The 72089-nt window shown below is 33.6% G+C and overlaps 3 protein-coding genes, 1 long non-coding RNA gene and 1 pseudogene across 4 annotated transcripts; 4 read left to right on the plus strand and 1 right to left on the minus strand.

Annotated features, from left to right (window-relative positions):
• Positions 1-29290: 29290 nt before the first annotated feature.
• LOC133188284 (uncharacterized) lies at positions 29291-31348 on the minus strand. Its single transcript, XM_061323657.1, has one exon. It carries the CDS (start codon positions 31334-31336, stop codon positions 29291-29293), a length of 2046 nt encoding a protein of 681 aa, XP_061179641.1. The 5' UTR covers positions 31337-31348.
• Positions 31349-32221: 873 nt separating this feature from the next.
• LOC133188285 (uncharacterized) lies at positions 32222-33405 on the plus strand. Its single transcript, XM_061323658.1, has 3 exons — positions 32222-32238; positions 32425-32582; positions 33230-33405. Exons 1-3 carry the CDS (start codon positions 32222-32224, stop codon positions 33373-33375), a joined length of 321 nt encoding a protein of 106 aa, XP_061179642.1. The 3' UTR covers positions 33376-33405.
• A 2293-nt stretch (positions 33406-35698) lies between these two features.
• On the plus strand, positions 35699-38804 carry LOC133189082 (uncharacterized). Its single transcript, XR_009721403.1, has 5 exons — positions 35699-35799; positions 36102-36156; positions 37089-37148; positions 38242-38348; positions 38741-38804. It is a non-coding gene; the product is annotated as an uncharacterized LOC133189082 (long non-coding RNA).
• Positions 38805-38871: 67 nt separating this feature from the next.
• Positions 38872-41009, plus strand: LOC133188286 (uncharacterized). Its single transcript, XM_061323659.1, has 5 exons — positions 38872-38909; positions 39023-39143; positions 39672-39736; positions 40279-40359; positions 40577-41009. Exons 1-5 carry the CDS (start codon positions 38872-38874, stop codon positions 40710-40712), a joined length of 441 nt encoding a protein of 146 aa, XP_061179643.1. The 3' UTR covers positions 40713-41009.
• Positions 41010-53966: 12957 nt separating this feature from the next.
• LOC133188287 (uncharacterized) lies at positions 53967-60515 on the plus strand (annotated as a pseudogene).
• Positions 60516-72089: the final 11574 nt, after the last annotated feature.

Here is a 72089-nt window from a genome sequence, read left to right on the forward strand (position 1 = left end):
GTGTAAATAATGGCCTAACAATAAGTATGAAAAACGTTAGTCAGCATATGACTTAATGATAGAGTTGCAGATCAAATTTCAAAGAAATTTTAAATGTGCTACATTTAAATAAAGAAATTATGTAAGATATTGAAAGACAAAAAACTATTATGTTTGTTGGTGTATTGGTGGAGGGGGCGGAAGTTCACCACTTTCAGAACTTTTTCATCAACAAATACAAGACACTACTAGGAAAATGTGCTACAATCTTTATCCTTAGTTATCTGAAGGATTCCTAGTTTTTTTCTCTTTGTTCGGGAAACAATTGCAACATGTGGAAAAAATCTCTAAAAATAAAATGCACATATAATTTTTTTTTTCAAATTTATGAAACATTTATTATGACTTAAAAAAAAAAACAAAAATTAATGCTTAGATTGATACACATTTTGGACTAATTTAAATACCAAGTACACAAATACATTATATGGTGCTTATATATATGCGTCTCTGTGTCGTTTTCTTTATCAATCTATACAACTTTTGCACACGTAAACACGTTTTGACATTTTCACAAAATCTTACAAAATTTCCACATTTCGTGCATTATTCAAGTTAAATCTATTAGATATATCGCTGCCTTTGGGTGGGAAATTGTGTTATTTACTCTGATCATTAATAGGATAAATGTTTGGAAATCACCATGATATTCGCAAACTTTTAAACTAAAGATGATCATCAATCTTGCAACTTGAAAAAAAAACAATTTAAATTATATTCTTTGTCATAATTTTTGCAAGAAAATTCATTCTGAAAAGTAAAGGATATTTACTTATGTTAATTAATAGTTTTTTCCCCTTGTGGTGACATAAGAATGCAAATAAAAGAATTTTATATCATTATATCATTTTATCAATTCAGGCATTAAGAACTTTGGAGATTGAATACTGTTCGTTATCTTCATATTTCATGTAGGTTTCACTAATTGTCAAATGCATGAAAATACATTTCTTGACAATCACTGTTACAACACGAAATGTAATAACAACTCAAATGTAATAAACCGGGATTATTACATTCTGTGTCATTAGTTTTTCTCGTCGAAATCAACGCAAAATGTAATAACGCAAAATGTTTCTTTAAGAATCTTTTAGGAATATAACATTTTGCGTTAATACGTTTTGCGTTGATGTCAACGCAAAATATAATAACGCAAAATGTAATGAGATATTTTTTGGATTGTTACGAGGGCCGTTCAAAAATTACGCGGACTCTGCTATTATTTACTCTTACGGACGTCAAATAGTAATGAAACTTCACAGAAATATTTTTTTTAAAGATTCCAATAAAGTTTTGGTAAAATATTTGGATTTTAATTAATTTCTTCTAAAATCATTGCTCTTTTGATATCGCTAATGGTGATGTACGGAGCACGACAAAAAATTTGAAAAACAAACGTGCGGATTCCAAACCTTTCCTCGTTTATTTTCTATAATTTGCGATTTTATTCAATAATTTTCTCAAAGATATCTTTTTTATTGTTCTATTATTATGTATTTAATTTTCTGAAGTATTATTGAAGTACGAATAGAAATATAGTGATTTTTCTCCGATGCGATTCCTATAAAAATAACTTTAAAAATGACGTCTCCTGAATTGACGGAGCAGCGCACTTTAATCAAATTATATGTAATGCTCGAGAAAACCCCAACATAGACCCAATATGCTTGAATGATATATGTAGTAAACCAGGGTATTCCCGACATCTATCTACAAATAGCAAAGAGGAATTTTGGACGTTTAGACCTCAGTAAAAAGCAATTCGGGAGGGAACGGGAAGATCATCGACGAAAACTTTATCTGGAATGTTAAAATCGTGATTGAGAGTGACCAGCGTCACATAATATTTCAGAAATATCGGCTGTTTGGGGGTTTAAAACAAAAAAAGAATATACTTTTATAGTTTGATAGATTTTAAGCTTGACCAGAAATGGTATATTGATGTTAATGCTGAGTGAATGAGGTAATCCAAACTGTACAGTATCAAATTTTGATAGAAAATGTTGAGAAATGAAAGCTCACATTTTTTAATGCCCGTGACGTCGAAGATTTTACTGCACCGTGACTTCATGATATATCCTGTTAAATCACCAAAAATTGATATCAATTTACAAAATTCTGATATGGAATTTTCATGACCATATAAGGAAAGATTCTTTTATATTATGTGTGACTTTTTGCCTGATTATGTCGTCAAATATTTTTTCTGTGCAACAAGTCCGCGTAATTTTTTAACGGCCCTCGTATATCTTTGTTATTATATCTTGTGTCGATATTAAGCGAAACGCAACAATCCAAAATGTGAAAAAAAAAAAAATACACACACTTTTTGGTCTGTTAGGTTGAAAATAATTTTCACACCAATGATTATGTGTTGCTTTATTATTAGCTGTTTCCTGATCTACGAAATAATGCAAGTTCAGTTTCAAGGGATCAAATATAATGTGCCGATTTCCTGGCTTTCAGACCTTCAGGAATAATAATTTTTATTTTTTATTTTTTTTTTATTTTATTTTTTTTTTCTTCTGAAATGCAAAAGGACATGCTAATATCTTGTGTTTACGTATATTTGAGTAACTAGAACTTGATTCGCCAATTTTGTCATTGATTAAATTCCACTGATTTTAAATCATCTTTGCGTTCAGTACCACTAGTATTCAATATACAATTTTCATGAAAGGGGCGTGCAATTCAAACATGTACTAAGAAACAAAAACACAGAATTCTATGAAATAAAGCTTTATTTATGCATAAACAAAGGACTTGAAAAGCATTTCATATTCATAACCGACTTCATATTTTGTGATGTTACATTTTTATTTTATTACAATTTGCGTTGTCCTCAACTCAAAAATTAAAATAACGCAAAATGTAATAATTAAAAAGTACATTATTACATTCTGCGTTAATCTCGATGCAAAATATAATAACGTAAAATATAATGATCCTAAAAAGTTTGTTATTACATTTTGTGTTATTACATTCTGCGTTGATTTTGACGCAAAATGTTATAGTGAAATGTAATAATCCCAGTTTATTACATTTTGCGTTGTTTTTACATTTCGCTTTGTAACAAACCACAAATATAAAGATTTCTCAGTTAATAAAAAGAAACTTTGGAAAATCCAAATGATACATGTTGTAACCATGATTAAAATTTTAATGATATTCTTAAACAATGAAAAATTACAATTCCTTAAACCCCTTCACTCCCACACCAGTCATTTGACCGATGGCGCGTTTAAACACGACTTCGCGAAAACAGGATCTCCGTATCTTTTTTATGATAGCATAAAGGTATAAAAAGTATAAATATCATCTTATAGGAAATTTTCTCTACTTTTAAACCTTGTAAAATTATATGTCTTGTATGTCGACAATGAATATATTTCCGTTTTGAACACGTACATGTTTTTTTTTAGAATGGCGCAATTTTCCAAACCAATTGACGATTTTCCCGACGATTGACATTTTTTTCCTGATTAATGAGGTAAAGAAACTTTGAAATTTTTTAAAAGCAAATTTTCTCTGCTTTTAATATGGCGTGTAAAACGTTGCTTTATTCGATAATCTTGTGATGTATATTCAATATCTTGTGATGTATATTCAAAATCTTGTGATGTATGTTCAAAATCTTGTGATGTATATTCAAAATCTTGTGATGTATGTTCAAAATCTTGTGATGTGTATTCAATATCTTGTGATGTATATTCAAAATCTTGTGATGTATGTGCAAAATCTTGTTATGTATATTCAAAATCTTGTGATGTATGTTCTACAATCTTGTGATGTATGTGCTATATCTTGTTATGTATATTCAAAATCTTGTGATGTATATTCAAAATCTTGTGATGTGTGTTCTATAATCTTGTGATGTATGTGCAAAATCTTGTTATGTATATTCAGAATCTTGTGATGTATGTTCCATATTAATCTTGTGATGTATGTGCAAAATCTTGTGATGTATATTCAAAATCTTGTGATGTATATTCAAAATCTTGTAATGTATGTTCAATATCTTGTGATGTACATGTATATGCAAAATCTTGTGATGTATGTTCTATAATCTTGTGATGTATATTCGATAATCTTGTGATGTATATGCAATAATCTTGTGATGTATGTGCAATAATTGCATTTTGGGTAATATGACGCAATAGTGTTGTAGTTAAGTAAGGACAATTTTCATTGGTTGGAAATAACGAAAGTAGCGGGGTGATGCAGGAAAAACACCTACATAACCTTATACATGGACGCAGACATTTTTGGACACCAAAGTTGTGCGGAGAAGAAAATGCTACACGGCACATGATTGGTCATTAAGAGAAAAGACTTGTTATGTATTTGACAAGTGAAATAAAGGTGATAAAAATCTCATATCAAGACTTAGGCTTCTTTGAGATATATAGGAGTTACAGGTAAAAATTTGAAGTGAGGGGTGCACTTTGGTTAGAGATTTTCATTTGGTGCTGAACGCACCTAGTTGTAAACAAATGGAATTTGAAAGTAAAAGTGCAACGGCATGGTATATTTTTTCTGGCATGTTTTGTTTTGCAAGATCTCGAACTTTCACAGCAAGAAAGTCATTTGCCCAAAATTGAATATATGAATCAGTGACAGTGGCTCAACTTTGTATGGAAGTCTATGGGAAAACATTTGGTGGTGTTTGTCCTGCATACGTAGATCAATTGGACTTTCATTTCTTTCGTTTTGATCGCCGAAATATTGCCGACTCGGCGTTAAAAAATAATTATCAATCAGTCTCTCGTTTTGATACAAAGAAAAGAAACATAAGATATGGATTATATATGCAGGTATATCAGTGAGGAAGATATAAATGTAATTAACATTATAAATAGAGTGAAGTCCTCAAATCATCGAAAATCTTAATATTTCTAAAGAAAAACATTAGCTGTTCATCAAGTTTTTTCTTCTCCTGTAAAAGAGCTGATCGGTAGTCTAGTAATAATGAAAACAAAAAAGATTATCTTCTTGTCATATTAATTAGGGTGATTACTTCCACTTCCAGCATAATTTTATGTTTGGAATATACTCATGATAAATTTGAAGAGTATATAGAAGTTTAAGGCTTATCTAATTACAGTCTCAACTACACTCTCTCTTTTGTATGTTTTGTTTCTTCAGTTCGCAGCTACTGTAAACATCGATCACTTTCATATTTTCTCAGTGTATTACACATGTAGTGGGACAGCTGATTAGGTTTGACATGAGATATGGTGATTGGTCACCTGCAATCATGATTGCTAAAACTGATGACCAACTTGATGCAACCCAATGTTTAAACCTATGTGACCTAAACTTATCTCACAGATTTTTTTGTAAGCCTTTCAGTCATTTTTAAATATACAATGTACATGCATGCTTCACATGGAGAGTTGTAACTTGTTAGAGGAAGTCAGATAAAACCCCTGTTTTTTCCAAAATGTCAATTGAAAAGCAAAATATCACTGTCTAAATCTTCTGCAGAGTTGTATCAGCTACAGCCTTGATAGATGCTACTAAAATGACACAAGACATTCCATCATGCACATATAGATATGCTTGCAATGGCTTACATCTCTTACATAAATCATCATACTTCATAACATTTTGCTCAAAGCTAATATATCCTGGCTCAACATAAGATGTTTGTCATAGTCCTACATAGTGAGGTTCAAATTCTAAAATCAGTGCAGGAGTCCTTAATTATCTTACATGTATCTGATGAAAGATTCATCATTCACTGAATCAGGACTGTATCTAAATATACCTGCTTTTCTTTTATTCAGAGGTCAGTTCACTTAACTAGAGGCTGCATTGTGCTTTAAAATTGCCAGTGCACAACATCACTGCCAAGTGCCAATGAAACGATCAAATACTGAAATACTTCATTTTTGGTTTACTTTCACAGATATTTCAACTATGTTCATCTTGTTAACTTGCAAGTCCCTCTTTTGAAAGAAGTTGCATAATTTAGCTTCAATATTATCCTTTTGTCACCTGTTCAACTATTATATACATGTACTTAAGTCTATGTTCTCCCAATGTTTCTGATGGAAGTTTTGTATTTTGTAGATTCGTTATTGGTTAAGAGTGAAATTTTATTTGTTTTAAAAAATTCTTACACTCATCAGGTTGCCCGCGTGGCGCAGTGCTTAGAGCATCTGCTCTAGATTTGCGTGGCGCAGTGGTTAGAGCATCTGCTCTAGAGTCCCGAAGTAAGGAGTTGATCCTTATGTCATGGGTTCGAATCCCACTGTGGGACGTGGAGACGGGTCCTTCGGATGAGACCGTACAAACCGAGGTCCCATGTCACAGTAGGTGCTGGTATGAAAAAGATCCCTCCCTGCTCAATGGCTCTAAGTGCCGAGCATAGGACAAAATTTGCAGCTCTCCATTGGCAAGTGGTGGCACCTCCATATGAGTAAAAATTACTCGAGAGGGACATTAAACAACACTTATCAGTTGGAGAGCAATCAATGGCAATGAGTACTTCACTTATTCCTTTGACAATATAAGTATTTTAAACACACGGGTTACTTGTTGCAATATTTAAATGATCATGTTTTACAAATGAATGATTAAAAATTAGACATTATGCAGAAAGTGTATTTTTTATATGTCACTGAACTACACATGTATGGAATTTACTACCAAATTTTGTATGTCCATGCACTAAAAAGGTACTGAATTGAAATTTTATTATTTTTTTTTTACAAAATCTCCTTCACTTTATTTATCTCAGATTTACACTGTCATATCAATTACTGAACAGAACAGTGACCAACATAGTTTGTCAAAGTTTCTAGTTTTCTCTTGGTTCTGGAATAAAGGTACTGTAGTAAAAATTTATAGCAGTGCAATATTTTTAGTACATTCCTTATCCTACACAATTCTTATAATAATGACACTGTTGACCAGGGTCCCAACCAAGAAGATGCAACATGTGTTGACCTTGAATCTGGTGGTAGTGGGCAAAGTCAGTTTTCAGATGTAAAGAATCTTCACCGTATTCTGAAATACGAAAATATAATTAGAATTTATGCAAACTAAGGTAAATTTTTTGCAGATAAATTTCGCCAAGTAGTCGGTGATAGCCCAAAGGAGCACTGGAGTAATAAACCTTTTTATAATATTATAAACAATAACATGTACCTAAGTAAAAGTCTTTCAGATAATGGACTGCATCTTCAGCTGTTAATAATGCAGCAGAGTAGGTACACTTGACTTTCACAAACTTGGAAATTGCTGTCCTAGCACAGAGTCTGGTAAGATACTTCACAGAGAAGAGGATGCAGAACTAAATTATGTGAAACACCTTATGCACCCAATCAATTCATCGAGCCAAATTCCTGAAAAATAAACCAAAATATTTCAATCATTGAAAACTAAAACCATGTCCATAGTACATGAATGCCCTGCCCAGTGTTCATTGTAATGCACCATGAAAAGAAATGTGCTTAGCTTCTTTGTTAAAGATGAGGTAAATGAGAGATATTGAGGTCAAGGTCACAGTGAAAGTTAAGTCAGAAAGGTGTGACACAGTTGAATAGCTGTGACCAATTTGTGTTAGTGAATTAGGTTTAAAGAAAATCTTGAGAATAGTTTCTTTCAAACTAATATTAAAACAAGATTATTAGTAAAAGTCAAAATGTCATGGGGAACGACAAGGTAAAAAATAATGGACAGAGCTAGTTGATAGGTTTTCACCAATAAGTTTTATTATATGTGATAAAGATAAAAATATCTTTAATGGTTTCTTTTAAATTGAGTTTAAAATAGTAAGGTCAAAAAGAAGGTAAAAAACAGCTAGTCTGCAATTAATTAGTTTTTGCATAAAACAAAACAGTTTTATCTGATTTAATTCATTGATTTTTTCATAAACATTTAAATATATAACATTACACTAAAATTTAAATTTCATTGCATTAAGGACCCTCTATACACTAAAGGAAAAGATTTTTTGGACATTGAGAAAATTATAGTGTGTAAAGGTGTAAATGTTGAGCTTATCTATTACATGTTCAACATAGTGTACCTTGCATTTACCCCCAGGAAAAATGTTCAAAGACAATGAAGTACTGATGAACAAAAATCATTGTTGTTTACTTAAATGGGCAAAATACCAGCAAATTAAAGTGTTCAATCTATTCATCTTAGCCTATTAAAATGTTGTAAATGCTTTATTTGATCACAAATTAAGAAATAAACTGTACACATCAATTTATCTTATTCTAGATCAAAGGGCAGATTACTCTATCTGCATAAAAATACCACAAATCAGAACTCTTTAGTGTGCAGTGTATAGAGGGCTCTTAAATTGTTTGTACATGGCTACACATACTTTTTCTACATAAGTTCAGACACCCATTTGCAGATGTGCACATGCATTACCTTTTTCACTTAAAATTAAGCACTGTGAGCTTCAAAGTTGGATCGAGACAGTTATTCTTTCTGTCCTCATGACTTCCCCCATAAGATTTGTTCAATACCCTTTTGGTGCCTCTGTAGTATTTAGATAGAATCATTGCATAGCATAACCAGACAAACGGAGCATCTGCTTCAGTAAATTTCAGACAAGTCAAAGATCCTCTGTCATAGGAGCAAGAAGGATCTGGTGCTCATGTGACTCTGACTGCTGAATCCAATCCATAGCTGAAAATATTAAAAAAATTTAGTTGATGATGCCAATTAATATTTTAACTCTATAACCTGTGGTTCATAATTTTAAAAAAGTATAAAGATTGGGAATGTTTGCAATATACACTACCTCAGGAAGCTTTCTATAAAGTTTCATTTTTTTTTCCTAGTAAGTTGTTCAGTAGAAGAAGATTTCTAAAGACTTTTATCCTCAATTGAAAGGCCCCATCTTACCATCCAGGGGTCATGATTTGTACAGTTTGGAAATTTCAAAACCTCATCACAATACATGAGATGCTTAGTTAAGCTTTCAGGTCAGGTGAGCTAAAAAATAAAATAAATCATTCATACAATGTTCCAAATTTTAACAATAAACCTGACAAGCCTTGCCAATATCTTTCTCAGGAAAATCCTGTACTTATTATCAAATGACATATCTAATGCTCTTTTATTTTAATTTAAAATATACAGAATAATATAATTAGAGTGTTTCAAAGAAGTGTAACCTTCCCTATATTGCATCATTAAAAGTGTAAATAATCTTAAGAGTGGTCAGCTATTTATTTCCTACAAGCATTATAGTTCTTATTGTCTGCTAAGAAAAAAAAATCCATGAATAGTAAAGTGTGTAAGACTTTGATAGAAATACATGAGTATTTAAATTTCAATGTGTATGGTAACTATACATAATCCAGCAAGTACAGTGTCATGAGCTCATAAACATGTACCCTACCTCTCAAAACTCAAAAGGCATACATGTATGTTGAATTAAATCTCTGGAGTATTTTTTTGCGAAGTAGGTCAAAGATCAAGGACATGTAGAGTTGTAGACTGTTCACATAATGTTGGTATTGACAACAATCAGTGCACATACTAAATAGCATAGACTTACCTCTTAAATCGGATACATTCATTACGTAATATTTAAAACAAGAGGCCCAGGGGCCACATCGCTCACCTGAGCACTATGGCTAGAAAAAAACAGAAATCAGTTCAGTCTTGAAAGGTTGAAAAGTTTAAATATAAAAGTGGGGGAGTGGGGGGGAGGGTCATGAATTGAACAAATTTGAATCTACATTATCTGAGGATGCTTCCATTTAAATATGACCAATCATGGCTTTGCTGTTCTTGAGTAGAAGATTTTTAAAGATTTAACCTATGTATTCCTATGTAAAACTGATCACCCATTGTGGCCCCACCCGACCCCCAGGGGTCATGTTTGAACAAACTTGAATGTACACAATCTAAGAATGCTTCCATATGAATATGGATATCATGGCTTTGCTGTTCTTAAGAAATAGTTTTTTTTTTAAATATTTTTCCTATATATTCCTATGTAAAACTTTGATTGCCCATTGTGGCCCCACCCTACCCCTGGGGGTCATGATTTGAACAAACTTGAATCTACACTACAGAGGATGCTACCATATAAATATGACCAATCATGGCTTTGCTGTTCTTGAGAAGAAGATTTTTAAAGATTTTTTCCTATATATTCCTATGTAAAACTTTGATCGCCCATTGTGGCCCCACCCGACCCCAGGGGGTCATGATTTGAACAGACTTGAATCTACACTATCTGAGGATGCTTCCATGTAAATATGACCAATCATGGCTTTGGTGTTCTTGAGAAGAAGATTTTTAAAGATTTTTCCGATATATTCCTATGTAAAACTTTGATCGCCCATTGTGGCCCCAACCAACCCCAGGGGGTCATGATTTGAACAGACTTGAATCTACACTATCTGAGGATGCTTCCATGTAAATTTGACCAATCATGGCTTTGGTGTTCTTGAGAAGAAGATTTTTAAAGATTTTTCCTATATATTCCTATGTAAAACTTTGATCGCCCATTGTGGCCCCACCCGACCCCCGGGGGTCATGATTTGAACAAATTTAAATCTACACTATCTGAGGATGCTTCCATGTAAATATGACCAATCATGGCTTTGCTGTTCTTGAGAAGAAGATTTTTAAAGATTTTTCCTATATATTCCTATGTAAAACTTTGATCGCCCATTGTGGCCCCAACCGACCCCTGGGGGTCACGATTTGAACAAACTTGAATCTACACTATCTGAGGAAGCTACCATATAAATATGACCAATCATGGCTTTGCTGTTCTTGAGAAGAAGATTTTTAAAGATTTTTCCTATATATTCAAATGTAAAACTTTGATCGCCCATTGTGGCCCCACCCGACCCCCAGGGGTCATGATTTGAACAAAACTGAAACTACACTACCTGAGGATTCTTCCACATAAGTTTAATATTTTCAAGCACAGTGGTTCTTGAGAAGAAGATATTTTAATGATGCCATTAATTTTTCACAAATTCTTAATTATCTCCCCTTGGAATAAGGCATGGCCCTTCATTTGAATAAAATTGAATCCCCTTTACCCAAGGATACTTTGTGCCAAGTTTGGTCGAAATTGGCCCAGTAGTTCTGGAGAAGAAGATGAAAATGTGAAAAGTTTATGACGACGATGCCAACGACGACGACAGACAACGGACAAATTTTGATCAGAAAAGCTCACTTGAGCCTTTGGCTCAGGTGAGCTAAAAAGTAGTCAAAGGTCACATTCAATGGTCTCAAAGTTTGTAACTATGGCATTTTACAAAAGTCATTGTGCGATGCAAATAATTTGTGCAAAATATCAAATCCAAGGTGTGACAGACAGACACTGGGTAAAGTGATCCCTAAGTGTCACTCTGCTTTGCAGGCGAGACAAAAATAGCAAGGATAATTTGTTTGTTTGTTGAAAAGTGATTGAAGGATCCTTAAAAGTAGAAATTTTTGTTCATTAATGTACTGTAATTTTTACCTGTATTTTAAAGAACTTGTTGGACATAACTTATGCACCATGGTTTTTGTGTTCCTTCTCATTGATGTCTTCAGATTTTTAAGCCACCAACACTTTACATATGTTTTACATACACAGCATGCATTTATATCTGAAAATGAAAATAAAAATAAACTAGAGGTACTGTGAGCACTGAGCTCACAAAATGATACCCCCTGCCTCCCATGTTATTATAATGGCAAAGTCCATATTTTGCTATGGGAAACCTGAAATATGTGTCCGATTAAAAGTAAAAAAGGGGTTGCAAAATGGCACTATGTAACAAAGATTTTGTAAAAGTCTCATCAAATTTCATTCAGTGGTATAAGAGGAGATGCTGATAAGAAATGGGTACCCCAAAGTATATATATTAATGGATGGTTGTACAGAAAGATGGACAGCTAGACGGACGGACACCCCCACCCCACTTTTCAACCAGGAAGTATAATAATTATAATTAATTTCATTAAAACAAATTAGTACAGAATACACAAGAATAATTAACTGATTCCATTAATTTAACCTCTTAACTGATTGAGGGAAAAAAATCAAATTAATTTCACTTTAAAACAGAAACTTGTATAGATGTTCATTTAAATTATAAGTACTGTACATGTAAATCTTAATGCATATTTTATAATTACCCATACAACAGAGGTGCAGAGGTTGTTTCAAAATGATTTCATATGAAGTTATCCAATGGGCATTCACAGTACAAGCAGATACTGCGTAACTAGAGTTGACTGGAATAAGAAAAAATATAAAAATCATAGTGAAAATTTGAAGTAAAGACCGGCCTTGATTCACCCACCTCCTGGGGGAAGGGGGGGGGTTAAAATAAATTAAGAAATGAATGTAATATTTTTTTCTTTGACCAAAGTATCAAACAAAAATTTGGACAGAAAACGTCATCAATGCGCGTAGGATGAAAAAGTTTTCCATCCAAATTTTTGTTTGATACTTCGGTCAAAGAAAAAATATTAGGCTACATTCATTTCTTTGATGGAAAAGTCATGGAAAAGTAAATTTACAATTTAAAAGGGTTAATCTAAAATGCGAAATCATGTACGCGTACAATCACTTTCTCATAAAAAAAAAATGTTTATGATCATGATGATTCCTTTTTTATCAAAAGTGCGCTCCTATACGTACCTACATGTACCTACAGTGACTTTGTACAACTTTCTTTTCATCTACGCCTGGATGGACATGCAGAATTTCCTCGTTGTACAAGAACTTTAGGACATGTTCACTGGTAACAGGATTCTCAGATTTGCGCAAAAGTTATCGACTTTATCAGTGTAAAATAAAGTTACAGACCCCAAGCCCAGACTGAGGACTCTCCTTTTCACAGCGTTTCTACTTTCACTTTGGAGACCAATGAAAAAAGTCCTTACAAAGGTTATCGAAATTAAGTCGAATATTACCCACAATGCAATTATTGCATCACAAGATTATAGAACATACATCACAAGATTTTACATATACATCACAAGATTATTGAACATACATCACAAGATTATCGAATATACATCACAAGATTTTGAATAAACATCACAAAATTTTGCACATACATCACAAGATTATAGAACATACATCACAAGATTTTAAATATACATAACAAGATTTTAATTGCACATACATCACAAGATTATAAACATACATCACAAGATTTTGAATAAACATCACAAGATATTGCACATACATCGCAAGATTATAGAACATGCATCACAAGATTTTGAATATACATCACAAGATTTTGCAAATACATCACAAGATTTTGAATATACATCACAAGATATTGAAAATACATCACAAGATTTTGAATATACATCACAAGATTATCGAATAAAGCAACGTTTTACACGCCATATTTTAAAATATGTAAAAATTATTGTTATTACTTTAAAATATTTTGTAAAAACAAGAATTTTCGTGCATGTATGTGTTCTTTTTTTCTTTTTCATTCATAATATTTAAACAAAGCTTAGCTTTTCTTGTATTTCTGTATTGAAATAAGGAAAACAAAATACATATGGTAAACATAGAGAAAATTTCCTTTTCAAGAAGCCTTAACTTGTCTTCTTACTCTCAGTATTTTCTGAATTACTATACTTTGAATTTATGACCTTCGCATGATTTTTGTAGAAAATCGGACCTGGTCAATATTTAATGTCAAGGTCGATTCCGTTGCTTCTTAATCGGAACGACATATTGTTTAATTAGTACTATTTTAATAATAAATAATTTTAATTAAATAATTGCTTAATACATAATAATTGGTTTAAAAAACAAATACTATCTTTATACCTTTTGTGCAATTTTTTAGTATAAAGAATTTATTAATCTATATTACATGACCAATAATATTGATAAAAATGTACTAGTATATATTCCCTAAACCTCTTTGCGCCAAAAAAAAAATCAGATTTTATATTGTTGTATGTTACATATATTCTTAATATAAAATTTAATTACACCTATACTGACACGGAATTTAAATTAAAACAACTTTGAAACATGCTCAAAATCTCGCATAATTTACACGACTCATCACTGTAAGAGTTAATACAGTAAACAACAACATGAGGTGGCAGAGGATAGTTTTTTTTAATGCCAAACATGTGCCGAGGGGGTACACATATACATGTGATCCATAAAAACATGTACATGGGGACAGTTTTCCAGGGGCTAATTAATTACACTTCATATGCCCATGGCTCACAAATTACGTCAACAAATTACATGTAATCTGCCTATTAGAGTGCACATGTACCAAAAATGCACCTGGGGACTCCCCAAATTTTGGCTTGTTTTTCCAAGATTTGGGCCTCAGTCGCACCCATACAACCCACCCCCAGGCCCGAGCGAGCAGGATAAAACACCCAGTAGTCTGTAAATCAATGCATGCCCTAATGAAAATTCACCAATTGATATGGGGTCATTCACCTTCCCTCTGAGATACACACCTTCTTCTAAGGCCTACTGCTTTTCAGCTGAATTTCCTCTGCAACTGACCACGTGTCTTAGTTTCGCATTTACAACTCTGTATATGATAAGCGTCATACTGACACCTACATGTTGCACATCATTTTTTTCAGCAAGCACTCTGCTACACTGCAAATGTGTCCCATAATTATTCTAATCATTTTTCTACATAAAATATCATATCAAACGGGGGATATCTCAGTTTTTTAAGAAATTTGACCGGGTCTTTAGTACGAAACTATCCCCTGCCACCTGATGATCCGAGTAGGCCTAGTGAATTTTCATGATTATTTTACAACGGAGAACATCACATCAATTCATCAGACCATCCCTTTGGTATTAGAGGGGAGTAAGTATTGATTTAAGGAATCACTGTCTAGTTAGTAGAGTATGCTAGGGCATCAACGATAGTTGGAAACGTGGGATAATTTGCATAACGGGCGAAGCCCGTTATTCATAAATTATCTAACGTTTCCAACTATCCTTGATGTCCCTGGCATACTCTACTTACTAGACACTGATTCCTTATATTTCCATTTCATTGTGAAATAAAATTGTAAATTTAGATTTTAACAAGAATAGATATGGGTTACCCCATATCCAAGATATTCGACTTTTAATTTATTCGAATTTTCATTGTGTTCAGATGATTTCTATTAAAAAAAAACAAGTATTTACTGACAAAACGTCAGAGATACTCAAGCTGTAGAAAGTCAATTATAAAAGTGCCATATACATAAATATCCTAAAATGACATAATATTTAGGCTACTGAGTTTCAACATCTTTTGTTGAATAAAATATGCATATAGTAGGAAACAAACTGCATGTACATATATAACGTTACATGCATGTAGTGACTTTATCACAAAGTTGCACATGCATAAAAATAGTTTTAATTTCACATTGAACATAAACTAAATATAATTAATCGTATAATTTTAAAAATGTATTTAACGCCTCACTCATTTTCAGGAATATTTAATCCAAATAGCATGTTACATGCCTATAGCAACGTTTTCAAAGTGAAAGGGGGGGGGGGGGACTCCCAAAAAATCCCGCGTACTATGGGCCTGTGCTACATGTGTACCATCTAACTTTCCAATGATAGAATCTTCTGTAAAAAAAATTCAAAACAAGTCCAAGCCGTTATGGATTATCAAAGATAGCCCATTTTCACAAATAGCAAAACTTTAGATCTATCAAGGATAGATTTTAATTTATTTTTTAATTTTGTGCTATTAAAAAGTACTATCACTCAAAGTATAGGTAGATGTTAAAGATGTTCCAACCTATCACCTTTTAGAGTAATCAATGAACTCGTCCAGTGATGCATTGACGGCCGTTGTTAAACGCAAAGGAAAGCGCGAGATCGGTTGCGGCTATGGAGCATCACTGAATATTCCTCCACCAAATACTGATTTTGAATATACAGACGTTTTGAAGATAAACTTCATTTTTGTTTCTAGAAATGTTTTTATTTACAAAAATAGTACATTTTCGTGTTAGATCGATGACCATAATTCAGCCCCTCTAGCCCAGTCTAGGGCTTCACCTTGAGTAAAAAACCTGCACTTGTTATGAAACTGGTGTATAGTTCTAAACTTCTTTATGTCCGTAGCAAGTACTGATACCCAGTCTACTGATCTAAGCGTCACTAGGGAACGGTGCACACACCTGTTCTTGCAAGACCAAATAGCCTAGGTCTACACACGTGCGAAGATCTTTCCGAGCTCGGAAAATCACGTTGCTTTGCCGAGAAGTGTTTAGCCATAATAACCATTCCGTTATTTAAAAAAAAAGAGAGAAAAAACACACACACAGTTAATGATTAACATTCTAACTGAAAAGAAAATATACGGCAATTAACGAACAATAATCATGACAGTAATATAACTGGTGAAAAGATTTATCATTATCAATCGAAGTGTGACCTATATATTTTCGTGAAAAAGACTGAGGAGGCAGCGAGCGTAGGAATATGAAAACTTTTTATTTGCTTTTCTGGGGAAAAAGTGATTTTCTTAAAATCTTTTAACGTTAATTTTGTTTTCTTTAACGTATTAAATATACATGATTATTCTTAATATTTGTTGTAATGTTTTATCTACTGATCATGAATGGAACTATTTTCTTCGGAGCAATTGTGTGAAGAGTACCTGACTTTAGTAATATATCTTGAATAGATAATATGCACTGATCGAATATATTAAAAATGTAGCCTAAAAGATTTAAATTACACGAGGCCTCACATGTCAATTTCACTAGTCCCCGCCCACTAACGTGAAACAGAGAGACAGCCGCATGCATATTAGGCCTACTTAGCATCAGACACAAAGACAGCCGCACGAGAATTACATGCATTTTATGCCTTCTTAGCTCCTGACCTTTCGCTTTGCGAAATTTACTTTCCGGTAGAATGATCAAGAAATCAACTCAACTAACTTTCAAAGAGTTATCACAAAGAAAACAAATAGAACGAAAATATTGAGGAGTTAAAAACTGATTTTAAAGCGTATTAATTCACGTTCAAATGAAAACAAAATGTACTCTAGAAGATCTACATGAATAGGCGTTAAACCGAGTTTGTATCTCGTATGAAACTAGTTCAGCTAATTTTGCGTTGTCCTTAAAGTATATAAATTTTGATTACCACCCAAGGACCTCAAGTTGGAATAAATTATGGAGAAATGTTGTTGTGTACATATTGAATGTTTAGGGTGCTGTATAGCACCATGCATAGTAGGCTTCAGTACTTTCAGCTGTGAAGACCAACTTGCTAACCCCACCAATGTCCATGCACTAGAAAGACCATTATGTGGAGACACAGGCGTTTATTATGACCAAAGAACAGTGCTTTTTTTTGTTTTTGGTAGTGAAAATTTCTGTATCTCTAACAAGTTTAAATAAAGTAAAATTTTAATTGCATTCACACAAGTTACTTCAATGATGTCAACATTTGTATCGCAAACATGCATTATATCACACAAAAAGTGAAAAATGTATCAGAAGCAGAAGAGATAACAAAAGATAAAATTCAGTAATATGTTATGTGGAGAACCCTTAAAGAAATTTTATTAGCAGATTCAGTAGATATCAGATCACTAAATACCCAGTTACTTGGAAGATGTAAATTTTTACCCCAAAAATGACTCATATGTCACAAACGCACTAGTAGCTAAAGATATCACTACAGATATCTTCGTAATTTCAGTGCCAAATAACGCGGAGAATCAAATAGGAATTTTATATCTGCAATAAAAGTAGATATCAGCTAAGGAAGAACCCGGTTACTTCGGGGCTGTCAATACTTGAATCGCAAACTCGTACAAAAATACTGGTAGCTGAGTATATCACTATAGATATTTTGGTAACTTTAGTGCCAGATCATGTTGAGAACCTACGATGAAACTTACATCAGTAATATTAGTAGATACATGTATCAGCTAAGTAAGAACCTAGCTACTTCAATGATGCCAATATTTGTTTGTAATATATTATAGCTTCTTTTTTTTATTTTCGAAAACAAATGTCACAAATGAACACTTTCATGGAAAACAGTGCATTGTAATAAAAAATATTTATAAGACTCCAAAATCCGATCCTTGTTTTGTTCAAACATATTACATATCTTGCAAATATTTCTGTCATTAAAGGCATTGATGTTATTTATGTTATACATGTTTAATGTGTTGAGCAAGTGCAATGGTAGAAACTGTCACGTAAAAAAGCACAATTGGTAATACTCTGAAGTTTGATAGTCGCACCAAGGACCGAATTCTGCTGGGTTTGTTGCAAGTACTAACATCAAAGTCTGATGGCCTGTCGCATAATATTTGGTCCGCCTCGTTTAAAGGTCCAGGGGGACCTAATACGATAACATATAAGGTCCGCCTTTTATAAGAAAAGGTCCGGTCCGTATAAGAAAAGGTCCGCCTAAGTTTAATGGTCCGGTTGGTGCAAATGTTTTAATCTTAATTTAAACCCGTAAAATAAAAGAGAGTTTGTTTGGATTATATGAAGAAAAAAGGATTTACCCTAGCTGTTGTGTTTATTTTTGTACGATATATGATCTCTTTGGGCAGGAATTGCTTCTCCTTGTTTAGTGTGCTTTTAGCAATGCCGTTAAGGGCAATGGTTTTTTTTTTTTTTAAAAAAGTCCCATTTATTGGGCTTGTGTTTGTTTTTCCCCAGCATTTGCTCTGTGTAAATTAGGACGATTAAAGGTGTGAAATCTGCCGGTGGGTATAGACAATAAAACAATGGGGGGGGGGGAGGGGGGTGAAGTATTATAGGTGGAGCCCGCGGCAGATAGCAATGACAATGTAATGGTCATGTGTTTGCTTTAAATCAATAGACATGAATTCTCTATTTTAATAAATTATGCTAAGGAACAAATTATAATACTATTATGATATTCATGCGTATACATCATTCAAAATTGTGATTTATATAATTATATATAGTCTATTTTTATTACAATATTTAAAGACATTTCTTATTCCAAGTGTAGAGTTTAATACTAAGACCGATAAAATAAAAGTATGTATATGCTTCCCTTTAATTTTAACAATTAACTTGTTTTCAGTTTATAATCAGATTTTGGCCCTTTATTTGTGGATAAAGTAATAATATTATATAGCCTTATGTTGTAATCAATCTATATTTACTGCAGAAACAAAATACATGTAATATTAAAGCTTAAGGACATACGCAACGTACCTTACCTACTGATAATTTTTCAAGATATTCTTAATTTATGATTATAGTGTCATCAGATGTTCGTAGACAAAAAATCAGTATGCATTACCAGGGGTTTTGAAAAGATATAAATTGATGAAAATTCTTGTATAATTCAAAGAAAAATTTACAAAAATTACTAAACATATATTCTATATGTTTTGTTTATACAAACTTGTTTTAAAAGAAGTGTACAACAGCATATATAGACATTAAAATGTAGCACGCAGTTCCTTTAAGTAGTGGAACTCTTCAACTCCAGGAAAAAAGACAATAAAGTTCAAACTACGTTGCGTATGTCCTTAAAACGGGTAACTCAATGTTGAAAACATATACATCAGATTTAAAGTATAATCATGGTTTGGATTTAATCCTTTCTTATAAAAATATCACTCTTCCTCGTTATAATGAACTACATATGAAATAAATTTTGTAATTTTTTTGCCAAAAGAAAAAAAAGAAAAAAATTACACATTTTACTCTGACTATAGCCAGACTGCGGAATAATCTAGCAGGCTGTATTGCATGACCGATTGAATTTTTGAAGTCATTATTGTAAAATATTTTCTTTTATTACCGACATGAAGCATTTTGGGCAAAGTTGAATGTCCAGTTCTATATACAAGTCATTTATGTATCTCACGTCTGTATAAACGGGAGAAGGAGGAGGGAACATAAGTTGATCCTCTTCCTTTTTTGCGTATCAAGGAATTTCTATTTTTCTATTTTCTACATTAATTTGTGCAATAACCCCCCCCCCCCAACTGAGAAATATACTGAAAGAATGTTTCTGGGGACGTTGTCAAGCGTGCGGCATATTTCCCATTTCAAGCTACATGATATGTACATTTTCGTGTTGTCGACAAGAAGCGTTTCGGTCTTACTTTAAATCAAAAATATATTTCTTTTAAAAAGCGCTGATTATTTATTTTATTCATTTATGGAAAGTGGCAACTCACGGTTATCCGGAGAAAAAGGGTAATTCATGGGTTTTTCCACTTATAAAACTGACTGATCATGAGAGTTAAAGCTCCAGACAGCTTAGTATTACGTTACGCTACAACTCCATACCAAGTAGCCCCGGAGAATTGACACTGTATGGAGTATGACTGAGAGTCATACTCCATACTCTCTGGGACTACTTTCCCTACGAATAATGATATGGAGTAATACTGAGCTGTCTGGAGCTTGATTGAGAGTGATCTCCCGTGTAGAATTTTCTACGCGGTGAAAACCAATGAAGTGTATTGTTTAGTACCACTACACATGCTCAAGAGTTCTTGAAAAATTCTATACGAAAGGCAGGAAAGTTGCCAATGTCCTTAAATTATCCTTTTCGAAGTCCTCAGTCATTCTCCGTGGTAACCATGGAGGAAATAATACAATCTGTCTCATGTAGTAAGGACAGAATTTTTGAATTTTGATTTTCATAAATGCAATACAAAACACATAATTATGTTGTTTAGGATATTACATAATACAATTTTGAATAATGATTATACAGGCGCGGATCCAAAAGATTTTTCCAGGGGGGGGGGGGGGTTCCATCCCAGTCCAAAAAATTTCTTACCCCAAAAATGCTTGACAAGTTAAAAAAAATAAACAAACAAACAAAAACGTAAAATCCATTTCCAAAACGTGAAAAACACTTATTTCGTGGTGGTGATGGTGGGGTCCACGTTTTCTAAGGGGGTCCAAAGTCATTTTTTATTTACTTCAGTATATACTTTTAATAACTCTGCAAATTCCGGGGGGGGGGGGGGGCTCGGACCCCCTCTAGATCCGCGCATGTTATATCAATATTTTCGGTATTGGCTGGAAAATTTTCCGGTAATACAATGCATCTCGGGTGAGGAAGAGGGGGAGGGGGTGGCAATAACACCTTCTTTATAGTTCCATCTGCTCCTTGCGTATCAAGTACTTAGTAAATAAACACCAACTTCAATTAATCTAATCTGGTGTATTACAGGTGTATTACAGATGTCTTTTTACTTGTCACACAAGGCATTTACCACATACATTATGTACGTAGTGTTGATGACCCCCTTTCTTATTTTTAAGATTATTTTCCCAATACATTGTATGAATACAGAAACAAATACCCCCTCTTTTTCATGCTTTATGAACCAGAGTCTATAGATACGTATACAGTACAATTAATGATCATTCTAACATAACATTTTTGTGATATACATGGATAATAAATTTGACCTCATATATTTTGATTGTAAGTGGCGAATATATTCTAGATAAATATACATCGTACTACCATTATACATTCAGATTCGTCACTGCCTTTTATAAAAGAATCGTCCTACGATTTTCCAAGACCTTGATATAAAATAAGAGGCCCATGGGCCACAACGCTCACCTGAGTTAATATGGTCTTGCTATTTTTCATCGGCAGATTTATTCTAACATATCTTCTTATGTAAAACATTAATCCCTATTGTGACCCCACCCTACCCCAGGTGTCATGATTTTTATAGATGTAGCGCTAGCCCCACCCTACCCTTCGGGTTCATGATTTAAACAAACTTGAATTTACACTACCTCAAGATACTTCTATATCAATGTGACTAAACATGGCTTTGTTGTTCCTGAAACAAAAGTTTTTAGAATTTTTTTGCTATACATTCACATTCTAAATTCTGATAGTGCATTATGGCCCATCGTACCCCTAGGGGTCATGGTTTGATTGATTAGTTGATTGGTTGATTAGGGTTTAGCGCCGAGTCGGCAATATTTCAGCCATATTGTTGGCTTTGCTGTTCTTGTGAAGAAAATCTTAATCCCCGTTTTGATCTATCTATTACAAAGCGAAAATTATAGACAGGGTTCTTTTCTGTAGCATAAAAAATAGAGAAAGGGGCAGGGCGAACCTTAAAACACAGTATAATAAAAAGTCCGCCCTCTGTATTTCAGATATCTTACTATTACAAGGCGAAAATTTTAACAGGGTTTATTTGCGTAGCATAAAATTAAAACTAGAGAAAGAGGCAGGGCGAACCTTAAAAGGCAGTATGATAAATGGTCCGCCTTCTATAATTCAGATATTTTACTATTACAAGGCGAAAATTTTCAACAGGGTTTATTTTCGTAGCATAAAAACTAGAGAAAGAGGCAGGGCGGACCTTAAAACGCAGAATAATAAAAGGTCCGTACCTATATTTCCGATGTTTTACTCTTAGAAAGCAAACATTTTGGACAGGGTTTATTTTCGTAGCATAAAAAAACTAGTCAAAATGGCAGAGCGGACCTTAAAACGCAGTATATTAAAAGGTCCGCCCTCTGTTTTTCAGATATCATACTATTACAAGGCGATAATTTTGAACAGGGTTTATTTTTGGTAGCATAAAAACTAGAGAAAGAGGCAGGGCGGACCTTAAAACACAGTATAATAAATGGTCCGCCCTCTGTATTTCAGATATCTTTCTTTTACAAGTGAAGGCGAAAATTTTGAACAGTGTTCATTTTCGTAGCATAAAAACTAGAGAAAGAGGCAGGTCGGACCTTAAAACGCAGTATAATAAAAGGTCCGCCCTCTATATTTCAGATGTCTTACTGTTAGAAAGCAAAAATTTTGAACAGGGTTTATTTTCGTAGCATAAAAACTAGAAAAAGACGCAGGGCGGACCTTAAAACGCAATATAATAAAAGGTCCGCCCTCTATATTTCAGATATCTTACTATTACAAGGCAAAATTTTCAACAGGGTTTATTTTCGTAGCATAAAAACTAGAGAAAGAGGCAGGGCGAACCTTAAAACGCAGAATAATAAAAGGTCCGCCCTCTATATTTCAGATATCTTACTATTACAAGGCGAAAATTTTGAACAGGGTTTATTTTCGTAGCATAAAAACTAGAGAAAGAGGCAGGGAGGACCTTAAAACGCAGTATAATAAATGGTCCGCCCTCTATATTTCAGATATCTTACTATTACAAGGCGAAAATTTTGAACAGGGTTTATTTTCGTAGCATAAAAACTAGAGAAAGACGCAGGGCGGACCTTAAAACGCAATATAATAAAAGGTCCGCCCTCTATATTTCAGATATCTTACTATTACAAGGCAAAATTTTCAACAGGGTTTATTTTCGTAGCATAAAAACTAGAGAAAGAGGCAGGGCGGACCTTAAAACGCAGAATAATAAAAGGTCCGCCCTCTATATTTCAGATGTTTTACTCTTAGAAAGCAAACATTTTGGACAGGGTTTATTTTCGTAGCATAAAAAAACTAGTCAAAATGGCAGGGCGGACCTTAAAACGCAGTATAATAAAAGGTCCGCCCTCTGTATTTCAGATGTCTTACTGTTAGAAAGCAAACATTTTGGAAAGAATTTATTACCGTAACATAAAAACAAGTCAAAATGGCAGAGCGGACCTTAAAACGCAGTATAATAAAAGGTCCGCCCCCTGTTTTTCAGATATCATACTATTCCAAGGCGATAATTTTGAACAGGGTTTATTTTCGTAGCATAAAAACTAGAGAAAGAGGCAGGGAGGACCTTAAATCGCAGTATAATAAATGGTCCGCCCTCTATATTTCAGATATCTTACTATTACAAGGCGAAAATTTTGAACAGGGTTTATTTTCGTAGCATAGAAACTAGAGAAAGAGGCAGGGCGGACATTAAAACGCAGTATAATAAAAGGTTCGGCCTCCGTATCTCAGATATGCTACTTTTTCAAGTCGAATATTTTGAAAAGGATTTTATTTCCATAACAGAGAAAAGGTCCGCCCTTTGTATTTCAGATATCTTACTATTACAGGGCGAAAGTTTATTATCGTAGCATAAAATCTAGAGAAAGAGGCAGGGTGGACCTTAAAACGCAGTATAATAAAAGGTCCGCCCTCTATAATTCATATATCTTACTATTAGAAAGCAAAAATTTTGGAAAGGGTTTATTTCCGTAACATAAAAACTAGAGTAAGAGGCAGGTAGGACCTTAAAACGCAGTATAATAAAAGGTCCGCCCTCTGTTCTTCAGATATCTTACTATTACAAGGCGAAATTTTTGAAAAGGGTTTATTAAAATTTTTCGTAGCGTAAAACTCGTTTAAATGGCAGGGCGGACCTTAAAACGCAGTATAATAAAAGGTCCGCCCTCTGTTTTTCTTTTTCCCCAGATACATGTATCTCACAGTTACAAAGCAAAAATTATGGAAGTTCTGTAAGTTCCGATTGTTTTTTTTTTTCTTTGTTGGTTCGTGCGTTTTTCCAGGTTAAAAAAAGATAATTGGGTTTTTAAAGTTTAGGATGGAGGCTAAATTAACTTAGAAACTCCTGGAATAGCCTAATTGTGCATAAGAATTGCATATACTACATGTAGTAGTGTACTTTTTTTTTTTATGCTGACAAAAAGACAAAATTTTAATGTCAATTAATTATCCATTCTATGTACCTGTACATTTGCAGGAGATGTGTCTACTGTAGTGTATATCTATAAGCAACTATAAACATCTCGGACCAAGGATATATATTGTTATTTTATTAGTAATGTTGATGACGTGCAACAAGAGAACTATTACCCCTCCTCCTCCTCCTCCCCCCAATCACACACATACATGTATAAATAAAAAAGAAATAGCCGCTAAAAGTCGTAGAAAATCTAATTTATACCAAACTCAAACTCAAAATAAATATAACAAAATATTAAAAGAACACGACTTGGTGGTGTTTTATGAATATTTATATCAGTCACGATTTCAACAGACACTTTCCTTTTTATATTAGGGGGAAATACATGTCAAGTTGCTCTGTAAATAGTATGGGTGGATAAGACTCTCCCGAGTAAGAAGGTGGAAAAGGAGAAAATTCTGTACTAAAGCATATTTCCTATGGTGGATAATAAAGCAGGGGTTGCTTCTTCCAAGCTTGCTGCATGTCATTTCCGGAATTTTTCATTGCATTTCCGACATCTTTTGTTTTCATTTTTTTCACATTTTTTAATTTACATTCCCGACATTTTTTTACGTTTCCGGATTCTTTAAGGCCCCTTTCTGGCAATTTAATGTTAACCAAACAGGCGGAAATAGAATTTTAACAGGATATAAATATTTAATATAACATTTATGTCAAATCCCATTTTTCCTATTAAAAACATTACAATACATGCAACACTAAGTCTAGTAAAAATACAAAGTCTAGTAAAAAATGCAATAAATAATTTCAGTAATAAAACATGCAATTTTTGATCACCAAATTTTAATGCCCACTGAATTAAATGTGTTTGAAAGCACCGAAAAACAGAATCCCCTTAACTGTGATTACTTTATTACCTCAAACATAGTTTCTGTATGTCATAAATTCTATCTTAACCTTTCTGATCTCAAATTCAATCTGATTATTTTGATTTGAAAAGATGAGCAAAAATTCAGAAAACTTACATGTGTCCGAGGATAAAATCATCGTAAGATTCTTTTAAATATAAGCAGAACTTATTATTTGGAAATCAATGAATTATTCTTGATCTATTCTTTAATTTATTTTTTTTTATAATTGAAATTTCAATTCTAGCTTCATTGCTGGAAAAGTACTTTATGATAAATGTCAGAGATGAAAACTTTAAAAATGTCAGAAATGAAAATTACAAAATGTAGGAAATGAAATGAACAATATTTTTAAAAAAATTCCGGAAATAAAATCCTATGCTAGGCTCATTTTCCAAAAGGGGGGGGGGGGTCTTTAAACCAAAGCTCGTTTTCCGAGAAAAATTAATAAAATATTCATGCGGGAGGAACGTCTACAACATCGGTACTTTTTAAACTATTTGACATGTATCAACATAATTTTGTTATACCCCACCCACCAAAAATACAACAAGACCATTTATAATCTTTTCTTTGGGGGGGGGGGGGGGGGCTGTTGTTCAACTCGACTGACTTTGGTTTGATTTTGCCAATTAATGCACATCTTCCTTAACCAGTGTTAACCCCGGGGTAATATCAAGTAGAACAATATAATCGTTAGTCTTTAACTGGATAAGAAATAGGGCTGGGACGATACAACTTTTTCTATATCGATATGTATCACGATATTTGAGCCACGATACGATATGTATCACGATATGTGTAATTGGTTATAAAATCTTTTTTGGCATTGAAATAAACAAAATATTTCTTTGCAAAAAAAATAATTTATTCAAAATAGTTTTTTATATGTTGTAAAACAAAAATATTTTACTCAAGTGGTGTTAATTATTATTTATTTCATATCTATATTTATATTTTGCTTATTTATTTTATATATTAAACCCCTGGCCAAATGTTAAATAAACAGAGAAAAACAGCAGTCAGAATTTTTTTTGCGATATTTCGATATTTCTACATATGTATCGATATGCGTATCGTCTTCACAAAGAATCGATATTATCGATATCTCGATATATCGTCCCAGCCCTAATAAGAAACGATGGTTATAAAAACACAGGGGATATGCGACTTCAAGTTTTGTCAAGTGAGACAATAGGCCTACCCCCAATGCACAGACATGTTGTTTTAACAACAACGGGGTATAGGCTAGTACATCGTAACACAAGTCTCTGTCACAGTGACCCTCCAATTATTTTATAGTTACATTGTAGCTACAATATGAATCGTAAGAATTATGCATAGTTATTATTAATAATATAACGAAATATCTTTTAAAAGATATGAAAATTCTTTTTGGGAAGTGGAAGTCGAACGTTGTTAGGAAAGAGACTGTAATGAAATGATCATGGTTGGACTTACGAACACTGTATAATGAATAATGTGCCAGTGAAGGTATACGTATTATATATATATATATATATATATATATATATATATATATATATATATATATATATATATATATATATATATATATATATATATATAATTTTGCAATGATAATACATGTATTTATATCACTTAAACTATAAGACACAAATCGTACATTATTTTCCCATAAGGATTCGATCAACAGATCTTTTGCATTTTAAAATTTTTTGTTTTGTGCACTACCAAGGAGGTATGTTCTAAGATAAGGAGCTTACATCAAATTTTGAATTATTTTTTGATAGATAATTTGAGGTTTTGTATTGAAATATTTGATAGCATTAGAAATATAATTAATTAAAATTGACTAACGAAATCCAGCAACTAGCGAGATATCGCAAGACTTGTTCCTGTTAGTATATATACAATGTACATGTAAGTACCTGGAACTAGCTCCATTTTGCTGGGAGGGACACTATTATAACAACTATACCTTAAATAATTTGAAAAGATTAATTAAGCAAATTAATTTCGAATCAATAAACATATTAAACCGAAGGCGGACCTTTTATTATAGAGGCAGGCTGGACCTTATATGTTATCGTATTAGGCCCTTTAGCTTTTTTGTCATACACTAAGACAATGTCAGCCAGGACTATATTATTTTCTCCCGCTTCCAAACCCTCCATAGATACTCATGTTACTTCAGCAAATCTAATCACTTCTCATTTGGAGAGTACAAATTCATTATAAGATTTGCTAGACCAGAGTCGCAGTTCGAAATACATGCGTAAACGGCAAAGATACCTGTATATGTTTAATCCTTAATACTGCAAAAATGTGCACATCAACATCCAGATTTTAAAAAAAAACACATTTCCCATATGAACCACACGGATATTTATGTGCAATTCTCTCGTATTCTGGAAAGTGGATATCTACTTAAAAGAAATTCTAAAAAAAAAAAAAAAAAAAAAAAAAAAAAATTCTAAAATAACTATGCATGATAAATAATCTTCAGGTGTGAACTTGCTACAACACGAGTAAATAATTATTTATCATACCTAATAATTTCAAGAATACTGACAATACAAGTCGTGCACATTTTTTTAAATGTGTTACTATGGTCGATATTAACGCACTTTGAAAAGAAATATATCTGTTTCAAATTGCGTTAATTTAGTTTCAAATTTAACGCACTTTGAATTTTTTTCAAAGTTCGTTGTAACACTGCATTTTCAACTAAAGAATGCCAGGTTAAATGTTTTAAGCAGGTTAAAGTGTTTGGAGCAGCTATAAAATATACAAGCACTTGTTGACCAGATTTGCTTTATTTTAGATATTCGGATGCACACTACCACACTTGCTTCAGATGCTGAAACTCTCCTACATTGTCTTGACGAGTGAGCATGTTAAAGGTTTTGGAGGGGGTATCAGTCTTATGTTTGTTTGTTTGTTTGTTGTTTAACGTCCCTCTCAAAAATTTTTTTCACTCATATGGAGACGCCACCACTTACCGGTGGAGGGCTACAAATTTTTACCTATGTTCGGCACTCAGGGCCATTGAGCAGTGAGGGATCTTTTTTCGTTCCAGCACCTGCTGCGACACGGGTCCTCGGTTTATACCATCTCATCCACGTCCCACAGTGGGATTCGAACCCGCAACGTAAGGATCATCCTTACTCCGCGACTCTAGAGCAGACGCTCTAACCACAGCGCCACGCGGGCGACCAGTCTTATGTAATTTGATACATCTTGGGCTGCATTCTATCACTCACATGGTTCAGATGCTTGATTTTCCTCATAATTTTCAATTGATTGTCAAACCAATAAAGTTCACAGTAAAATCCAAAGAAATAAAGAAATAAATAATGGTGAAAAATGAAATCAACATACATGTGTATGTTCGCTCAACATATAAAAACGTAAAACTAAACACAAATTAATTCAATGATCATGAGAAACATGTCAAGCAAAATATTTTTAAAATATGATTTATAAATTTTTAGGAGCATATGCTGATAATACAATAAGATGTTCTTCGTTTTTTTCAGCTAGGCAAACATAAATTCAACGTATATATTCAACAAATTTAAAAACATATGGAGCAATTTTACCTTTCTACTTTGTACAGCATGGAACGCAACATAGAAAAATGTTTTTCCTTTTGAATGACCAACCATGTACATGTTCAAACAATTCGAAATATTACTTAGTTAAGTGAACTGATCTACTACAGTGTACTTGAAAAATCCTCAGACCATTATAGTAAAAAATTAAAAAGAAAACATGTGTCTTTGTTTATGTGTTTCTGTCTAATTGTTCTTTAACCCATTCTATTCTAATATATGTAGCTTCTTGTATTCCATGGTATGCTTCCTGTTTAAGCGACTCCTGATAAGACTGCAAAGCCCCGTGTAAGTCTCCAATAATATGCTGACAGATCCCCAGTATCTGCCAGGATATGTCTATAAATTTTAAAGGCACGTAAGTCCCATCATCATAGAGCAGCAGTGTCTGTAGGTCTGTCCGTGACTGTAAACACTGAGATCTATTACCTAGTCTATAGTGAGATAACACTGACAACATTTCTACCATAACAAACGGTGATATTTCTAAGATTGGAAATCCATTTTGTTGAATTACACTTTGTTCAAAAATTAGTTCTTCAATACATGGATTATTGTCGGATATCCTCACATTGCATACCCAGGTCATTGTCATCCTTCTAGACAAAGATAGATTACCTAAAGCTTCATTGTAACTATGCCAATCAACAGCTGGTTTGCTATAATAGATAACAAAGTCCTGCGACAGTCTTCGCTTAGTGAGAAAAGTGATAAGTAGAGTTTTATCATATCTCCCTGTTCTATAGTAATACAATGCTAGATATAATGAATAAGACGCGGGGCCTAACTTTGCTACAAGTTTCAGCATGTTACAGATCATTCTATCTAAGATGTAGATATTTTTATGTGTGTAACCTGAGGTACTATTTGCCATTATGAAGGCTAATTTAACAAGAGTCTCAGCAGTACAATACTGTAATGTTAATAATTGGTATGGTAAAATTGATAACCGTGATAGTTTATCAATTGATGTCAAGTAGAGATAACAATGGCATAGCTCTTCAATACGAAACGAGAGGCCCAATATCTCCTGCATGCCACACAAATTTATATCTGTAATATTCTCAGTAAAGGATACTGCAAAGGACAGGTTACAGAGGGCAGGTTCTAGGATTGATCTGAGAGTCGGACTCAGCAGTAAACAGGACACACCCATTCTGTAATACTGATAAAGCTGTTGTAAAAGAGATTCACGTGTATCACCAACTACTTTGTTTAGGAACATATTGTTTTCTGGAATAAAAAAATTGGAAAACTCTCCACGATAAACAAAATGAATCAGGTATTTGAAGCACTTCCAAAAGCAGTCCAAAAAATTAATTGGGTGCCAATTAACGTGCCCCAATTGCATTATCCAAAACACTGTGGTCTTCATGTAATACGAACACAGTATTGGTTCTTGTCGGTTATTCATAACTTCCTTCAAAAATATTTTCAGAAGTCCGTAACACAGAAATTGTGTATGATTCATGGTACACACTAGTTGTTGTTCGGCCAGAGAAAACGACAATCTCCATTCAAGTTCGTTATAAGGCGAATCAAGTTTACTTCCAATAGGTACACAGTGACATCCATTTCTTAGAATTTTTTCCAACACAGGTACAGGCGGCCAAGCATGTCTCTGGCATCTTTCCACCAAATTTCTTAAGAATTTATTGCAACAAATAATGGCAAAACAAAGAGCATGATCGACTTCAACAGATTTAAAAAAGCCATTTGTACAAGGGCCATGAATGGTTTTATTTTTGTATGAAGAAAATCTGTTACCTGTTAAGAGATTAAAAAAAGTATTCCTCGTTAAAGAACTTGATATGTAAAGACCGCCATTAAAAGCAACAAGACATGAGTTTATGAAACTGGATTGTGCATAATTTGGTGTCAGAAGGCGTAGTCTGACAAATCCTGGTGGTGTTTCAGAATCTTCCATCAATATTATTTGATGTTTTGAGGAATTGTAGATCCGGAAATGGCAGATGTCAGTTATTAGTTTACAATTACAAAGCCAGAGCATTCTATCCCTGTCAGATGATGTAAATCTAAATCCCTCTCTATAACTACCACTATCCATCAGTATAAATCCTATATGCATGTAAAGAGGACTTTTTATCCTCTCCTCTATGTCCAACACGTCCCTTCTGATGGCCACTTCTGTCGGTGTCCCTATCTCACGACACAGACCAATATACAGGACCTCTGATAGACGGGGAATATGATCCATTCTATATAAATAAGATTACAGTGCTTACGGTAGTTCCGGATCATCGGTAGTTCCGGATCACTTTTTTGTGTATTAATTCTTTTAAAAATAATTGTTGAAGAAAAATTATTATCGATATATCACATGCGAAGAACAGGGGGTATTACTACTTCTAATAAAAAATCGAACTTTACCATGCACGATTTCGATACTTAGTTGCGTCAGAAATAAAGCGCCCCAAAGACGAAGATCGGTGTTTTGACAGTTTGGTAGAGTCTATAACATAAGGTGTCATAACAGTATTTCACTTGAGGTTCACGTCAAATCATGGCTGACACAAAATAATTCCTGAATCTTCCCTTCCGATTCGGGCATTTTAACACGAGACTGGAGCTGAATTTTTTTATGAGATGAAAAACAATATGTAAACTTCCTATATTGACTAGATTCATTAAAATTTAGGGCGTGCTGAATTTTCTATATACTGTATTTGAGTGGGGAGTGATTAGGTCCTGGACTTGATTTTCAAGCACCTGCTCGACTTCGAGCGAGACAAACTTGCGTGCCTTGCTGGATGGCTATGTATTTTTTGGTACTAAAATCTTTATAAAGAATTGTTTTACAAGATCTGAAAAGGAAACTTCTCAAAAGTTTGTTTTCAATTAATACCACCTACTCAAAGTTGCGCATTTTTGGTAAGAATATATAGCAAAATTTAATACTGTTGTGCAACCATAACCCAGTCACGGATTTCGGGAAAATTATTTCCGGTATGGTTTTCAAATGTACAATTTGCTTTAACACCGAACCCGATTGTATTTTTCGTGACATTGAGGCGGGAAATCCAAGTAAGGAAAGTTCGAGGTATTGAATGCCGTTATCCTTTCATCTCAGCAACTGTATGAAATGGATGAAGGACCAAGGTAGGAATGTTGTCTGAAGATAATTATGATATAGTGAATATGCGGTATTCAAGAAATTCTCAACACCTGGATAAAGTTTTGTAAAGATATAATCACTGATAATAACCGGATTCAAAGAGAGAGGGTGCCAAATTTAGTCGAGTGTTAACAGTTTTTTTTTTATTATTATTATTTTCTTATCCATAGTGACACTTGGAAAGATCTGTTCGATGTAAGATCAACATCACTATCTGGGTATGTGACATCTTCCACAAAATTGGACAAGTTGTTACAGGAGTATGATTATGCAACTTCCTCTAGGTTCCGTTGTTTAAAAAGTTCCAAACAATTTGGAAAGGATGTTGGTAAGGTCTTGTTGCGATATTTTATTTTTAAATGCAACTTTAGCAAAATAATTTCTTGAATCTTCTCATTATTGTAACCATTTTAAGCTCACCTGAACCATAGACTCATGGTGTCGGGTGGTTACATTTTGATTCCGTGTTTGACCTGCATGGTTACGACCTATCAAGTGGTTTTGACCTGCTCACAGGTAAGTACATGGGTAGCTGTATATTGATAACATAATAGCTTTTAAATTAATAATTAAAATATGCATTGTCGATAAAAAAAATCCTATTTAGACAAAAACAAAATGTGAAACTGTTGCAAGTGTTAATTAATTGCTTCAGAACGAAACCACTTGTGTCGAACATGGATTTATGTCGAAACCACGCAGGTCGAACAAGTAATAGGAAGGTAACCATCCCCATTCTAGGCTCAGTTGAGCTTATGTGATTAAAATTTGTCCATTGTCTGTGTTGTTGGTGTTTTGGGTATTGTAAACATTTTAAAAACTTCTCAACTTTTTCTCCAGAAAAGTTGTCATGAGAAGTTGAACTTAGAAACTTTTTTATGTATTTGTTCAAAGTAACACCCCCCCCCCCCTCCTTATCAGATTCACATTTGTTAATATCAGTTTACACTGAAAATTCTCTTGCAATTACTGTAGATGTAGGAGAGATTGATAAATCCCATATCAGATTTGTGGACACACAGGAAAATGCTGAACCCCATATAGAATATGATGCTATCCTTTTCATTATTATGGGCAAAAAAATCTTGGAATGTCACCAGGGATATGACAGAGACAAATGAAACAACCAAAAGAAACAAAGCAAAGCAAGAAAAGATGTAAGTATGCATTATTTATTCTACTTCTAATAAACTAATAATGAGGCAAAGATGAGGACTGAGAAGGATAACCCACTGTCTAGGGTTTCACATTACATTTTATGAGAACTAGACCAGTTGGGCTATGGTATATCCATTCTCTGGGGAACAATATAACCCAGTCACTGAGGAACATAACCCAGTCACTGTTCAACATAACCCAGTCACTGTTAAACATAACCCAGTCACTGTTCAACATAACCCAGTCACTGAACAACATAACCCAGTCACTGTTCAATATAACCCAGTCATTGTTTAACATAACACAGTCACTGTTCAATATAACCCAGTCATTGTTTAACATAACACAGTCACTGAACAACATAACCCAGTCACTGTTTAACATAACCCAGTCACTGTTTAACATAACCCAGTCCCTGTTTAATATAACCCAGTCACTGTTTAACATAACCCAGTCACTGAGGAACATAACCCAGTCACTGTTCAACATAACCAAGTCACTGTATAACATATCCATGTCACTGTATAAGATAACCCAGTCAATGAGGAACATAACCCAGTCACTATACAACATAACCTAGTCACTGAACAACATACCCAGTCACTGAACATCATAACCATGTCACTGAACAGCATAACCCAGTCACAGAGGAACATAACAAAGTCACCGAACAACATAACCAAGTCACCGAACAACATAACCCAGTCACTGTTTAACATAACCCAGTCAATGTTCAACATAACCCAGTCACTGTTCAACATAACCCAGTCACTGAACAACATAACCCAGTCACTGTTCAACATAACCCTGTCAATGTTCAACAAAACCCAGTCACTGAACAACATAACCCAGTCACTGTTCAACATAACCTAGTCACTGAGAAACATAACCATGTCACTGAACAGCATAACCCAGTTACTGTTTAACATAACCCAGTCACTGTTTAACATAACCCAGTCACTGAACAACATAACCCAGTTACTGTTTAACATAACCCAGTCACTGTTTAACATAACCCAGTCACTGAACAACATAACTCAGTCGCTGTTTAACATAACCCAGTCACTGAACAACATAACCCAGTCACTGTTTAACATAACCCTGTCACTGTTCAACATAACCCAGTCACTGAACAACATATCCCAGTCACTGAGGATCATAACCCAGTCACTGTTCAACAAAACCCAGTCACTGTTCAACATAACCCAGTCACTTAGGAACATAACCAAGTCACTAAGGAACATAACCCAGTCACTGTTCAACATAACCCAGTCACTGAACAACATAACCCAGTCACTGAACAACATAACCCAGTCACTGAGGATCATAACCCAGTCACTGTTCAACATAAGCCAGTCACTAAACAACATAACCCAGTCACTGAGGAACATAACCCAGTCGCTGAGGAACATAACCCAGTCACTGTTCAACATAACCCAGTCACTGAACAACATAACCCAGTCACTGTCCAACATAACCTAGTCACTGAGAAACATAACCATGTCACTGAACAGCATAACCCAGTTACTGTTTAACATAACCCAGTCACTGTTTAACATAACCCAGTCACTGAACAACATAACCCAGTTACTGTTTAACATAACCCAGTCACTGTTTAACATAACCCAGTCACTGAACAACATAACTCAGTCGCTGTTTAACATAACCCAGTCACTGAACAACATAACCCAGTCACTGAACAACATAACCCAGTCACTGTTTAACATAACCCTGTCACTGTTCAACATAACCCAGTCACTGAACAACATATCCCAGTCACTGAGGATCATAACCCAGTCACTGTTCAACAAAACCCAGTCACTGTTCAACATAACCCAGTCACTTAGGAACATAACCAAGTCACTAAGGAACATAACCCAGTCACTGTTTAACATACCCCAGTCACTGTTCAACAGAACCCAGTCACTGAACAACATAACCTAGTCACTGAACATCATAACCATGTCACTGAACAGCATAACCCAGTTACAGAGAAACATAACCAAGTCACCGAACAACATAACCCAGTCACTAAACAACATAACCCAGTCACTGTTCAACATAACCCAGTCACTGAACAACATAACCCAGTCATTGAACAACATAACCCAGTCACTGTTTAACATAACCCAGTCACTGAACAACATAACCCAGTCACTGTTTAACATAACCCAGTCACTGAGGATCATAACCCAGTCACTGTTTAACATAACCCAGTCACTGAACAACATAACCCAGTCACTGAACCTTTATCTCAGCATAGCTCTTTTTTTTTGTAGTCTGACCACACATGTAGACGAAAGCGTAGATTGGTGCAGAACAGCAAAAAGAAAGCTTGTCCTGTTCGAATAAAGATTCGTCATGTTGTGAAGTTTTCAAGCTATTTGGTATGTATTAATTTGTATTATAGACTCACTAAAAATTGAAAAATATCGATAAATGTAATGTGTAAATATGTTCAGTGTTTATGTGTTGATGTACATTTTGCTGTTTAATATTTTAAATGAATACAAGACACAATTTACTTTTATATAATTTAAAGCTTTCAAGTAAAGAAAACACACCTCATCATCAAAGGAAACTGGTTAAGAATCTTATTATTATTAGATAATTATTAGAAGCATGTGTACATACAGTTTTATTTTGTCATTTCATTTTTGTAGGTAAATATGTTTTTCTTTTATTTTAGATATATGCCTTGTTCAAAGGTGAGGCATTTGGGAGAGAGTTCTACAGTTCTTACAGTAAGTATACACAGTTATAAGAGAAAGCAATTCCCTTTGATTATGTAGAGCTAGGTTTGATAATTTTTTTTTAATTGATAAACAAATCTGTGTTTTAGGAGGGAAATGAGGTTTACCCATTATAATATCTTTCATCCAAATATTTTTTTTTTATCAAAAGCTGACAAATAGAAAACTGCCGAAAATGTTTTCTTCAGACCTTTTAACAATATAAGCAGAGGGAAAAAAATAGAATATTAATAGAATAGAATATTATTTGATCTTTGATATAAAAATGGCCTGTGAACTTTTTAAGCAGAACTTTGGACTTATAGTCACAGACCAAAACATATAAGAGTAAACAGTTGCAGTAATGAAAGATGCTGTCAACACATACTATCAGAAAACGGCCGGTTTGTCAGATTGCTTCTTTAGTTAAATTTTGTAAGTACCTCGATAACAGGCTAATGCAAAACTTCAAGAGAGATTAATCCCTTGCATATCTAATGAATGAAAATCCAGTGTATCAATGCAAGCAGATCCACTTTTATTTTTTTAGCAGATTATCAAAATTAATGAAACTTGAGATTGTTAAGACATTTTGACGATATGATCCATGTTCTGTAAGGTGATACCATATATATGACATATAATGCCATATTTACACATATATCTATATAAAAATTGCTACAGCTGTATATGTACATTTAGGAAATTATTGTGTTAATGAGTGTAGTGTAAATTTAAGAGTGCAGTGCTGTTTTTTTTTTTTTTTTTTTTTTTTGTTGTTTTTTTTTTTTTTTTTTTGATTTTTTTTTTTTTTTTACATTTAGTCATTTTATAATTTTACTGGACAACCCTTGTATTTTGGTCATAGCGATATAGATGATACAAATGAAAATTCTTATTAAATGTGCTAGTCATTAATTCATCATATTTTTTCCACTAAACAGAAAGCTTCAGAACAGATATCAGAATGCAATGCCTGGTTGCACAAGAGTGTAAAAGCTGAAGTGAGTATAATAATAATATTTAATATACATGCAATTCATACCTTTAGTATATAAATGCATTCCAATGTCTTTCTGGTTACTTTCCGTGTCACCTGACCCATTAAATATTCCTATGAGCATTTCTGATGAAACAAATTCTTCTGGTGTTCATCAAACTATTTTTAAACTATTTACATTATAAAAATAAAACATTGTTATGATGTTTTAGGGTAACACATTAAATTGATATCCTGTGAAAACCATTGCTGACTGATGCAAAGCTGAGGTCATCAATGGTTTTCAAGGGATAATAATTTCACATGTTACCCTAAAAACTATTATTAGCTCACCTGAGCTGAAAGCTCAAGTGAGCTCTTCTGATCACCCGTTGTCCGTCTGTTAATTTTTCACATTTCCATCTTCTTCTCAAGAACCACTTTGCCAATTTTAACCAAAGTTGGTACAAAGCATCCTTTGGTGAAGGGGAAATTAAATTGTTAAAATAAGGGGCAAACCCCCTTACAAGAGGAGATAATCAAGAAAAGGCAAAAATAGGATGGGGTCATTAAATAATCTTCTTCTTAAGAACCACTGGGCCAGAAAAGCTTAAACTTATGTGGAATCATGCTGGAGTAGTGTAGATTCTAAATTGTTAAAATCATGATCCCCGGGGATAGAGTTGGGCCACAATAGGAATCAAATTTTTACATTGAAATATATATGAAAAAATCCTTGGAGATCTCCTTTTCAAGAACCACTGGGCCAGATATGCTGAAATTTATGTGGAAGCATCCTGGAGTAGTGAAGATTACAAATTGTTAAAATCATACTCCTGGGGGTAGGGTGTGGCCACAATAGGTATAACACTGGGGAAAGTCTGGTGAAGAACAGCAGGGCCAAAGTTACTCAGGTGAGTGATTATAATTAGTAGTAGTTCTATGCAATGTCACTGTTGCTATGTAATGTTACGTGGAGGGCATAGTTTACACATGCCGTAGGGTAGCAGTACTTTTTAACAAATGTTTTTAAACCAATCAAATTTGACTTAACATAAAAGTATAACAATAAGGTTTGTCTATATTGTTCATGAAAAATTAACATTTTTTGTTTATAGACTGAACAGTCCATGAAACTGGTTAACATTTTGTGCGAATGGCCAAGGATGGATCTTCCATAAACAAGGGAACAGGAAACATACAAGGCTACAATATAGCAACGATGGTAATTTTTAATAAAATCTGTTGCATGCATGGTTATCAAACAGCCCTGGGTTCAGAATTTAATTCTGTCTTATTTATCACTCAATTTTACTGTTTATTTCACACAATCATATGGTGTGATCTGACTTTCTGATCAGTTTTCTTAATCCATATCAACACTTTCTGAAACTGACTCAATCTTCAGGTCAAGTTAGAGAAATTTATTAAGAATTGATGTTTAGATATATAAACAGCATGATATATATATAAAAGCTCAACAATGAAGATTATAGTTAAAAAGGGGATAGTATAGCCTGCTCTAAGTGATTAGTAGTAGTTCTATAACACTACCTGTTTATGGCAGACACATTTTCAGGAGAAAAATTGCCTATAATTACTTAAAAATTTTAACAGTTTGCAAAAGACATCAAAACAAAGATGAAGGAAATATTGGAATTAGAAGAGGGTGATAAGAGGTAAATAATAAACATTGAAAGCAGCCTATTTACTTTTAAATTATCTTCATTAAATTTATGGGCAATAAAATGATATTCCATTTATTGGAAATTAAAGAGATTTTATGGTATGTCTTTCATAGTTTAACACTGTTTCATGCACTTTGGTTTACAAGATGTACCGTAACAACTGGTTAAAATTAAATTAACTTGATCGAGTGTTATAATATTCCTTTCACAGGTGTTATGAACCACACTGGAGACATCTGCGATGGATTGACAGGAATAACTTGACCGACCATAATGTGATGAATAACTCTGTGAAAGGAATGGAAGAAAGAAATAAACTTTTTCATAAAGAGGTAACATCCATATGTACTCTCTCTAGATTTTAATGTATAAGCATACAATGTATTTTACAAGGCTAGTCCTGCATATTCTTGCTCATGCGCAAGTGTTGTTATGGATACTGATTTATAACATGATTGTTTTCTTTTTTATTGAGTCTTTCTCTACTCATGATATATATATATATATATATATATATATATATATATATATATATATATATATATATATATATATATATATATATATATATATATATATATATATATATATATATATATATATACAGTTGAACTTCGGTATCTCAAACACGGATATCTCGAATCTTATGGATATGTCGAAGTGTGATTTGGAAGTCCAAAGCACTTAATATTTTAAGTATTTTACCCCCAATATCTCGAACCCTCAGATATCTTGAAGTTTATTCTCGGTCCCATTGAGTTGGAGATAATGAGGTTTGACTGTATATATATATGTGTGAGTGTGTGGGTGTGTTAGAGAAGGAAACAAGTTTATTTGCCTATTTTTTTCCCTCCCAATAGAGATGGGCTGAAATGAGTGCTCTTGTTTTAGAAGAATTTGGCTTGTTTAAACCAAAAACAATCATGTAAGTTTATACCTCAATTTAATTTGATATTCTATATTATATAGCTATATAAACTTACGACGGAAGATGAATCTTAACCTGTCACCTTAAGAGCTTTGTGAATATTTAACTCTTGGAGTGAAGTAAATTGTCATCAAGACTTCATATAAGTCCGACTAAGATTTATAAATAAATTTCTAGACATACATCATCAGTACATCTGCTTACTAAGGATTGATTTCAAGAGGTAGACATAATGTACCCATTAAAGAATATTGTATGTACTATAAATTTTTTTTTTGGTGATAACTTTATTTTTGCATATTAGCGAGACTGTTTGTAGGGGAAAATTTCATTCACACATAATATTCCTCTTATAAAGATTATATAGGGCAGATACCAAAAGTTGTGAAAATTTTGTTTTGCTTGTAAATATCAAATGAAAGAAGCACACATTTTGCATCAAGCTAATTCCACTCCCCCTTTTCAACAAATTAAAGACGACTAAGTCATGTTCAGCATTCTTCATTGTACTTTTTTAATAAAAAAATTGTCGATTTTAGTGGTCTCTTCAGTCCTCCAGGATATTACCTTAGTTTGAAAAACTGCAATAATGGAAAGCTTATGGCAACACTGGAAGATGAGTATGATACTTTTTTATTCATCCTTGTTGAAGAAAATGGAGAGGCATGTTGTGTAATGTCAGTCAGGGGTTATTTTTGTAACTAAATTGTTAACTTTTAAAGTAAACCATATGTCTCTTCATATCCATAATTTAATCATAATTCACGTCTGATTTTTTCTTGATTTGATTGATCTCCCTAGACAACTTTATTCTTAATTATTTTCATTCTCTTTTAGGACAGGACAGAGATTGAATGAAGGAGTTAGATACTTTAAGGATGTATTGCTTGTAGAAGCAAGAATCATTATCGCTTCTGTTGTCAAGAACATAACATATAGAGAAGCTGAAGAACTTCTCTATCCATTGAAATAACAAATTTATGTTCCGGTTGATTGAGTTTGCAAATTTGATATATATTGGAATATTTCGATTGTGATAGCATTGCAAAAGATGTTCTACATCAATTGCTATATGACATGTTGAACAATATTTGTTTGCAGATTCTTTACAGTTATTATATATCACCACTGATGAAATATTGTTATAATGTAAAATGGACTCTGTCAGGGCTGATCAATTGTACTTGGTTACTCTAGATGAACTCATAAACTCTAATAATTGTGATTTCATTCAAATCAAATCCACACCAGACCAACCTGTTTTATCATTAATTCCTACTAGAAACATTAGTTTAAATGTAGGAAGAATTTGATAAAATTTGATGTAATTTGACTTTGAAAATATCTATTAAAGTTTTGTTTTTCTGACAAGTGACATGAATTTCACATGCAGAATTCATACCATTGGATTTGGGTGTAATTTAAAAGGAACACTTGTGCAGCCATGCATTATTTCTTAAATAGTACCTGAAATACATTTGTATGGTCTTAATATTGTGTGGCCATTTTTTTCCCCTAGGATTAATTGATCTACGTTATTTTTATCTTTAAGTTCCTCAGTGACTAAACCCAATTTGTATAAAAATTGGGAGCAGAGCTCTAGAAAAAGGCTTAACATTAGTTTATGTTCCAAATAATGATTGTGTCAAATAAATTATTTTCCTTACCACTTTTGTATATATGCCTTATATATGGAGACCAAATTATGCACATTAATTCATATTCAATGCTTGGGTTATGTTTCTCAGTGACTGGGTTATGTTGTTCAGTGACTGGGTTATGTTCCTCAGTGACTGGGTTATGTTGTTCAGTATTTGGGTTATGCTGTTGAGAGACTGGGTTATGTTGAACAGTGACTGGGTTATGTTCCTCAGTGACTGGGTTATGTTGAACAGTGACTGGGTTATGTTGTCCTGTGACTTGGTTATGTTGTTCTGGGACTGGGTTATGTTGTTCTGGGACTTGGTTATGCTGTTCTGTGACTGGGTTATGTTTCTCTGTGACTGGGTATGTTCCTCAGTGACATGGTTATGTTGTTCAGTGACTGGGTTTTGTTAAAGAAGGACTTGGTTTTGTTAAACAGTGACTGGGTTATGTTGTTTCATTTAAGCTCGCAATTGAGAAAGAAAAAGAAGAAAAGAGAAAGAAAAGCTAGAACAGTGCAGTTTTGAGGGATTTACTTGTAACATTTTGAAGTGATTGCCAAAAAAAAAATTAAAATATAACAACCCATTTTTGCCAGAAAGTTTTATAGTCAGTAAGTTTTTTATCATCTTTTACAGTGTATTTCAAAGCTGTAAAATAGGATTTATATAAATATAGAAAACCATGAATATCTACTAAATTATGTGTGTTCATTATCTCACAGTTGAACAGTGAATTGGTTATGTTATTGATTGGGTATAATATGTTGAACAGTGACTAGGTTAGGCTTTCCAGTGACTGAGTAAAGTTTCACAGTGACTAGGTTATGTTGTTCAAAGACTAGATTATATTGGTTTGTAACTGGGAAATTTTTTTCTGTGACCTAATGGCTATAAACCAGGGTCATATTAAAGAATCATCACTTCTTGTAAAACTGCAAGTCAACAAGTTAGGGATTTTTGTTTTTTCACTGTATGTGATTGTCTTTATGGGCGGGATTCCTTTTACCCTCGGGAGATTAACGTAAGAAATTCAAGTCTTTTCTGCTGTGCATACACTAGATGGCATACACACATGCTAACTAGGTCACTAGTTCTACCAGTGGCTAAACGCAATCTATTAATTTATCATGTTATAACTATTAAATACCCTAACCTTTGAAAGTCGTTCATTCGCCTGAATGTCTTAATATTAAGACTCCGATTATGGCTGTTGATTGTATTATTTACCACACACCATAGTGTTTACAAAACTATATTGCATCGGGATCGAATATGCGTTATATTACAAAAAACCATACTGGAAATAATTTTCCCGAAAACCGTGACTGGATTATGTTGTAGACTCTACTTGACAGTTTTACACGTGCTTTTTAAGAAGAGTTGTTCTTTTTGTTAGACATAAGACGAGTAAGGAATTGATTGAACCCCATAAAATGTTTACTTGTTATATATTCTACTTCACCATATATAAGAAACTTATATCAATTAAACCTGTATATTTAAAACGAATAAACACTGTGAACCCACCGTTACTGCAGTTCCGGATCACTTCACTCCGCAAGAAGGATTGTCTCAAACATCGTTTAATCACGTTAACTGTATTATTCTGTATGATCACTTTTATGTGGTGAACACATTATCAAAATAAAATTAAAATAAAATATTTAATTTCTTTTGTTATTCAATCTCATTCCAGCACAGAATACTGACAACAAACACAGTCACGTACATGTCAGAGCTGCGTATTTTAAAGGATTTGCAATGTAGAAAAATTTATTATATAATTTTCTTATGTCTTAAAGAAAAAGTAAACTCCGTAATTATCATTTTGTACATTGTTTTTTAAACCTCTATAATCCACTGTAAATTGTTGGTGATATTCAACTAATAAATGATTTTTTTTTTAAATCTTAATTCATTAGAACTGCATGGATGCTTCGATCTATACTTCAATCTATTTTTCCAAAAACATGCATGTCTGATATTTATTTCTATTTAAATCGCATTTACTTCTGTTATAATAAATCCACCAATATAAATCATTTTTTTATATCACCAGCTTCAAAACTTAAAATATGGCTTGGTTCGTCATGTTCGTTGAAATCTGATCAGGTGTTCGATATATATTAAATTAATTTAACTTTTTTCCCTAAAAGATGAATGATTATCACACTTTAACTGCATAATCCATATTCATAATTATACATAATAACAAATTATTGAAATATTTCCCCTTTAAAAAAATTGATATAACAGTTGAATTTTGCTTTCTTTTTCTTCATCTTTCTAAATAAGGCCTAGATAAAGAGTTTAATTTCTATTCCATTCTGTGAAAAAAATATATGTTGAAAAATTTATATTTATTTACATATATTATAATAAACCTCAACATAAAAAGCATATAATGTATTCGGAACGAAACATTGCGGCGCAAACCATATCAGCGCAAAAGAGAATCGGCGCAAACCATCATGTAGCAAACCATGCACGGGTGCGAAACATCCCGTTACTGGTAATAAGAATAGGCACTCCCCAGCTTAATTGTTTAAAATATATACCTACTATACTATAGTTTAGTAATTATATATTTTAAACAATCAAGCTGGGGAGAGCCTAATGGTAATTAGCGTGATCCACAACTGTCGTAAGTGATCCGAAACTGTCGTAATTTTAGTTGTTGAATACACTTCGGTTACTTACGAAAGCAGAGTAATAAATTAATAAATCTCATTTTATATGAAAGGTACGAGAATGGGGCTCATAACAGTACGTAAATATTTATATTAATCTCGTTATTAATTTTCACTACAAATGTATAAATGAAAACTGATCCGGAACTACCGTTAACACTGTAGTACAGTTCTAAATATGCTATATTTAATGTATTGTAAGGAAATTAATGCATCAGTAATATGAAATTTTAACAAGTAATCAAGAGAGTACATCAATCAATATACTAGGCATTGTAAAGTTTGGATTAAGGTAATAATTAAGGTACTATTTTGCAGCTTAATTTTAACATTAATCTTAAAAAGTTAGTACCACTTAAATTACTTTATTCATGCTTTATGTAGACGGACATATCGTAATATTCTTGTATGTTGTTTGTGTATGTTATGCCGCCCTTTTCGGCCGAATTGTAAATACATTCTATCCAACTATTTTTTTATATACACATATATACATGAATCTTATTATAATAAAGATATTGCATACACATTTCAAATAACCCTGAGTAGTTTACCTCAGGCTGATTGAAGTCTTTCTACAAATGGCGGTCTGTTTCGCAGCAAATAAAGGAAATATCCGGCATTCTTTCGTTTTCTATTAAAGGAAGCTCTAAACACTGCACACAAAAGAGTTCTACTTTTAGAGTAGTTTTTGCAGTTAGAGTGATCTGCCCTTAGAAGTAAGATAGAAAAAATGGTTATGTACATTTAATTACACAATTTGTAATAGATTAAGATATTCCTAGCATTATATAAGACCGAAAATAAGTAATTGAATTCATAATTTCTATTAATTTTCCCAATGAAAGTAAACAACAGTTATTTCTGCTCACGAATAGTCTATTGTCTTTGAACATTTTTCCTGCGGAAATAAGGCAGTTACCCTATCTTGAAAATGAACTAAATAGTCTCAATATGCACACCCTTATATGATATTATATATATATATATATATATATATATATATATATATATATATATATATATATATATATATATATATATATATATATATACATTAGATTTTTTTTTACATTAGTTTGTATGAATAAAACGTTAATTCTACGTTATTTTTTTTTATTTTTCATATGGAATGCATTGTGAGTGTGTACTAGAAGATTAATTTATGAAAGAAGACAAATAAAAATATCCTTGGACTCGGGGTGTATATTGGGGAGGGGGGAGGGGGGCTGTCCACAAGCACCTGACATGTTTTTATTCTGGGTGTGAATTATACAGGAAATGACTTCTCGCTTGAATGCACACAGCTGACAAGAGAGTTATAGTAGATCATGTAGATAAGGATAGAAAATGAACACAAATTGTAAGAGACATCAAATATTAATTATTATCATCTTAATAGATTGAAAATAATGATCAACAAAATCGAAAGTAGAAAAAACACATCGTTGGTGAGGGAAAGTGCCGGAAAACAAAGCTGCTTATTTTACCTTCAAATAAATTAAGTCAACTTACATTGTAACTACAACTTAAAGTTGGATGAGGACTGAGTTTCAAAACAAAAAAGTATCAAGTCAACTACATTTAATGATGCCGTGTTTAAACTTTAAAGTTGATTCCCTCAGGTTCAGTGTTTCTAAAAGACTTTTTACAACAGGAATTACGTAATTTTTAAACTATAATTTTTTGATATAACGAGTTTTCATTGAATAATTTTTTTTTCATAGAAAAATAATGCCCTATACAATTTTTCCCCAAGCCCTCCCCTCCTTCAGAATTTTTTTTTTTTTTTTTTTTTTTTTTCTGTACTTGTTTACAAATATTACATAATACAAACAGGCAAAAAATAAATAACCACCTCAATACTCTATAAATTTTACATCATGCATTTGTTACATGTAACTATAATGTTTTGATGTGATGATTTTTCACTGGATAGATTATTTTCTACAGAAAAATAATGCTCTATACATTTTTTTCTAGGTGGCCCCACCCCCTTCCACATGAAAAAATGTACTCTTTTTTTGCTGTGCTTGATTACACAACATAGTACTGCAAGCAAAAAACATAAATAACGACCTTAAGATCTTATAAAGGATGTTAAAATTACTTTAGACTGTGATACAATAAAAATAATTCTATGTTTTCTTTCCTTACCCTCCTCAATTATACAGAATTTACACTTAACTGCCCTTGATTGAACATTAAGTGTGCATGAGAGGTGGGGCTAACATTGTAAGAATGGGTCTAAAATTAGACTAGATAAATAACGATGACATGTATTAAAAAAAATACGAGATCACTCTTTCCCATTCCATCTTTATTCTGTATGGTACGGAACCCATTAGTGCCAATCTGTATATATAAAGGAAAAGCAATATATAAAAGCAAACCTCGATATATAAAGGAAATGCGAAATATATAAACAAAACCTCGATATATATATATATATATATATATATATATATATATATATATATATATATATATATATATATATATATATATATATATATATATATATATATATAAAGAGAGAAATACATCGCCTGACCTTTAACATGTTTAATGACTTTCATTACAACAGGAACTTCGCCAAATATGATAAGCGGCTCCCGATCTAATGTTTTGAGTGCAATCAGTTGATGTGGCTCAGTTTCAGGATGGTATTAGTGTATTATGTTTTCTTTATTTGTTTATTTTAATAATTATGATGATTAATAAAACTAAAGCTAACAAGCATTCTGAGAGTATTGCATTAAAAAATCATTGAAGCAGAACTTAATGCAAACTTGATCTGTAATTCATCAACATACACTTACATACCAAAAATCAGTTCAATATCTGCAAGCTTTTAGAAAAAAGTGCGGAAAACCAAATGGGACAGACTGACAGACAGAGGGACAGCTAGACAGATGGACAGACTCAGAGGAAACCTATAGTCCCCTCCGATTTCACCGGTAGGGGACTAATAAACTGCTGTTCTTCTTACAGTTCAAACGTGTGGGGCAGAATTACACCAAAGAGACTTTTTTTATATTCCACAGCACTAAATGTTGGGGGTCTTTTCAATTGAAATATAATTTAGTACAAAAATGCAAGTATTTGTTATCATTTTTATAAGTTCGTTAACGTTTTACTATGTTTTTTAATTTACAACGTGGAACAATAATCGAGTGGGGTCTGTCAGCTGACATCCCTAACTGTACTCGGCAGTGCTGGTACCGGACATCCATGACTGTACCTGCTCACTAATATCAAAAACGGAATGTCAGAGCAAGATTTTTCCGGATTGTTCAACGTATTAAACTATATGTTGTTAATTAAGTATGGATTGTTTTTTAATGAAAAATACGAAATGTGTTAATATGGAGGAAAGAAAAATTCTGATTTTAAATAAATCTACTTTATGGAAGGCTGTAATCACCAAAACGGTAACGATAACTAGCTTAATGAATATATCGCGGAAAATATATGTAAACTTGACTATGCCTAAATTTTGTATATCTATGACTGTATACCTGTGCCTGATATACACCATCTGCGACTGTACCTGTACCGTACAGACTCAACCCGCGTTTGATTAATAACATCCACGACAAAAAATTTATATTACCCATGACAGTGATACCGAGACAAACGATGTCAGCAGTGATTTGGGAAGGGTCCAAAACTTTTACAGATTTAAATTTAAAGCTTTATGTTCAGAGAACAATATGAGCCAGGTCTTTATTTTTTGGGGGGGATGGGGGGTGGGGGTGGGGCTGGGGGCATGATTTCAATATCCTACGTGCTCAATAATAATGATGAATTTAAAATAAAACATGCTAGTATAATTCTAGAAAATATACGAGTAAACAATAAACAAAGTAAAATAAAAAAGGAAATTAAAATAAATATTGGAATTAATTTGCAATCCTTAATTTTATGTTAGAAAGTATAAGTACGTCACAATATTATTAATTTCACCCATTTCATTGATCTCGCAAGTGGTGTCAATAAAAAACACAGGGTTTTTTTCATAAATATGTCTTACGATATATATGGGTGGAATAGGCTGATCCACCAGTTTTCAACGTGTTATATATAAACATCTCAAGTGCACCCCTGGAAGTAGCCTCCTATGCCCTGAAAAAGAAAAGTTCCTGACAAAAAACCTTTATTTATTTACAAAGTACATAAAATTTACTAGGCACAGGTATCAAAGTTGTAAAAATAGGCTGGAAGACCCCCCCCCCCAAAAAAAAAAAAATTCTCAAAAGAAATAAAAATTAATTTTATATGCATGGAACAAATAGCATCTTGACTGGTCGATAACCGTGGTGTGATACCTGAAATATGCAGGGTATGGTATTAAAATAGTTGATCATATTACATGAAATTAATGCTATAATTATCGATAACATCCGAAGAAAATATTTGTATAAGTAAATATTTTTATTAGATCCGCCTCTCTAAGATTCTGCAATCAATTGTCTGGAATCAATCTGTAGGGAATATCGGTGAATAGCGTCAATAGCACCTTTATTGTGTTCAGCTCAAACAAAATCGTAAGGAATTTCTTGGGATGCAACATCCACAACTGTACCTGTCCTGACAACTCTAAAAATTTTACACCATGACTGTACCGGTGCCTGATTGACAACATCCACGACTGTACCTGTGCAGTACACACACTTTATTCTACATCCATGACTGTACCTGTGCCTTATAAACAACATCCACGACTGTATCTGTCCAGTACACACACTTTATTCTACATCCATGACTGTACATGGGCCTTATAAACAACATCCACGACTGTACCTGTCCAGTACACACACTTTATTCTACATCCATGACTGTACCTGTGCCTTATAAACAACATCCACGACTCTACCTGTGCAGTATACACCTCTAACTCTACATCCATGACCGTACCTGTGCCTTATAAACAACATCCACGACTGTACCTGTGCATATATACATACTTTAACTCTACATCCCTGACTGTACCTGTGCCATATAAACAACATCCACGACTGTACCTGTGCATATATACATACTTCATCCTACATCCCATCCATGAACCTGTGCCTTATAAACAACATCCACGACTGTATCTGTCCAGTACACACACTTTATTCTCAACCATGACAGTACCTGTACCTTATAAACAACATCCACGACTGTTTTGTGCAGTGCACACACTTTATTCTACATCCATGACTGTACTTGTGCCTTATAAACAACATCCGCGAATGTACCTGTGCAGTATACACATCTAACTCTACATCCCTGACTGTACCTGTGCCTTATAAACAACATCCACGACTGTACCTGTCCAGTACACACACTTTATTCTACATCCATGACTGTACCTGTGCCTTATAAACAACATCCACGACTCTACCTGTGCAGTATACACATCTAACTCCACATCCATGACTGTACCTGTGCCTTATAGACAACATCCACGACTGTACCTGTGCATATATACATACTTTAAGTCTACATCCATGACTGTACCTCTGCCTTATAAACAACATCCATGACTGTACCTGTCCAGTACACACACATTATTCTGCATCCATGACTGTACCTGTGCAGTACACACACTTTATTCTGCATCCATGACTGTACCTGTGCCTTATAAACAACATCCACGACTCTACCTGTGCAGTATACACATCTAACTCTACATCCATGACTGTACCTGTGCCGTATAAACAACATCCACGACTGTATTTGTGCAGTACACACACTTTATTCTACATCCATGACTGTTCTTGTGCCTTATAAACAACATCCCTGACTGTACCTGTGCAGTATACACCTCTTACTCTACATTCTTGACTGTACCTGTGCATATATACATACTTTATCCTACATCCCTGACTGTACCTGTCCTTATAAACAACATCCATGATTGTACCTGTGCAGTATACACATCTAACTCTACATCCATGACTGTACCTGTGCCGTATAAACAACATCCACGACTGTATTTGTGCAGTACACACACTTTATTCTACATCCATGACTGTTCTTGTGCCTTATAAACAACATCCCTGACTGTACCTGTGCAGTATACACCTCTTACTCTACATTCTTGACTGTACCTGTGCATATATACATACTTTATCCTACATCCCTGACTGTACCTGTCCTTATAAACAACATCCATGATTGTACCTGTGCAGTATACACATCTAACTCTACATCCATGACTGTACCTGTGCCGTATAAACAACATCCACGACTGTATTTGTGCAGTACACACACTTTATTCTACATCCATGACTGTTCTTGTGCCTTATAAACAACATCCCTGACTGTACCTGTGCAGTATACACCTCTTACTCTACATTCTTGACTGTACCTGTGCATATATACATACTTTATCCTACATCCCTGACTGTACCTGTCCTTATAAACAACATCCACGATTGTACCTGTCCAGTACACACACTTTATTCTACTTCCATGACTGCATCTTTGCGTTATTAACAACATCCAAGAAAAGTTATTCAAGGTTCTACTAAAAGTTTGTTCTTTTGTCGTTTGTGAACCGAACCACCACCCCCAATGCAACCCCCACCGCGTCAAAGAAAAATGAATCATGTGCCTGCAAGAAAGCATGGGATTTAGACTTTTGATTTTAAGAGGAAATACTCCTTCTTTCGATATATCCATCCTCGCCTTCACAACTTCTGCCAAGTTTTATTATTATTGTAGAAGATATTATAAGTAATGGATTAATTATTTTAAAACCAGTGTCAAAAAGTTAACTGCTAATTTAAAACTCTTCTCAAAAAGAGGGGGGAGGGTTAGACAATTTTATGAATTGAAATCGGGCTTTAAACATAACGAGTGAACCAGATTTTCAAATACTCAAGGAAATGGACAAATAACCATCAAATCTCTCCGTATGTTTGACTTATGTAAAAGTCAACTGACATACATTTGTATTAGATTCTTTGGCAATAAAATGACTATTTTTGCTGCTTTTAGTCTGTAAACTTACGTTCTACACCCTCATCCCCCCCCCAACAACAACCCACTCCCCTGAAACAACAAACAATTGGTATAAATTTGAATTTGTGAAATAACAATTCATAATACTTGCAAAAGGAATTGTTGTTTCAGTGAGGGGGGGGGGGGGATAAAAATATTTTCCTTTGATTTCTATAGAGATGAAGTTTTACCAAAATTATAAACTTATCTCTCTTATGGCATGTCAAACGTTGCAATATTTGATCTTTTCCATTTGCATTGTAACATTTTCCATTTGTATTGTATAATTTTTATTTGTATTCTATAATTTTCTATTTGTATTGTATAATTTTCCATTTGTATTGTATAATTTTTATTTGTATTCTATGATTTTCTATTTGTATTGTATAATTTTTCATTTGTATTGTATAATTTTTATTTGTATTCTATAATTTTTATTTGTATTCTATAATTTTCCATTTGTATTCTACAATTTTCCATTTGTATTCCATAATTTTCCATTTGTATTCTATAATTTTCCATTTGCATTGTTTAATTTCCTATTTGTATGCGATAATATTTCATTTGTATTGTATCCGCGGATTGTTTATTATTTATTACGAAGGATTTCATTGGTCAAGTTTTAGCCTGTATCGGGTTGAAAACGATCGAGATGTTCCGGGTGCTCAAAGCAAACCGGGCTCATATGTATTTATCACTGGATTCTAAAAAGGAAGCGCTGGCAGATGGCAAATAAAAAATATGTCCTTAGAAATGTTGACCGAGAAAATATATAAATTTACCTTGAGTGGTGGTACCTACCCCCACACCTAGGAAACTGAGTTTTCGGGTTTGGGCAGATTTTCTCCTTTTCCTTTTTCTCCTTGTCTCTGGTCTTATTGGAAATAAACATTTTCTCCTGCGAGAGAATGAAAATAAATAATTGGATTCGACAAAAGCCCCCCCCCCCCCCCGGAAGAATCAAATGGTCGTCCCTTAGCATGCATGCAAATAGAGGAGCTCAGTTTGTATTTATAGAGAGTGCACGAAATGTCAACACAAAATATCTTGATACCGTGCTGAAAATACTTTCTGTTAACGTTTGCGGTATTAACAGAGGCCTAAATTACCCCGAGTTTATAGAACTAGTGAACCATTACGATCTTGTGTGCTTCACTGAAACCAAAACAGATGACCTTGACAGTGTTGAACTGAAAGACTACGTATTGTTCGCTAAAAATAGAAACGTATGTGCACGAGTTCGATCGGGAGGATTAATTGTCGGGTTTCGTAAAACCTTATCGGAATTTATCACACCAATAGAAACTGATTGTAAAGGATGACTGCACTTAACGCCTGTTTTTGGGTCTTTTTCGGTTGCTTCTGTTGCTTTTATTTCTAAACCTTATCTCACTTTTGTATGTTTATGAAAGAATACTGTCAATTTGGAACCACATTTAAATCTTAAAATGATTTTAGACTGTGATACAATAAAATGATTCAATGTTTTTTGTCCTTACTGCTTTCCAAATATAGTGAATTTACACTTACCTGCCCTTGATTGAACATTACGTATGCATGAGAGGTGGAGCTAATATTGTAAGAATGAGTCTAAAATTAGACTTGATAGATAACAATGACATGTTTGGAAAAAAGAACGTGACCACTCTTTCAAATCTCCCTCTCCATTCTGTATGGCACAAATACACTTCTGACAAAGGTTTCAAAACGAAATTAACAATATGAGCACGTCAATATAATTAAAGCAGATTTTATATCAATGCCAGATGACTAAACGTGTTCGAACACAATGTCCTAGTTAGCACATGCTACCTTACAAGTCACGCGACGGAATTAAGTATTCACAAAGTTACCTGAGGTAAGAAATCACGTGGTGAATTATAATATTCAACATGTCACAATCCTTGGTTACAACACAGAGAACGAATGTAAGAAGAAGCAGTTTTTTCTCTTTTTAACCATGAGCGCATGTTTGTCTATTAATCTCCTTTTGACACATTATTATTTATGCAAATATACAACTATTGTTAAACGTAGAACAATAGACAAACATGCGCTGACTATGTATAAAGTCAGTGAAAAAGTGGGCGTCCTCATTATCGAACGGAGATTTAAGAAATTGTGATGACCCCTGCCTTTGAAAACAGATTCGAACTTCGTAAATATACACTTTTATTAAACGTAATTAGATAAAGTTGTAGATTGGATGTTGACCATTCTTGCAATGAAAAGAAAAATGTTTGTTTTGAAAGTTTATTTTGTCGCAAATTCCGCATGTCCTTAAGTGCAGTCATCCTTTGTTTACTGGTTAAAGGTGAAGGGTGAACTGTTTAATTGTAATAGTGATGTTTTATTTGGTATTGTATATATCCCCCCACAAGGTTCATTATATAGCTCACCAGAGGCATTTGATGAAATAGAACTAGAGTATTTAAACTTAATAAATCATTTTGATTTTGTTTGCTTGACAGGCGATTTTAATGCTAGGGTGTCTGAAAAAAAGATTATTATGAAGAAAATGAATTGTCTGAATTTGAATTATCCTTAAATGAAGATTGTGATAATTTAAGTGATGTTAACAAGTTGGGTAAATATAATGTAAATATTAACAGAAAAAGTAGTGATAGTAAGACGAATGCTTATGGATATCAGCTACTGAATTTTTGTAAGGCAAATAGCTTATATATAATGAACGGTAGAGTACCAAATGATGAAGAAAAGGGGAATTTTACAACTACCAGGTCAAGTATTGTTGACTATTTCATATGCAATGCTGATTTTTTTCAATTTGTTAGACACTTTGAAGTATTAGATTTTAATTGTTTGTACTCAGATATCCATATGCCCCTGGCATGTCATCTAAGTATTATACGTAGTGACAATGAATTAGAAGGTATGTCACAAAGAAATTTACACGAAAGAATTAAGTCGTGGGACTCCACTAAACCGAATGATTTCTGTAATAATATAAGTACACCAGATCTACTAAATATCGAGCAAATTATAGACAACAAAATTTTAGACCCTGATAATATAAGAAAAGACGATGTTGATTTTTTGTTTAATACCACAGCTGACCTATTACTATCCTCGGCCAAAACAACATTTGGCACATTTTTACCTCGCAATATTGATGTAAGTAGAAACAAAAGAATAAAACAATGGTTTAACGCTGATTGTCATAAGGCAAGGAAAGTTTGTAGAAAAATTAAACGTAAATACAAACTATATGGATCTAATGTTTTCAAACAACAATTACAAGACGCACAAAGGAAATATAAATCTACGCTGAATAAATCATACAAAGATTATAGAATTAAGTTACAACGTAATATTAAAAAGTTAAGAAGTTCAAACCCAAAAGAATATTGGAATATAGTAAATGGTAAAGGACCTAAAGAGCAACACAACATAAATATTGTAGAGTTTTATAACTATTTTAAGAATGTTAATGAAAATGAACAGGACTCAGGGGGCTCAGATAGCGAACTTGATAAACATATTCTTGAGTCGTTTGAAGACAGTTCTTTTATTAATGACCCAATTACCTCAGATGAAATTCTTAATGTAGTGAAGACAATTAAGAACAATAAATCGCCAGGGCCTGATGCTGTTATAAATGAGTACATTAAGTCATCAATTATTGTCATGGTGTCACTTTATGTAAAATTGTTTAACCTAGTATTTGATACCGGTATTGTTCCCGAGGCGTGGCTAGTTGGAAATATAAAACCAATCTATAAGAAAAAGGGTAGTTATACCGACCCGCAAAATTATCGTCCTATAACATTGTTAAGTTGTCTTGGAAAAGTTTTTACATCTATTTTGTGTAGAAGACTGACCTCATATGCAGATAATGTAGACCTCATTAAGGAAAACCAGAGCGGCTTTAGGGCAAATTATTCTACTGTTGATAATATGTTCGTTCTTCATTCTTTGATCGAACTCACTTTACTAAAGAAAAAGAAATTATATTGTGCCTTTATTGATTTCAAGGCTGCATTTGATAAAGTATGGCGAATAGGGTTGTGGAAAAAGCTTGTTAAATACCACCTTACGGGGAAATGTCTTAAAGTTATTATTAATATGTATAAGGATTGTAAATCTAGAATATTTTATAATAATGATTTTTCTGAATATTTTTCCTGCCGAAATGGAGTCCGACAGGGAGAAAATTTGTCTCCTCTTCTCTTTGCATTGTATCTTAATGATTTAGAAGAATTTTTAATACAAGAAAATGTGATTGGATTGAACAGCCTGTCTGAAGAAATTGAGCAAATGTTAGATGTATATTTAAGAATTATGATTTTGCTCTATGCAGATGATACTGTATTGATGAAACTAAGGATGATCTTCAATATCAACTCAATTGTTTTCAAAAATATTTGAAAAATGGAAATTACACGTAAATATTGATAAAACAAAAATCATAATTTTTGGTAAGGGCAGACAACCATCCAACGTAGCATTTACCTATAATAATAATGTTATTGAAATTGTAAAAGAATTTAAATATCTAGGAGTGTTTTTCTCAAGAACTGGTTCTTTTTATAGCACAAGAAAATATACTGTACAAAGAGCAACCAGAGTTATATACGCCATAATTAAAAAATCACGAGAATTGAATTTGTCCATCGATTGTCAAATTGATATGTTTGATAAAATGGTTATCCCTATTCTTCTTTATGGTTGTGAGATATGGGGATTTGAAAATGTGAACATTATTGAGAAACTTCAACTCAAATTTTGTAAACTTATACTTCATCTTAAGACATCTACTCCAAATTATATGGTTTATGGTGAGCTTGGCAGATATCCATTGAGTATAAATATTAAAATGAGAATGATAAAATTCTGGGTAAAACTGTTGAAATGTAAAGAGACAAAATTGTGTCATATTTTATATAATTTTTTATACAGCTCATCAATGCACAACACTGTTAATTGTAGTTTTAAATGGATTGAATGTATACGAAGTATTTTACAAGAATGTGGATTGAATTATGTTTGGATGACGCAGAATGTTCACAATGAAAAATGGTTGTTGATTGTAATTAAGCAAACGCTGATTGATCAATTTAAACAAAACTGGAATTCAGACTGTAATACATCTGGTAAAGGCAAAATTTACAATTTGTTCACTAATAGTATTTTTACAACTAGAAACTATTTAAACATGAATGTGTCAATGAATATTATAACTACATTAGCAAGATTTAGAACTAGTAATCATAAATTACCAATCGAGACAGGCCGATGGAGCAATATACCCTCAAATGAAAGATTTTGTACTTTATGTAATAATGATATTGGAGACGAATACCATTATATTATGTCATGTCCTGCTTTTAATGATTGTAGAAAATTGTATTTACCTTCAACATATATAAGTCGACCAAGCGCTTTTAAGTTTTTAAATTTATTTTCATGTAAAAAGGTATCTGTCATCAATAACCTTTGTAAATTTATCAATATAATTAATAAGAGAGTTACCCTTCCAGGTTAATGTAAACTGTACACTCTTGCATCATGTATTTTGTTTGATATCGTTGTTCTATTTTCTCTATGTTGTTTTATACAATGTGAGAATAAACTGAATTGAATTGCGAACGGAATTGTTGGAATGTGGAAGGGTACCAGACTAAGTATGTGTTGGGCACTTGAAACATCTCGCTCGTTTTGAACACTTTATACAGACTAATGACCAATGAAGTCATTCGTAACGAAATAAATAAACAATCCGCAGATACAATACAAATGAAAAATTATCGCATACAAATAAGAAATTATACAATACAAATAAGAAATTATACAATGCAAATGGAAAATATAGAATACAAATAAAAAATTATACAATACAAATGATTTTTTTACATTACAAATGGAAAATATAGAATACAAATAAATATTATACAATTCAAATGGAAAATTATAGAATCCAAATAGGAAATTATAGAATACAAATAAAGATTATACAATAAAAATGAAAAATTATACAATACAAATGTAAAATTATACAATACAAATGAAAAATTAAACAATACAAATAAAATTTATACAATACAAATGGAAAATATAAAATATTGCAACGTTTGACATGCCATACTCTCTTTGTTTTCCCAAATAAGTTATGTTTTTTGATAAAATTCACATGAATATTCGGTATATAAATATGAAAAAATCATTCCAATATGTTAACTTTCTAAATTAACTCTGCGATAGGTGGCAGAATTTTACAATCATTCTTGCTATCATATGGTTTATTCAAACATGCGTATTAAAGCTATTGAGACAAGCTTTCTGCATTAGCAATACTAGTCCCCTACCGGCAAGTGTAATCTGGTTCCCATTAAAAATAGAAAATGCTGTAATTCTGTCAAAAAGTCATTGAAACGGAACATAATGCAAACTTGATCTGTAACTCATCAAGATACACTCACATACCAAAAATCAACTCAATATCTGCAAACGTTTGGGAAAAAAGTGTGGAAAACCCTTCAAAATTAAAAAGGTTGTAATTCCCTCAAAAGTCAATGAAGCGAAACGAAATTAAAAACTTGATCTGTAACTCATCAATACACACTAATATACCAAAATCAGCCTAATAACTGCAAGCGTTTAGAAAAAAGTGCGGAAAACCAAGTGGGACAGAGTGATAGAGGGACAGCTAGGCGGAAAGACAGACAGACAGACGGACGGACAGACTCAGAGGAAACCTATCGTCCCCTCCGGTTTCAATTTATTTTATTAGTCCCCTACCGGTGAAACCGGAGGGGACTATAGGTTACTTCTGAGTCTGTCCGTCCGTCTGTCGGTCTGTCTGTCTGTCCCACTTGGTTTTCCGCACTTTTATTCTAAACGCTTGCAGATATTGAGCTGATTTCTGGAATGTGAGTGTATCTTGATGAGTTACAGATCAGGTTTGCATTTTGTTCCGCTTCAGTGTTTTTTTACGGAATAACGACCTTTTCATTTTTTCAGAGTTTTCCGCAATCTTTTTCTAAACGCTTGCAGATATTGAGCTGATTTTTGGTATGTGACTTTACCTTGATGAGTTATAGACGAAGTTTGCATTTCGTTCCGCTTCATTGATTTTTGACGGAATTATGGCATTTCCAATTTTTAACGGGAACCAGATTACACTTGCCGATAGGGGACCGGTATTGCTAATGCAATACTCTCAGAATGCTTGTTCTTGATGAAAGGGCAGATTACTCTATTTGCATAAATGTACCACAAAATTAGAACTCTTTAGTGTGCAGTGTATAGAGGGCTCTTAAGCACATGAAAAAAGATCCAACTTTTTCCCCATTTTCCTCTCCTGTTTATGTCATGTTTTACATTGGGTTATTTTGTAATTCTTTTGAATGCCATTTAAACATTGAATTGTGAAGTGTAGATACATGTAGTATTACATGTACTGCAATAATTATTTTCAATAGGTCTTTCTTTGTTAACACGATAAAATGCACTATTCCATCCTAAAATGTTTTCAACTATGAAAACATTTTTACACCTTCTTCTGTGCCAACCCCAAAGTTGCGGGGTATTGTTATCATAGTATACAACCGATTAAACGTCAAACGTATACGACAAACGTTTATTAAAATTAATTAAAATTATTAATAGTAATTGGCTATGAGTTGACTTATAGCTTTGAGTTTTCCACCTGTACACTGATGATTATTCGTGTCTCGAACTTGATTCTAATTGATTTTCATGGTCAAATTTTAAGAGTCAAGGACACACTTAAAGATCAAAATTTGTGAGTGAAATAAAATTGTTTCAATATTGTTGTTTTTTATGGTAGGATGGTCCAAATACAGTATACAAGTATTATTTAGAGTACGAGTTTCTTATTGTATGAGAGATACAGGGCGGGGCTTAAGGCGAGAGCGCAAGCTCGAGCCGCGCCCCGCCCTGTATCTCTCATACAATAAGAAACGAGTATTCTAAATGACTTGTGACATGACAGTTCGTTTTTTTTTTAGATTTTGAAGATTCTGTATCTGTGTAATTTTACGGCAAATCAGATTTTGTGAACACAAAAAGCAATACGAAATGGGCAATGAATGTATTCGAGAAATGGCGAGAGAACAGGGATGAAAACATTCCTGAACTTCACGTTATTGACTCCAAAGAAATGGGTTACTGGCTTGAAAGGTTCGTGATAGAAATGAGAAAAAAGGAAGGGACGGAGTACCCACCGAAATCAATTTATCTGATATTATGTGGACTGTTAAGGCACCTACGAGACAAAGGAATATATGACAAAAATATTTTGGATGAGAAAAATACAGAATTCGCTGGATTTCGGAAGATTGCTGATGCACAAATGAGAAATCTCATTGATAAAGGACTTGGCTGTAACATAAAACGTGCAGACCCGATAGTTCCGGAACAGGAAGAGAAACTGTGGGGGAAGGGAGTCTTTGGACAAGAGAACGGAGAACAATTGCAGTTGACAATGTTTTTTTTTACGCTAGCAAATTATTTGGGCTCAGAGGATGTGACGAGCACCATAGTTTGACAGCGGAACAATTTTTCATCGGCGCTGACGAGTATGGAAAATATATTAAGTTCGTGGGAAGATCTTCCAAGACTTATAAAGGAGGATTAGGCCAGTTGAATGTTCAGAACAAAAACATCAAACAATACTCTGAACCAGGTATGTTAAAATCTCTCTATCTCTCTCTCTCTCTTTCCATTTATGGCCGTTTTGTTCAATATATTTCCAATTTGAAATAACAGCGAAAAATTGTTTCCTAATTTGGTGCTAGAACTATGTGTTATGTTTGTTTATCAACTGTAACCCCCCCCCCTTCTCTCTCTCTATTGTTGGTTGAATTTGTGTTTCAAATGAAAACTAGTTTTTGTTTACTTATATAGGAGAAAGATGCATAATCGATTTCTTCGATGCGTATCTAAAGGCAATTGGAGGGGGACCGTTCTATCGGCGCCCACTGCCACCATTGGGAGATGTAAAAAAATCGTTATACTCACCAAAACATCGGCATAAACAAACTTAAAAATTTCATGAAGGTGATAGCAGAAAAAGGTGACTTGTCTGGAAATTTCACAAATCATAGCGGAAAACGCACATGTGCAACTCAAATGTACATCGCGGGAGTCCCTGAGCAAGAAATTATGAAAAGGACCGGACATCGATCCGATGCAGTGCGAAAGTACAAAGATTGCAGCTCGGGAATGCTGAAAAATGTGTCACAAGTTCTAGATCCGCCACGTAAATCTGAGAAGAGGCCATTGGAACCCGAAAATGATGACCCACCTTCCAAGCACTTCCATGGTGATTTACAGTTAGGTGTCGACAAACCCCTGTGCAATGAAACCAGGAATGAATCCGCAATGCGTGAACCATTCAAGGAGTTAAGTTCTATGCCGGCATTGTTTAATATGTGCAATTTTACTTTTTCTATGAAGTGATATTTGTCAACAGTATAAAGAAAATGTTTACTGTTTTTCTCTGTTTCTATTTGAGTTTTTATTTTGTAACGAGATAAAAATCTAGTCATTTTGTTTGTTAATTTCTAAAAATAAATTTGATTTACCCTGATACCCTGAGTGTTCTCTATTTTAGTTATTGTACAGTTGGGGTCATTTGCATAAGGACCGCCCACTAAAAACTGTTCTGTAATTTAGTTATTGTACAGTGAACTTCAAAGGAAAACATTACCGGTCATGTAACAATACGTACCTATTAAACCCTGAGAAGTTTATTGTGTGTAAATCTTGATTATAAGCATAGGTACAGTCATAGATGTAGTGTGTGTCATACACAGGTACAGTCGTGGATGTTGTTTATAAGGCACAGGTTCAGACATGGATGTAGAGTTACATGTGTATACTGCACAGGTACAATCGTGGATATTGTTTATAGCTCACAAGAACAGTCATGGATGTAAAATAAAGTGTATGTACTGGAAAGGTACAGTCGTGGATGTTGTTTATAAGGCACAGGTACAGTCAGGGATGTAGAGTAGGATGTGTATACTGCACAGGTACAGTCGTGGATGTTGTTTATAACTCACAAGTACAGTCATGGATGTAAAATAAAGTGTGTGTACTAGAAAGGTACAGTCGTGGATGTTGTTTATAAGGCACAGGTACAGTCATGGATGTAGAGTAGGATGTGTATACTGGACAGGTACAGTCAGGGATGTTGTTTATAAGGCACAGGTACAGTCATGGATGTAGAATAAAGTGTGTACTGGACAGGTACAGTCGTGGATGTTGTTTATAAGGCGCAGGTACAGTCATGGATGTAGAGTTACATGTGTATACTGCACAGGTACAATCGTGGATGTTGTTCATACCTCACAAGTACAGTCATGGATGTAAAATAAAGTGTGTGTACTGGACAGGTACAGTCATGGTTGTAAAATAAAGTGTGTGTACTGGACAGGTACAGTCGTGGATGTTGTTTATAAGGCACAGGTACAGTCATGGATGTAGAGTAGGATGTGTATACTGGACAGGTACAGTCAGGGATGTTGTTTATAAGGCACAGGTATAGTCATGGATGTAGAGTTAGATGTGTATACTGCACAGGTACAGTCGTGGATGTTGTTCATACCTCACAAATACAGTCATGGTTGTAAAATAAAGTGTGTGTACTGGACAGGTACAGTCGTGGATGTTGTTCATAGGGCACAGGTACAGTCATGGATGTATAGAGTAAGATGTGTATACTGCACAGGTACAGTCGTGGATGTTGTTTGTAAGGCACAAGTACAGTCATGGATGTAGAATAAAGTGTGTGTACTGGACAGGTACAGTCGTGGATGTTGTTTATAAGGCACAGGTACAGTCAGGGATGTAGAATAAAGTGTGTGTACTGGACAGGTACAGTCGTTGATGTTGTTTATACGGCACAGGTACAGTCACGGATGTAGAATAAAGTGTGTATATATGGACAGGTACAGTCATTGATGTTATTTATAAGCACAGGTACAGTCATAGACGTAGAATAAAGTATATATATATGGACAGGTACAGTCATGGATGTTGTTTTTAAGCACAGGTACAGTCATGTATGTAGAGTAAGATGTCTATACTGCACAGGTACAGTCAGGGATGTTGTTTATAAGGCACAAGTACAGTCATGGATGTAGAATAAAGTATGTATATATGGACAGGTACAGTCGTGGATGTTATTTATAAGCACAGGTACAGTCATAGATGTAGAATAAAGTATGTATATATGGACAGGTACAGTCATGGATGTTGTTTTTAAGCACAGGTACAGTCATGGATGTAGAATAAAGTATGTATATATGGACAGGTACAGTCAGGGATGTTGTTTATAAGGCACAAGTACAGTCATGGATGTAGAATAAAGTGTGTGAACTGGACAGGTACAGTCGTAGATGGTGTCATTCAGGCACCGGTATAGTCATGGTGTAAAATTTCTAGACTTGTCAGGGCAGGTACATGTACAGTCATGGATGTTGTTTATAAGACACTGGTACAGTCAGGGATGTAGAATGAAGTGTGTATATTGGACAGGTACAGTCATGGATGTTGTTTATAAGGCACAGGTACAGTCATGGATGTAGAGTTAGATGCGTATACTGCACAGGTACAGTCGTGGATGTTGTTTATAAGGCACAGGTACAGTCAGGGATGTAGAGTAAAGTATGTGTACTGGACAGGTACAATCATGGATGTTGTTTATAAGGCACAGGTACAGTCATGGATGTAGAATAAAGTGTGTATATATGGACAGGCACAGTCATGGATGTTATTTATAAGCACAGGTACAGTCATAGATGTAGAATAAAGTATGTATATATGGACAGGTACAGTCATGGATGTTGTTTTTAAGCACAGGTACAGTCATGGATGTAGAATAAAGTATGTATATATGGACAGGTACAGTCAGGGATGTTGTTTATAAGGCACAAGTACAGTCAGGGATGTAGAATAAAGTGTGTGAACTGGACAGGTACAGTCGTAGATGGTGTCATTCAGGCACCGGTATAGTCATGGTGTAAAATTTCTAGACTTGTCAGGGCAGGTACATGTACAGTCATGGATGTTGTTTATAAGACATTGGTACAGTCAGGGATGTAGAATGAAGTGTGTATATTGGACATGTACAGTCATGGATGTTGTTTATAAGGCACAGGTACAGTCATGGATGTAGAGTTAGATGTGTATACTGCACAGGTACAGTCATGGATGTTGTTTATAAGGCACATGTACAGTCATGGATGTAGAATAAAGTGAGTGTACTGGACAGGTACAGTCATGGATGTTGTTTATAAGGCACAGGTACAGTCATGGATGTAGAATAAAGTGTGTGTACTGGACAGGTACAGTCATGGATGTTGTTTATAAGGCACAGGTACAGTCAAGGATGTTGTTTATAAGGCACAGGTACAGTCAGGGATGTTGTTTATAAGGCACAGTACAGTCAGTGATGTTGTTTATAAGGCACAGGTACAGTCATGGATGCTGTTTATAAGGCGCAGGTGCAGTCATGGATGTTGTTTATAAGGCACAGGTACAGTCATGGATGTTGTTTATAAGGCACAGGTACAGTCATGGATGCTGTTTATAAGGCACAGGTGCAGTCATGGATGTTGTTTATAAGCACGGGTACAGTCATGGATGTAGAATAAAGTGTGTGTATTGGACAGGTAAGTCGTGGATGTTGATAATCAGACATCGGTACAGTCATGGTGTAAAATTTCTAGAGTTGTCTGGACAGTACAGCAGAATCTTAGAGAGGTGGATCTTATAAAAATATTTACTTTTACAAATATTTTCTTTGGATGTTATCGATAATTATAGCATTAATTTCCTTTAAAATGAGCAATTATTTTAATACCATACCCTACATATTTCAGGTATCACACCACGGTTATCGACCAGTCAAGATGTTAATTGTTCCATGCATATAAAATTAATTTTTATTTCACCTTTTGAGATTTTTTTTGGGGGGGGGGGGTGGGGGGGGGGTGGGTCTTCCAGCCTATTTTTACAACTTTGATACCTGTGCCTAGTAAATTTATGTACTTTGTAAATAAATAAAGGTTTTTTGTCAGGAACTATTCTTTTTCAGGGCATAGGAGGCTACTTCATGGGGTGCACTTGAGATGATTATATATAACACATTGAAAACGCGTGAATCAGCCCATTCCACCCGTATATATCTTAAGACATATATTTATGGAAAAAAAACACCTGTGTTTTTCATTGACACCAATAATATTGTGACGTACTTATACTTTCTAACATAAAATTAAGGATTACAAATTAATTCCAATATCTATTTTAATTTCCTTTTTTATTTTACTTTGTTTATTGTTTACTCGTATATTTTCTAGAATTATACTAGCATGTTTCATTTTAAATTCATGATTATTATTGACCACGTAGGATATTGAAATCATGCCCCCAGCCCACCCACCCCCCATCCCCCCAAAAAATAAAGACCTGGCTCATTTTGTTCTCTGAACATAAAGCTTTAAATTTAAATCTGTAAAAGTTTTGGATCCTTCCTTAATCACTGCTGACATCGTTGGTCTCGGTATCACTGTCATGGGTAATATAAAGATTAGCGTTAATTGCGCTTTGATTGAATTCAGTCTAAATCTATATCGGAGAAAATCCACAGAATTTTTTGTTGTGGATGTTATTAATCAAGCGCGGGTTGAGTCAGTGGTAGTGTGTATGTACGGCACAGGTACAGTCGCAGATGTTGTATATCAGGCACATGTATATACAGTCATAGATATACAAAATGTACGCTGTAGTAAATGTTACTTTTTAGAGATTATAGCGATCCATGCAATGGATTTAGGCATAGTCAAATTTACATATATTTTCCCGCGATATATTCACTAAGCTAGTTATCGTTACCGTTTTGGCGATTACAGCCTTCCATAAAGTAGATTTATTTAAAATCAGAAATTTTCTTTCCTCCATATTAACACATTTCGTATTTTTCATTAAAAAACAATCCACACTTAATTAACAACATATAGTTTAATACGTTGAACAATCCGGAAAAATCTTGCTCTGACATTCCGTTTTTGATATTAGTGAGCAGGTACAGTCATGGATGTCCGGTACCAGCATTGCCGAGTACAGTTGCGGATGATGGCTGACAGCCACTGTTGCAATAATCCGCACTATAATTATTAAGCGTGCACTAACTCGTTTCTTTTCATTAATTCCTTAATACTTAATATTTTTTCACACCAAATACCCTAAAATTATTACAGTAATTGTACCTGTCGCCTTCTCTCAAATTCCGATCTTCCTCACATTCAAATGAAGTGTATGTGTGTGTGTGTGTGGGGGGGGGGGGAGGGGGCACCACCTTTATTGATCTCTCCTCTCTATCCCCTTCTGATTTCGATTCCTTTTTTACAAGCAATGGGCATACTAGTATATTATTTTTATAATATGAATTTAGACATTAAAAAAATGAACTTGTTAAGACTCCATGTTGATCATTATTTTCATAGGCGCTTGGGTCAAGGATAATGTATATTTTCTATATAATGTATTGTCGAGGAAATTCGAACTATATTCGTAACATTTTTTTTAAGCGCACAGTGGTAATTTTTAGTTTTTTGTAAATCTTTCTGCTTGATATACACTAGACTGTCACAGAAATTTGATATATTGCACGTTTTAAGAATGACATATCCCAACTGTATACTAAAAAGAAACAAGGCTTGCAACTGCATTCGCCCCTTTCCGTGCCCCCGACACGAATTTGTCCTTTTAAAAGTTATATGCAATGCTTACCAGCTGAATTGAGAACCCTCTTCTCAACAGATAATTCTTATATAATGATAAAAATCCTCTGGTAACAACTTTTTGTCCATTTTATATTATTAAATAATTATTTTCTTTCAAATTTCGCTCGTTTAATTCTCTAATCACGGAAGTTCCCGAATACTAACGTCCAAAACCCAAAACGGGCGACCAGTAAATTATTTGACAGTTCTTGAAAGACGCAAGGGTTAGAGTATATGCCAAATAGAAACTGTCCAAAACTTCCTTCCTAATCAATGACTTTATTATTTTCTTATTTGCATCCTTAATCAAAGGAGTTGATGGGAAGGGGGGGGGGTAATGATATTAATCATTATAGAGAATCTATTAAACGATGAGTTACCTGAAGAAATCACATGGTGAATTATGATATTCAACAGGTCACAGCCCTTGGTTACAATAGAGAGAGCGAATGTAAGAAGAAGCAGTTTTTTCTCGTTTAAACCATGAGTGCAAGTTTGACACAACATTATAGTAATGCAAATATACAGCTACTGTTAAAAGGAGAACAATAGACAAACATGCGCTGACCATGTATAAAGTCAGTAAAAAAGAGGGGCCCTCGATCATTATCGTGCGGAGATTCAAGAAAAGGACAAGTGCACTTAAGCAATGCTTAATGGGCCCTTTTTCAGTGCCGTTTTACTTAAGAATTATACCAAATTGTTCTTTTTTGGTAATAGTTAAACACAAGTGGATATTTCTAATTAAAATCACGTTAAAACATCACCTAATTCAGCATGGATTTGAAACAAATGAAGACTTTTTAAGCCTTAAGCTACCCGAAATCCGGAAAAAACGTACCGATCCTATTTTGAGTTTCGTTTATTCAAATCAAGGGGAGGAGACATTTAAATCGGACACTTGAACAATCTGGGTAGAGTCTATAACATAACCCAGTCACGGTTTCCGGGAAAATAAATTCCAATTTGATTAAAGTTTTATATAGTTTTAGTAATCTGATGGTGGATCATTGACGGGGCGTTTGCCGAATGATTTTACCTGAGAAAAAAAATGAAGTTGTATGGATGCCTGTAGCCGTAGTAATCAAACTGAGAAATTTGTACGCTTACATTTGAAATAATACAATTAGTTCCTTTAAATTTTAAAATGAAAAAAGTGTATTTAGGTGGCTTTCAATACGGGTACCATTGTCTTGCATGAACTGATGAATGTTAAAAATGTTTGACGCTTTTATGTATGATTACAATTTAACGACACTAAACTCTCCTAACCCTCCCGTGTTCCTAAAACCAAATACACACAAACTTACGACTTCGATATAATGATACAAAACGTGGCTATCTTATACAGTGAGCACCTTTGAGGAATGTTTACCCGGGTAGAACTCACGTGGCTACCTGTATTTTAAATAATTTATTCCACGGGTGGGTTCAACATAGGTCATACAGGTAAATATCTCTCGCTTGCTAAAGGAAAAACATTGAACTATTCATACATTTTTAATGTTTTAAAAACAAGCCTAATCTTGTACAATTTTCCTACTTTCACACAAGTTTTATAAATGTATAATGCGCTTTTTGTCATTCGCACAAGTTTGTACAACGTTAGGCTGACAGTAAACAAATTTAAAGCTTATTACAGCCGCGTAGCCAGAATTGAAATGACGTGTACACAGAGAACGGCAGGGCACGTAATATAGTTTTTGCCAGCCAGGAAAAAATTACAACTTTAAAAATTTTGACAAGCAAGGACGAAAAAGGAAGATTGTCAAAATTCGAAGTCCTATTTCTTGTGTGTGTGTGTTTGTTGAAGGGGGGGGTCCAACTTTCACAAACCAAATCTTTATTAATACATTACCAAATTATCATTTTTTTTTACACTGGTACAACAAACAGTGGGGTCCACCCTTTCAATATACATTTTCAATAGTAAAAGGTTAGGTTTTGGGAATAAGTTGGGGGGGGGGGCTCCCCTGATACTACGTGTCTGCTGGTGAGGGCCCAGAAGCTCCGGAGTTTTACCAAATATTTCATTCATTCATTTTTTTTTTTTTTTTTTTTTTGAAATATAAAAATTATGCCATTTAGTTTTTGTTTAGGAAATAAAAGACATAGTAATATTTATTGTTTAAACAAAAAAAATAATATTCCATGGAAACTTATTGTACATATAATTGAGGCTAAAAATTTAACCGATATATTAATTGGTATCATATAATCTTTCTTAACGTTTAAAAAAACGTATACAAAATTTTAATTATAAACAAAAAAAAATATCGTATTGTAAATCATACTAGTAGATCATAGCATTCAACGATGTGGCTGAAATTTAATTTTTCAAAGATCTTTAAAAAATATATCAATGATGATAGAACAATGACAAAATAATGAATGATTTATTTGGATTTTGCAGTTATCAAATAAAAGATTTCAAATTTTATCATACACCCATGATAATATAAAATTTAAATCGACACAATAATTTGAAACACGAATATTTGTTGGATGGTACTGAGATTTTTTTCTCCAAATAATTCTTTTTTCTTTCCTTTTTTTTTCTTTTTTCTGAAAATGATGTGTACGCACTTGCATATTTGCATATAGGCAGCTACGCCCCTTTGAAATGAAAGACCGTCCTCGATTTACTATAGAAAATCACGAATGTCGGCTGACCCCTACCATATTGTATGGCTTTGCTCTTTGTATATTCATGAATTTCAGCGATAAAATTTGTTGAATCTTATGGTCTAGATATCAATTAATAATCTGAGATGAAAAATTATGCTTAATTTGATTCTTCATTTTTCACATTTTACCGGGGCCCATAATTGCACTCGTTCTTTGATGACCCCAACCTTTGAAAACAGATTCGTTCTTCGTAAATACATATATACTTTTATTTAATATAATTATGTAAAGCTGTAGATTAGATGTTGACCATTCCTGTAATTAAAAGAAAAATGCTTGTTTTGAAAGTTTATTTTGTCGCAAATTTCGCATGTCCTTAAGTGCAGTCATCCTTTTAGGCATACACAGAATGCATCTCTGTTCCTTTTTCTTGTACCATAAAGTGTCCGATTCTTGGATTACCGTGACTTTTTAGAGTCTAGATTAACACTACATGTATTTAAATAGCACCGATTGAAATATATTCGAACAATGGCCTTGTATCATATAATCTTTCTTAACGTTTAAAAACACGTATACAAAATTTTAATTATGAACAACAAAAAAAATATCGTATTGTAAATCATACTAGTAGATCATAGCATTCAACGATGTGGCTGAAATTTAATTTTTCAAAGATCTTTAAAAAATATATCAATGATGATAGAACAATGACAAAATAATGAATGATTTATTTGGATTTTGCAGTTATCAAATAAAAGATTTCAAATTTTATCATACACCCATGATAATATCTATACTTATAAATTAATAAATTTTGCAAATAAACTCCGAAACGAATGCACCAGAGTTCTTACTTACTCCTCTAAGAATACACTAGGTACAAGATGATGTCCGTAAACTATATTTAGATTTCACTCGCTTGATAAGTATCGTACATTAAATTAAAAGTCTACTTTTATTTTCTATAAACAGCCATGATATAGCAAAAACGTGAGTACGGTGGCGTTTCCGGTTGGCGGATCTAAGTTACTGGCAATTTTTAATGAAACTGACAACAAGCAATCGTTTATTTATTTCATAAAACGTCATCACTGAATTATTCAATCAAAACTTGATTTAAATGACATAAGAGAAATAAGTTGTGATAACCGATTAAAAAGGGAAATGTGCAAATTATTTTTGTCATTCACCGATCTTAACATTGACGGAAGCTACTAGAACATTGCGCAGCATCGAGCCCGATGTTAAAAAGAAAATCGAGGCGATTAAATTATAGCTGCATGAACATAAAAAAAGCTTATTTGTGAATGGTCATCGAAATAATGGCGAATCATTGAATACACTATAAGTTGTGAATATATTTATATATCAAAAGACTATTACATATATGTAGTAGGTTTTCCTAATAAATTTTTCGGTAAAATTAGTATATATTCCTCAATGAGAGCATAGTGGCAACGAACCCGAACTTCAAGTACAATTTCTACTTCGTAATAAACTTGCTTACATGAAAAGAGAAAATTAATGAATAAGGTATTGTTCAAATACAATGTGCTGTAAAATTTTGTGCTTTAATCAATACATGTACATTTCATTTTTTTTTTTTCTGAATACAGTCTTTTGCATCAAATACTCGGCCTATTCATAGGGCGTTGAAAGCTAATTTTTACACAGGTACTTGGGTCTTGGTTTATATATATGTTTGTACCTTATTGATGTAAAAAAGGTAAAGTACATTTTTAACATATCAATAAGGTCCATACATATGTGTAAACCAAGACCCAAGTACCTGTGAATTTTACCCCCCCCCCCCCAAAAAAAACAATTTATCAGTAAAATGTGCATATTCGCTGCTTTTATCCTTGACGGAAATAAAATAAGAGCATCTGAATTACAATATCCATAACATAGTAAAAGGTTTCACAACCGATAAACGTCAATTAATGTAATTGTTATTTTTTTCAAGTTTTCACAAAAGGGGGCTTGAGACGCACATCTACTTCATGCGGGATTTTGAACAAAGTATTTCTTCTTGCTTAAAGCCTGTAGGCTGTCAGTAGAAACTACAATAATATTTTCTGTCGGTAGTGGTATAAATTCAATTCCCCGCGCTTGCGCGGGATTTCATCTAGTAAAATTTAAATCGACACAATAATTTGAAACACGAATATTTGTTGGATGGTACTGAGATTTTTTTCTCCAAATAATTCTTTTTTCTTTCCTTTTTTTTTCTTTTTTCTGAAAATGATGTGTACGCACTTGCATATTTGCGTATAGGCAGCTACGCCCCTTTGAAATGAAAGACCCTCCTCGATTTACTATAGAAAATCACGAATGTCGGCTGACCCCTACCATATTGTATGACTTTGCTCTTTGTATATTCATAAATTTCAGCGATAAAATTTGTTGAATCTTATGGTCTAGATATCAATTAATAATCTGAGATGAAAAATTATGCTTAATTTGATTCTTCATTTTTTCACATTTTAACGGGGCCCATAATTGCACTCGTTCTTTGATGACCCCAACCTTTGAAAACAGATTCGTTCTTCGTAAATACATACTTTTATTTAATATAATTACGTAAAGTTGTAGATTAGATGTTGACCATTCCTGTAATTAAAAGAAAAATGCTTGTTTTGAAAGTTTATTTTGTCGCAAATTTCGCATGTCCTTAAGTGCAGTCATCCTTTTAGGCATGCACAGAATGCATCCCTGTTCCTTTTTCTTGTACCATACAGTGTCCGATTCTTGGATTACCGTGACTTTTTAGAGTCTATAGATTAACACTATATGTATTTAAATAGCACCGATTGAAATATATTCAAACAATGGCCTTGGGGTATAGGTATGGCCGGAATAAAGGGTCAAATATGTAATTGGAATAAATAAATAAACAAATCCTTCTCAAAAATACTCACATTAATATACAAGCATCCCAGTAAAGTAAAGATTCATATTTGCAACAGTAGTCACACTGATATTCAGAATCTCTATGTAGTGTAGATTAAAATTTGATTATGTCATGACCCCTTGGCGCTAGGATGGGCCCACAATTTTTTCATGGAAATGTAGAAAGATTTAAAAAAAAAAACACGTCTTCTTCTATTCTTGAAATAAAACCAAAATTATATATTATCAAGTGATTGTTTCCTAGAACAGCCTAAAAACAAGGGTTGATAAATTAGGACTCTTTTCCAGATAATTTGGGTCAACTCCAGTATAAGGGTATGTAGTCCCTATGCGGAAGCTTATATTTATATGAAAGTAGTGACTTGGTTTCCATTTGACCATTTGACTACTGTCAACCTTACATGGTTGACAGTTCCCATTCTTATCTACCGTCGACCGCAGACAGTTGACAGTAGATAATCAACCATTTCTAATGTCGACCGGGGACAGTTGACATTCAACAATTTTATGCCTTTTTTTCTCTAACGATTTCTAATGTCGCCCGGGGACAGTTGACAGTTGACATTCAACAATTTTATGCCGTTTCTCTATTGGGTTACTGACACCATATTGGAAAGCATTCATCGGCGTGATTAGGGTTAGGGTACCATACACAATTTATATTAAGGATAAACAGATATTCACCGGTGGGATTAGG

This window comes from Saccostrea echinata, unplaced genomic scaffold (genome assembly GCF_033153115.1).
Source record: "Saccostrea echinata isolate AGI-Se365-2 ecotype Australia unplaced genomic scaffold, CSIRO_AGI_Sech_v1 ptg000016l, whole genome shotgun sequence".
NCBI lineage: Eukaryota > Metazoa > Mollusca > Bivalvia > Ostreida > Ostreidae > Saccostrea > Saccostrea echinata.

What these genes read in the sequence shown, in the direction of transcription:
- LOC133188284 (XM_061323657.1), bottom strand. Translation starts at nt 31,336, where the DNA reads ATGGATCATATTCCCCGTCTATCAGAGGTCCTGTATATTGGTCTGTGT.
- LOC133188285 (XM_061323658.1), top strand. An exon ending in ACAATTTGGAAAGGATGTTG is followed by an intron (nt 32,583 to 33,229) that starts GTAAGGTCTTGT and finishes CAATTACTGTAG; the next exon opens with ATGTAGGAGAGATTGATAAA.
- LOC133188286 (XM_061323659.1), top strand. Translation starts at nt 38,872, where the DNA reads ATGATATTCCATTTATTGGAAATTAAAGAGATTTTATG. An exon ending in TTTAAACCAAAAACAATCAT is followed by an intron (nt 39,737 to 40,278) that starts GTAAGTTTATAC and finishes TGTCGATTTTAG; the next exon opens with TGGTCTCTTCAGTCCTCCAG. An exon ending in ATGGCAACACTGGAAGATGA is followed by an intron (nt 40,360 to 40,576) that starts GTATGATACTTT and finishes ATTCTCTTTTAG; the next exon opens with GACAGGACAGAGATTGAATG.